Genomic DNA, 71837 nt, shown 5'->3' on the forward strand with positions numbered 1-71837 from the left:
GAGGGAACCACTGTATGTGGGTATTTCAGTCCCACATTCATGTACTTTAAACATCCAAATCCTCTGACACCATCCCCTCGCTTTCACGTTCATCAAGGAACGTTCTCTCTTGAATTTATCTTTCTGTGCGTCTTCACATAGGGTAAAAATGTCCTGGTATTTTTCACATGATAGTTCAGGTATCAATATTTCTAATAATAAATTGTTTAAAATTTTATTTATATATACTTTATATATATATAATTATACATAATTTTAATACATTTAAATATATATATTAAGTAAATACCATGACCTCACTTTTCTCCCCTCTTCCAATATCCTGCCTCCCATTGTCGGGCCCAAACAGAATCCAGTCAGTTATTCTGATTTGAACTTATGCCAGGAAAAAAAGCATTCAGACCAATAAAAATCTAGGCATTTATTTATAAGCTTGCTAAGTCTTGGTTTTCTCATGCATAAAGGGTGGGATAATAATATCTTTTCCTTATCATAAAGCATTTAGTGTCTAGTGTATGGTAAGAGCTCAATAAATTACTGCTGTTGTGATTATTACCTTATAATTTCTACTTCGATTTTCTCTTTCCCTTTTATGTTCCCCTGTCTCTCAGTGTTTATGGTATATATCCCCTACCTGCCTTCTAAACTTCACACTTCACCTGCCTACTTAAGATCGCCATAGGTTATCTCACTGGGGTCTCAACCTCAGCCGTTCCAAACTGGACCAATTCCCTTCATTCCACACCCGCCTCTCCCAGTCCGCTACCTAGGTTTGAATTTCTGCTCCCCTAGTTGTGTAACTCTGGGAAAGTTATCTAATCATTCTTCACCTCAACAGACACATCTGTAAAATGTGTACTAGCTACCCCACAGGGTTGTAGTAAGGATTAAATAAATTAATACATGTAAAGCACTTCTGAAAATGCCTGGCACACAGTAACGTTCCATAAACGTTAGCTGCTGGAGTCATCTTCTTCCTGCTGTTCTTCATCATCACCCTCAATAAGGCAGCTTCACAGCCTTTATTCGCTGGACACTGCCAGGCAACCAAAGCCCTAAGCTGGAGACCCCACGTTCTTGTTTCTCTTTCTGCCTCATCCCCTACATCAGATTGGTTATCCAGTCTTGTGCTTTCTTCCTCTGGAACAGACCTCTCGACTCCTCCCCTCGACCCTGCCACGGTGGTCTGGCACTCTTCATCTCTCCCCTACAGTGGGGAAAGATGCATCTTCCCACCTGGGGTCTGTCACCTTGCAGCCAATCTGTCCTCTCCATCACAGCCATAGGGCTCATTCTGAAAAGCAAATGTCATTCTAACAAACATGTATGTACCATGCGCCAAACACTATTCTGGGAGTTTTATAATATTAACACATTTGTTTTCTGTATTCGGTGACTTCTCTGTCTTTTATATATTATTTATTCAACACATCCCCTGTTGAGTATTTATTCAGGTGCTAAGTCAGCCAGGATCCTGTCTGGAAACAGATGGCTTTGCCCAAATGTGATTTTAGGACAGTTTAATGAAGGCACTGCTTACTGTGATGCAGGGAAAGCACATGGAAGGGCTGGCGACCGCTGGGCTCCACCACCCTCGGCTGATGGAGTGAAGGGGTGTGGTCACCAGACCTAGTAGGAGAAGGTAGTGTGGAGGGCCCCGCATGACAGGGAGACTCAGGAAAAGCTAACCCAAGGCAACCATGCGGGGAGGGGCCAGGGGAGTGATTACCATGACCTCACTTTCCTCCCTTCCTCCCACACGGCGCTTATTCCCTAGCCTAAATGGATGCCAGAAGGTAAGAAACCCCATTAAGGCAGTTTCTACACTTCATCCTCCTTAGGAGCGTAGAAGAGGGTGGAATCGTGTAAACGGGCGATCCGGACCCTTAGTTATACAAATATAACGTGAGCAGGCACCCACTGCTATGGGGAGGAATGTCACCGGACCTTTGCTAGCACGACAAAGTTTATCCCCCTGACAAAAACCCTTGATACACAGTGTTCTAGCAAGAGCAAACAGGACAGATGGAATCCCTGTGTTCCTGAAGCTTCCATAAAAGTAGACCTTAAAGGAAGTCTATAAAATTCATAGATTCCAGCCTATTCTTCTGCCGTGTTTTCATATATATGCCACTTGCCAGCCATACCAAAGTACTTCCTGTCTCTTCCAGCGGCAGGGGGTTAGGAGTGCAGGGAACTCACACCCACTTTTTGCTTCGGGAAAGAACTAGTTCATGCTTAAATCTCACTGCAAAGAAGGCTGGAAAACGTAAAAGAGCACACGGAATCCTTTAGTGAGTACCACTGTCTGTCAGAGTTTCTGAGTATTTTTTGCTTACTTCCTAGTTCTTAGCTTTTGTTCTACTTAACAAACCCCTAACATAGATGGCCAGTCAGTTGCAGTCCTCTTGAGATTTTTTTTAAGAACAAAATGACACACAGAAATTTTATCATCAGCTAATACGCATAAGCTAACGGCCTAACCACCCGCCAGAAGGAGCTTGAGAAACATTCCATAGATTTTTGTTAAAGGAATTTGTGCCAATAATTTTACAACTAGGTTGTGAAAGTGGAAGTAAAAAGACTGAATTTTCCTTATGCTCTCGTGTGCCAGTTATAAATTAATTGCCTCAGGGCTCCAAATTCCAACTTTATACGGGCTCTGTGGTAGTGCTTGGAGTTCCTCTGGGCCTGCCTTCCTTACAGAAGCGTGATGCTAGGCTCTGTGGGGAGAGGGCACTGAGGGCCTTGGCAGGAGGGAAGGATGACTCCTGCTGGCTCAGGCTGCTGCCCGGTCGTGGTGGGTAAGCAGTGAGGGGGTGAGGACACCGGGTGGCTTCTACTCCAGCCTCGTGCCCAGAATGCACATTCCCTGCACGACCTCCAGCCCTGACTCGCCCTGGGGACCACCTTCCCATGGCCCTCCCTAGGGGGAAACCACACACGCTGGGCCTCCAGCCTTCACTGGTGCCCTGACTCCCTCACAGACCCACCTGTCCAGAGTTTCTCTCTCCTGGGTCCCTCCCCACGTGGCTGTGGAGTGTGACCGGCCACCTGCCTGTATGGCAGGTTTCACACTTCAGAGGCAGGGTTGAGTAGTTGTGGCAGAGACTCTGTAGTTCCCAAAGCCCCAAATATCTATGGAAAGTTTGCTGATCCCTGTTCTGGTCTATCAGTGGAAACAAACACACAAAAATAAAAAGTAATAAACACAAAGCATCTTTTAAAACAACTTCTGTTTCTCTATTTGGTTTTTCTCCATAAAAGTAGTACTTTCATGTTATTCTTTACTTCTTTATGTTAACCCTCAAGTTTTTAAAATGAACATGTATTTTTATGGATAAACTCAGTACAAATATGGATTTAGAAATACCTCCTCCTGTGATTTGGGTTACTCTGTAATAAGAATGGTCTTAGGAACAAATGTTGGATTTGTACTCTGCTTGTATTTTAATTCCCTCCTCACACAAGAAAGCCAACAGCCGTTATTAGAAGGTATGGGTTCGTCTTACAATAAGTCCCTAAATATGGCAACCTTTATCAACATTGAAGAAAGCCAGGCCTTCATGAAAATAATATGGCCTTTTCATTTGTGGGTGGTACATTTCATAAAACAGGCAAGACTTCAGAGCTATACTGATGTTCTTTTTTCCCCTCTCCCTACCTGAACTTGGCTGTCACCTTCCTTCTTTCTTTACTTCACTCCCCAGTTTATTGGGGTCAAGTTTGCTGGGTGCAATGATAATGAATAATGTAGTTAATTGTGTTCTTCTTTGGACTCTAATTTTTCTTGAGATTCAATGGATATAAACACTACTGCGTTCTAATTTTCCTCACAAAATATTGTTACAAAAAGTCCTGAAAACATTTTTTGCATTTCATAGCATTTTTAAAGTGTTAATTTTCCTACATATCAGTTATTTATCTCCTGCACATGTGGTATAATTCTTACTAAATATGGATTCATTATGGTAGATGACAATAGAAAACATCTTATTTTTAGGCTTCAGATGGCTAAAAAGGGGAAATACTCTGAATAGGATAACAGATCAAGGAAAAGCATGTATTTGGGGGGCCATGGTTTTTTCTTTGAAAACTTTTTTTCTCTAAGGAAAATGTTTTCTCTATTTGGTTGCAGCATCATTAAGGTAAGCAGTTGATACTTAGTCTTTTTAAATGTTCAGAGAAAACATTTTCATTTTTAAAAAATAACTATAAAAAGGTAACATAAATATTATAAAGGTCTGATGAGTATGTCTTCGCCAGCACATGGCACATGCAGACCTCAGATTATTTTTTTCCAAATTGTTTATTAGTGCAGGTTAAAAAAAAGAAATTCTTTTAAAAAATTAGCATTGGTAAATACTGTATTCAAAGTATGAGACAGAAGTAACATAGACATTGAAGTTTATCTCCTGGAATTTCCATAAGAGCCATGATAGTAGAGACCTCATCTGATTTTCTTACTACTGCTCTCCTAGCACCTAGCTCGCAGCAGGCACGCAATAACCATCTGTGGAATGAATAGTTTATATTCCCTCACGCCTCCCCAAACCCTCAGGTACCTCATACCATCAATTATCCTCTCATTCTCCAACCTCTGTCTCTACTGGCTATTGACCCTCAGCAAAACGAACAGGCCGATTAAGGAAAACCCCTCTGCTCACCCAGTCCTGGCCACTTGCCCTGTCCTCCCTACTTTTCCTTCACAGCCAACTACAAGGCCTTCTTAGAGACAAAAGAACTGGAGTAGGTAGTTATTCTGGTCTCACAGAAGTCCCAGCTCCCAACTTTACCAAAAGTCCTTATTTCCAGGAATGTAAAGAAAAGCTTCCCCACAGCTCATTTATACCTTCCTGAACCCAGGACCTGGATGTGTAAAGTTATCTACAGCTTTGCTCAGGAACAGCTTTGAGCTCCAGAAGTCCTGTGATAAGGCCTGTCCTCCAAACTGATTCTGGCTGAGGAACATTCCCAGGTGTTAGACCTGCTCCAGTTTGCATTCAGGACAAAACAGAAACGTGCAGTTCGGCATGGGGTGGTGACTGTGGCATCTTCTGTGATCTGAAGAATGACTTGAATGCAGCAAAAAGTAGTTTAATACTAAAAAATGTCTCCCAGCTAAATATAAATAGGGAGATATTTTAATAAAGAGCACAAACTAGAATATGCAAAATGAGAATTGCAACTAGACCTTAGATGTCACCTTGGGCTTTATGCTGATTCCATGCCATGTGATGATCCTTAATTCACACTTTATAGTACCTTAAAGGAATTTCAAAATGATGTTAAGGAGTGATCCATGTGTACTAAAGTGATACTTGGATAAAGAAAAGGTAATATTTATCCATATACCTGACTGAAGATTTATATCAGGCTTACATTTCACAGCAGTGATCTAACCAGAACAAACATTTTTATAAAACCATGATGTAAATGACAAATGCCTAGCGAGAATCTCCCCAGAATCAGAACCGCTGATTCTCCTCTCTTGCAGATGCAGCTAACACATGAAATGTGCCAGATTTTACCAGCTAAAAGAATTTTCAGAAGATAAAACCAGCAATATTAGGAAATGACTTTTATGATAAACTATTATATACACAGCTTCCTTAATGCGAAATAGAAATCTCACCAAGAAAAAACACAAATTTCAAGCAAGAACACTGTTGCACACCAAATACCAAAGAGTAATTGTTTATGCTTAAAGTATTGATTTGATGATGTAATTGTGTTCCACCTTTTCATCTAAACAAAGATTCGATTCACCTGCTAACCCACATTGATTATACTAAAAAAAAAAAAATAATTCCAAAGTCGTCTATAGACTGCTTTGGCAGGACTTGCTTTAATCTGAAAGAATAATTTCCCAAAGTCACATAGACAAAAGATCTCAGAATAAAAATTTTAAATCCATCAAAGAAATCAGTTGTAAAAAAATAAAAGGCTTATTGCATTATTGTACTACCTTTTTAGGATATCACCAATTTTCAATGGTATGGGATTCACACGAAAGGCGTTTAAGATACAATGGAGAGGACGGAGTCAAGATGGTGCACTAAGAGGACGTGGAATTCTTGTCTCCGTGCAACTAGGGCACCTACCTGGCACCGGTGGGGGACCACGGACACCTAAGGGGATGGGAGGAACCCCCAGCGACTGGGTAGGACATGGGGCATGCGGGGAGTGAAGGGGGAGGAAAAGTGGAGGTAGGACGGGACTGGCCCCTTGAGGGACAGCTGGGGGAGGGGAAGGGATCCTACACCCAAAGGGGGAAATTGGGGGACCACTGGGAGGGCAGAGGATCAAAAGGGAGTGTGGCCAGATTTCCCCTGCCCACTTGGGCCCCCAGGAGCCTGCTGAGATCCTGGGCCTGATCCTCTGCCCATCGAGGCCCCCTCCAGCCACGCGGGTCCTGAGGGAGTGGGAGGGCAGGAAGGGGGAGCAAAAGTAAAGGTTGGATCCCTAGGACCAGCACCCCTGAGGGGTGGCTGGGCGAGGGGAGGAGTTCCTACACCCAGCAGGACCCACTCACGGTTAGGGGTCCAGCGGGGACAGGGGAGACCCTGGGGGAGGTGGAGGAGTAGGGGCACAGAGGAACAGAAGGGAACTTGGCCAGTGCTTTCCCTGTCCACTTAGGCACCAGGAAGCCTGTTGGGCTCCCGGCCTAATCCTCTGCCCTTGGAGCCTCCCTCCTGGGGTGCAGAACCCAAGCCCCGCCCCTACACACCCACCCAGGGCCCCACCCCTACACTCGGAGACCCCCTGTGAGACCCCCTCCAACGCGCTGGGCCTAAACCCCACCCACACACCCTCACCCAGGGCCCTACCTCCAAAATTTGTTATTGTTCTCTCCTTTGGGCTTGTCCCCCCACCCCCCTTTTTTTTTCTTTTTTCTGTTGTGGTTTTATTTTACCTTGTTGCCATTGTTTCAATTATGTTTTTGTATTTCCTAATGTATTTTTTATCATTTTAATTTTATTTTGTTTTTTATTCTTTGATATTGTACTGCCGCTTTTTTTCTTTTTTCTTTTTGCCACGCCATGCAGCTTGCGGGATCTTGGTTCCCAGGCTGGAGGTTGGTCCTGAGCTTCTGTGGTCGGAACTCTGAGTCCAAACCACTGGACTAACAGAAAACCTCAGACCCCAGGGAATATTAATTGGAGTGAGGCCTCCCGAAGGTCCTAATCTCAGCACCAAGACCTGGCTCTATCCAACAGCCTGCAAACTCCAGTGCTGGATGCCTCACGCCAAACAACCAGTAAGATAGGAATACAGTCCCACCCATCAAAAAAAGAAAAAAAAAAAAAAGAATGACAAAAAACTATGTTACAGACTAAGGAGCAAGGTAAAAACCTACAAGACCAAATAAATGAAGATGAAATAGGCAATCTTCCTGAAAAAGAATTCAGAGTAGTGATAGTTAAGATGATCCAAAAATCTCAGAAACAGAATGGAGAAAATACAAGAAACATTTAACAAGGTTCTAGAAGAAATAAAGAGCAAACAAACAGTGATGAACAACACAATAACTGAAATTAAAAATACTCTAGAAGGAATCAATAGCAGAATAACTGAGGCAGAAGAACGAACATGGAGGCTAAACAACACGCTACTAAATAACCAAGAGATCACTGAAGAAATCAAGAGGCAATCAAAAAATCCCTAGAAACAAATGGCAATGAAAACATGATGATGCAAAACCTATGGGATGCAGCAAAAGTGGTGCTAAGAGGGAACTTTATAGCAATACAATCCTATCTCAAGAAACAAGAAACATCTCAAATAAACAACCTAAACTTACACCTAAAGCAATTAGAGAAAGAAGAACAAAAAACCCCCAAAATTAGCAGAAGGAAAGAAATCATAAAGATCAGATGAGAAATAAATGAAAAAGAAATGAAGGAAACAGCAGCAAAGATCTATAAAACTAAAAGTCCATTCTTTGAGAAGTAAACAAAATTGATAAAGCATTAGCCAGACTCATCAAGAAAAAAAGGGAGAAGACTCAAATCAATAGAATTAGAAATGAAAAAGGAGAAGTAACAACTGACACTGCAGAAATACAAAGGATCATGAGAGATTACTCCAAGCAATTATATGCCAATAAAATAGACAACCTGGAAGAAATGGACAAATACTGGCAGAAAAACAGAAAAATAGATCAATGGAACAGGATAGAAAGCCCAGAGATAAACCCATGAACATAAGTCACCTTATCTTTGATCAAAGAGGCAAGAGTGTACAATGGAGAAAAGACAGCCTCTTCGATAAGTGGTGCTGGGAACACTGGACAGCTACATGTAAAAGCATGAAATTAGAACACTTCCTAACACCACACACAAAAACTTAAAAGCTTTTACACAACAAAGGAAACCATAAACACAACGAAAAGACAACCCTAAGAATGGGAGAAAATGTTTGCAGATGAAGCAACTGACAAAGGATTAATCTCCAAAATATACAAGCAGCTCATGCAGCTCAATATCAAGAAAACAATATGGAGAACATATGGAGAGTCCTTAAAAAACTAAAAATAGAACTACCATATGACCCAGCAAGCCCACTACTGAACATATTCCATGAGAAAACCATAATTCAAAGAGTCATGTACCACAATGTTCATTGCAGCACTATTTACAATAGCCAGGACATGGAAACAACCTAAGTGGCCATCAACAGATGAACCGATAAAGATGTGGCACATATATACAGTGGAATATTACTCAGCAGGGAAGGGTAAGCTGGGACGAAGTGAGAGCGTAGTGTTGATATATACATACTACCAAATGTAAAACAGCTAGTGGGAAGCAGCCACATAGCACAGGGAGATCAGCTCCATGCTTTGTGACCACCTACAGGGGTGGGATAGGGAGGGTGGGAGGGAGACGCAAGGGGGAGGGGATATGGGGATATATGTATGCATATGGCTGATTCACATTGTTATACAGTGGAAAGTAGCACAACATTGTGAAGCAATTATACTCTAATAATGATGTTTAAAAAAAAATAAAAGAATTGACACTATATATTAGAAGCTAAAATCAATAAAAGCAAAAAACTGGGGTGACTACTAAGTGGACAGAAAAAAAAAAGAAAAAAAGATACAATGGGAAAGTAAGACCAGGTATGTCTAGCCTAAACGCTATGCATAGATTGTCTCACTGTGTGTATACATATGGTGTGTGTCTTTGTGTATGAAATACACACTATGGGTGCCTGGATAAATCACACGAGCCCTTTAGTTCCAATACCTTCCTCTGTAAAATGGGGAAAATACCTCCCCAGGATGACTGGATAGGTATTAAAACACTTTGTAAAGAAAGCATCAATGCAAATTAAAAGTGTTAAACATTCTCATTCATTTTCTGTGCTTCTAATAATAAAGGCTCATATAAATGACAAATTCAAAAAAGAAAAAGTAGGAGGCTTTTCTGGCTGATAGTTTAGAAATGATTTAAAAGAACCTTTTGCCATTCACTAGTATCAGTTCACAGAGCTCTGGAGAAGAAAGTAATCTTTGAGAAAAAGATTCATCTTTTTAGCAATATATAAACCCTCTCAGTTTCTCCAAAGCTAATATATAATAAACCTAAAGGAAAATAATTATCTCTTATTCATCCTTTAAAATTTAAAACTTAACATGTTAACCACGTTTTCAATAAAATTCTCATTCCATACCAGAAATGGTAGCTCCTTAAACCCAAGTTTTAAATACTTGCTTCTTTTCTGCCCATAAAACAGATATTATGTTTATATGTTATCAGTAACACAGAGGATGTCTTGGTGTAGAACATTTATTTATTTATTCCATGAAACACTTAAAGTTTAGGTCAGTGGGAAATAATTTTAATCAAAGAATTGTACATTTTCTTCCCACATATCTTGCTTTGTATTAGGAAATGACATTGTGACCCATTTCACTACAATATTACAAAATATTTACAAGAAAACATTAAAAATAACTCAAACATGAAAGGCAAGATGGGGTGAAATAAACTGGTGTTTTAGAAATCTCTACTCCAGTGCCCACAGCACACGAGAATCAAAACAAATAAGTAACAAAGATCGCCTTGATGACAAGTTTCTAAGGAACTGGAGTAGGGGAAGAAGTGGGATGAAAATGGTGGTATGAAAGGGGATGGATGTTAGCAGCACTGCTTCAATAACCAATCTATTTTGAATGAAATACCCTCTTTTATATGCAGTAAATTCTGAACAAGGCTAAACTTTAGGATATTCCTTGAACTGAAATTAAAAATACCCTGACAGTGAAAGTGGCTCTTTCACCTAAGTTGAACAAGGGCCTCTCTCTCCATGAACCACTGATGTGAACAGAAGCCTGTTCTAGCATCAAAAGCTGTCACAGCAGCCCTTCCATCTCTTTCATGAATGCTTCATAAACATCATCCTTAGTTTGTACTGAGACGGGAACAGATGGACCAGATTTGGGGGCTGCTTTGGCAAGAGGCACAGCAGAATCATCCTCTGACTTTCTCTGGGGAGTAGCAGTAGCCCCTTTATTCTCCCGACGTACCCTCAGTGCAGTGGGCACAAATCGAGTAATCTCTGCCTTGGGATTAGTGATCTGTGGCTTGGCACTGATGGTTGCTGTGGCTTTCTTCTCAATGGTGGCTGCGCTTGTATCATCCGCCTTGGGTCGCTGAATCAAGTTGGGTGGAGCACTTAAAACCCCCGGGTTCGGCAAAGGAGCTGGTGGGAAAAGCCCAGGTGGGGCAGGTCCAAGTGGAGGCACCAAAGGTGGGCGCATCATGCCAGGACGAGGTGGAGGGATACCTAAATGAAGGAGAAAATGGGCAGATGAATACCACAAGGATAAAATTTAACTACTATTAAGGATGTTAAAAACATAGGTTGACAATTTTTTTAAATGGAAAATTTATAGAAAATAAATCATGTTGTTTGCTATTTGAAACTTAGGAATATATTCTGATAGTAAATAATATCTTTTATAAAACAGTATTCACCTTCTGTTTGTATTCCTGTACTTATGTTTTTTCCTCTCTCAATAATGTACTCCTTTAAACTTATAAAGTAAAATTAACAATATCAACTGGTTTCAAATATGATCTCAAATTGTCAAATCTGAAATTTGACAGCCCAAGATTCTATTCTACCTGTAGATCGCAGATGCTATCAGAACGAAGGCTGGGGATTTGATTCCCATCCGTTATTTACTGATTTGCACAACACTTCTCCCCCTCAAAAGGTAACTCAATGGATAGGAAATATAATTTTAACCCTGGGATGAGAAAATCTAATCACAAAATGTCACCATTACTGAAAAAGAATTCATGTCTTATTGTTGGCTCAGACATACCATCATCATTTACCAGGAAGTGCAGATTTAATTTCTCCAAATGCCTCTTTTAAGATTGTGATTATAAAATACCAAATTTCATCAAACCTAAGATGCTATTGCTTATACAGACTCATAATTATTCCAAATACCACTGAGAGAGAAAAAAAAAGTTCAAGTCCAAGCTGAGGAGCTTAAAAGGAGACCTTCACATTAAACTGAGACAGTCAGTGTAGTAAACCATACATACCTGTCACATCTAAGAAGATCACAAGGAAATTTGCATATCTAACCTTGATACTGGGTAAAGAGAATGGAAAAAAACATCTCCCTTGTGATTGTAAACTCAGTTGATACTCATGCAGATGTATGGCATGACTTCACAATTCTAAGTGTAGCCCTAAAAAAAAAGTCTTAAATGAAGAATTTAATCCAAAGTGTTCTCTGGCTGGAAAAAGTCCCTCATGTGATAGGTAGAATCAAAGGCAAATACCATCTGGAAGAACTCAACTTCAATCTACGCCAAAAGCAAATAAAAACCACCATTTTAAGATACCCCTTGATTTCAGGATATTGAAATGTGAAAACGTCTTAGAGCAAATGAGATATATAGTAGACAAGTTTTTGTCATAGAAATCAATGCCTCACCTGGAGGTGCAGGGGGAGGTAGCCTGGGTGGGGGTCCCCGAGGAGGAGGGCCAGGAGGCAGACCTGGAGGTGGACCAGGGGGAGGGCCAGGGGGTCGACCTGGTGGTGGTCCTGGAGGTAAAAGTCGGGGTAAAGGCCCTCGAAGCCCTGGCATTCCGGGTGGTCTCAGGAACGGAGGAGCTCCTAAAAAGAGAAAAGTGATTAGTTAATGTCAAACAAATATATTCGAAGTAGTAACTGTGGTATAAGGTGACTGAGATTTAGTTTAACTTATCACTTTAACCTGAAATCAGGTAACTTCAACATTTATTATGGACCATTTCTCTTTATTTCCCAGCACTGACAAAATCACAGCTCTGACGGGCTGGAAATATATGAGGATGAGACTTCTTAAATGGTTCCAATATAAGCTGAAAATGGAATATAGAGCAGGGTGCTTTAAGGATCCCCTGAAACTCATTAAGATATACAGACAAAGACCACTGAGAATGTCATAAGAAAGGTAATTTTGCTTTGCACCAATCAGAAGAGGATGAACTCAACTGAAGATTTAATTGGCTGACTGCAGGATGAAGGACTAAAATCATAATTAGCCAACAAGTTTTACATGTTGTTTCAAGTTGTAAATAAACTTTTTTAAACTTTTAAGCCAAAGACTTGATTAACACTGATGACTCCGTCTCTAACTATAATGATTACACTGATATCCAAAAACTCCCAACCAAAGAAGGATACACAACAGTATTTACTGTGCTCTAGTCCTGCTTGCTACCAACTCAGAACTGGGTCAACTTGTCATATTAAAAAGTAATACTGGGCTTCCCTGGTGGCGCAGTGGTTGAGAGTCCGCCTGTGGATGCAGGGAACATGGGTTTGTGCCCCGGTCCGGGAAGATCCCACGTGCCGCGGAGCGGCTGGGCCTGTGAGCCATGGTCGCTGAGCCTGCGCGTCCGGAGCTTGTGCTCCGCAACGGGAGGGGCCACAACAGTGAGAGGCCCGTGTACCGCAAAACAAACCAAAAAAAACCTAATACTAAAGAAACTCCCAGTTACATACTCCAGGTTTCTGCCGACTAAAATCAGAACTAACCCTGAAAAAGGAAGAGCTCTGGAGAAAAAGATGGCTGTCAGAAGTACTATGACTTGCAAACAATGTTGTAGGAATGAGCAAGTTGTGCTTATCCTTTGAGAATCTTGATTTCTTAGGGAATTACACTAGGAGGAAACAAGAAATCATCAACACTAATGATGTAAGTTTTTTGAAATAACTTCATTTTAACCACATTTAGACTTATTTATTTACAACGTGTAAGTGCTTACCTGGAGGTGGTCCAGGAGGAAGGCCTGTAGGTGGTCCAGGTGGCCGTAAAGGTGGAGCAGGTGGTGGTCCAAGAGGAGGTGGTCCTGGCATGGGAGGTGCTTGTATCTGCGAAGGAGGAACAGACTGTGGAGGAGCCTGCTGCTGTGAAGAAGCAGAAGATGTGCCATCAGACAGAGATTCCTCCTTATGCTGTTTTTGTGACTGCTTTTCTGCTTCAGAATCATCAGAGTCTTCATCATCGTCTTCTGAAAATTCCTCTACTTCTCGTCCCTCCTCAGGGATTTCCTGACCTGAAAGAAATTTTAAACCAGGCACATGGAGTTGACTCATTTCTTACAGCCTGTAAAACAGCGATGCCTGAAACACATGCTCAGTAAATGCTTTCTTAAAATCAACAATCAAGTCTTCTTCAATAAAATACTTAGATAACGCAAGAATAAAATAGTATTCTACTTATCCATGCTAGTGTAGCAGAGTGGAATGAGCCCAAGTTTTAGAACAAGATAGACCTGAACTTAAATGCCAGTACAACTACTTACTAGTCATGTAACTTTGGGCAGCTGAACCTTGACTTTTGAAAAAGGATTATGTCTCCAAACCTTGACTTTTGAAAAACAAGGATTTATTACTTGATTGCTGACATATTAAATAGGAAAATATATGTAAAGCAACCGGCAGGAGGAAATACCAAAAGGCAATTCACTGTTCTTTCCCTGCCTTACCTGCCATTCGAAGCATCATGGCTTGAAGAGGAGTCAGCTCCTTCATGTTCTTCTTCTTCTTCCTCCTTGATTTCCCAGGCATATCTGCAAATCGCACACTCAGACCTAAAGGGTCAGAGAAGGGAGAATGGAGTGGACTGGGATCAACAAAATTCAGTTTATGCTTACTATAAGACAAATGCTATAAAGTACTAGATATAATTGCTTCCCACTACTTGGCAGAGAGACATAGCCATATTAAAGATAGTAAATCAAATGCCAACGGATGGTAAATATATGCTACAGTGATTTCAAAGTTACAAATTTGAAAAATTTAAAGAATACTATTAACATCTTTATGCCAATAAAATCAAACACCCAGATTAAAATAATAGATGATTTTCTAGAAAAATATAAATTACTTATAATTGGTCAAAGAAGTGATAAGATCAGAACATAAAAAATTAAAATGGTAGTCAAAGAGCAAGCCCCTCAAAGGCACCTGGCCCAAATAATTTTACGAGAAAATTCAGCCAAACGTTAAGTTACAGAAATTTACTGTAAAAGGGCACAGGAAAAGATGGAATGCTACCCACAACTTGAAGCTAGCATAACCCTAATACCAAAACTAACCTGCTGGCCAACATAAAATACAAGCAAATTGAATTCAATAGTGTTTTAAAAGAAAAATACATCATAAATATGCAGCATTGGTCCCAGAAATGCAAAATGGTTTAACATTAGAAAAGCCATGAATATAATTCATTACAATAAACAACTGAAAGAAAAATAACATCCCAACAGATACTTACGAAGTATTTATAATAAAAACTCTTAGCAAACTTAGACTAGAAGGAACCTTCTTAACCTGACAAGGGCTCTCCACTAGACACCTAAACATGCTAAATGGTGCAGTATTAGGAGCATTCCTATTCTTAGACGGTAAACATTTACAGGAGGATAGAAGTTCCACGTGGGCAGGGCTTCAGTATTATTTACTCTGTATCCTTAGTGTCTAGAAAAATGCCTTGCATATAGTAGAAACTCAATTATTAGCTGAATGTCAAATTATAGTTAGGATAACCATTTCCAGCACATGTGCACTGATGAATATACATAAGAAAAACTAACCAGTAAAAACAAACAAAAAAAACTAGTTGGCTGAAAAAAAGGAAAATGAGGCAAATGATCGCAGTCTAGAGAAAAAAAGAACTGCTGTGGCTCTAGCAACTTTCTATTGATATTTTGAAGTACTAGGTCCTACCTTAAGTGTCCTCTATCATTTTTCATTACCAGCTCTATCCACCCCTTTAAACTAGCTTTCTGGTTTGCAATAATGTTTCCTAAGAAATATCAGGAGAAAAATTTATCATTGTTAATACTAATATCAGTAGTATTACTAATACGTACTGTGTTGCAGCCTGCAAAAACAGTTACCAAAGAAGCTCCAAGACTACTGAAATGTGACAAACTATACATTTTGTAAATTTTCTTGATGAATGCCATAGCTTCTTTCTAAAAGTATATGTAACTCAGTCTGAATTTATCATAATCAAACAAACACATAACACACATTATAAGTATGACATGTTTCCATTAAATCATGACTCCACTCACAGGTGTACCTTTATGTTAACTATGGTTCTCGTTCATGTAAGATAATGTAAGAGCACATGTAAGAGCACAGAAAATTTAAAGGGCTTGAATGTAGATATTTAAACAGACTCATTAAAAACAACCATGTGGTTTTCTTGATACAATTATGTGGTTATTCTCTCTTTCCTATACATATCCATGACAGAACATCTTTATGCTGTTGAATAGCTAAGAATAGCTATCTTTTCCCCCCAAAGTGGACTTTACCACATAGGCTTTTTTTTTAAATTACATATACTGCTTAGATTTTTCCCCCCCTCATAATTATCCATCTAGTACTTACTATGTGTCAACAACTTTGAGATTTTAGAAATACAAAGATGAATAAAGCATTGATCCCTCCTTTCAAGGACCTCACAATTACCTTCACAGATCCACTAATAAATCAGGACCTTCAGCTTGTGTGCTTATTGATCAATATCATGGAATTTTCATCTGCACATACCTGACTTCTTTTCTTCGTTGTTTTCTCTCTCATTATCATCACGGTGCACAAATTCATCCCCTTCACTGTCTCCATCTGATCTGTCGGTGTCGCTGTCATCAGTACTGTCGTCATGCTTATCCTGATCCATGTCTTCAGGATAGCCGTCATCTTCACTGGTGCTGGAAACATCATCATCATGACCTCGTTGAGCTGAAAAGGGAGGAGGAAGCCGGGAACAAGTTATACATGTGGATCCTCCACTACATGGTACCCCCAAATATAGAAAATCAGGCTATTTAACTCAAAATAATTTGTTTTAAAAATTTCTATGTATGATCTCAGCTATTCATATAGTCTGACAATATTTTCACTTGACAATCGTTTTAAATTCTTTTTGATAATGTAAGATTTCTTTCTAAAAGGTTCAAATTTGAAAACAAATTCTACTTAGAAGGTTATATACAGACATGCACATACACAATCATTGTGACTGTATACAATGATGCTCTAGTCTGATAATGATAAAGCTAAAAGGGAAACGGGTATCCAAGTTATCCAAGTCTTAAGGAATTGATGGTAAGAGAGTGACATCTTCAAGAAGTCTAATTTAAAACACAACAAACATTTCCATACTTCCTTATGCATGCTGCTTTTACTTGGGTAGATTCTATGATTTATCCATCTGTTGGTATGTACATGCTATCCTCATTTATTTCCCAAGCTCTGAGGGTGGTGAACAAGATGGTTCAACAGCCAACATAAAAAATGATAGTGGAAAGGTTCTAAGAGCAAAAGGAACTCCTTACCAAGTTCGGGACTATATAACATGTCTTCATCTCGCCTACGAGGGGGAAGATCTAGGGCAAAGCCCACTTTACGGCCATACATTTGCAAGACTTGAGGAGGAGGTGGACCAGGGGGAGGACCAGGAGGCTTCCTGCCAGGGGGCAAACGTGGAACACCATGTCCAAGAAGAGGAAGTATAGAAACTGCCCGAGTTGGAGGTCTGTAAAGAAAATGTACAGTAATCACATTAATGAGGTATCTACTTCCTCTTCTGAACAATTTTCAAAGGATTTCTCATTTCATATCTAATCAAATGAGGAACTGCTTACATCCCCACTGTCCTTTATTTCCCACTGCATTAATTTTGGCACAGGACAGTCAAGAGACGCTTCTACTACACGCTGTTTGACTGTTACCACTTCCTTACCCATAGGCTGAAGTCTTCTTAAGGATGGAGGGCGGCTGGGCGCCAGGAAGTGGAATGTCCTGGATCAGGATGTTGGAAGGAGCATGCGGCATATCTGGCAAAGGAATGCTCTCCACCTCCACATGCTGCGCGTTCTGAAACAGGGAGAATCTTTCAATAGATAAGAGTAATCCCCAAACTCAACACTAAAAATTCAACATCAGCTGTTTCAGAACCTGGATTTGCTTTCCACCTAACACAAATATCATGAAAAACAAGAATACAAAGCTGCAAGTCAACATTGCTAAAGACTGCCAATCAACTGAAACTTTGGAATAATATATATTCAGTGGTAGAGCGTGGGCTCTAAAATTAGTCTGCCTTTGCTGAATTTCTGTCACATATGAGCTGTATGACTTAAGCAAGTTACATTAGCTTCCTTATCTGTAAAATGGAACCCATACTACCTACTTTACCAAAATTATACCATTTGTTTTTTTTTTTACATTTTTATTTTGAGGCAAAATTTACAATGCAATGTACAAATCCAATGAGTTTTGACAAATGCATATACCTCATACTCCCTCCCAATCAATCCCTAACACTGTCCCAAGGCAACCACTGATACAAAATCTTTCCTCCATAAATTAGTTTTGCCTGGTATTCAGTGGAATCATACCATGAAGAAAGGATCGCATGTTTTTGAGATTTATCCATTAAAAAAATTTGTTTAAATCTCATGTTGTTTTGAGTATCAGTTGATCATTCCTTTTTATCATTGAGTAGTATTCAATTTTATGAATATATAACAGTTTATCCATTATCTTCTTAATGGACAGCTGGGCTGTTTTCACTCTTCAGCTATTACTGTATTGGCAAGTAGGTCAATTTCTCTTGTATAAATACACAGATTTATATTTGCTGGCTCATGGGGTAGGTGTATGTTTAATTGACAAGAAACTGCCAAGAGGAGGTGGTTCAACATGATCAGGTCTCCCATGAACAACTTTAAGAGCAGATCTATACATAAAGTTTTAGTTTAGTTCTGAAAAGAAACTTGATTACCTTGACAGCATCAAAATATTGGCTAAGTTGAGCCCTCTTCTGTTCATATTCTACTTCTAGCTTTCTCAATTCTTTGTAAATATCTGGATTCTCTTTCTCATAGAGTCGTAAAATACGTTCAAAGGTTTCACGTAGCTTTTTACGCTTGTCTTTCAGCACTTTCTCATTTAACTGTGGCTGTTGCACTGGGTTAAACTCTGAGAGAAAAGAGCAGATTACGAAATTAAATACAAAAAAGTCACTTTGTCTAGGTATCAATAGGCTGTATCATTTAATAAAAATCTCCTTATATGTTAAAACTTTTCAAAAGGATCCAGACACCAGATATATTCTTGTCAAAAGAAATGCACTATTTATTAAAATTCCACCCCTTTAAGAAGGCCATTAATTTTACTTTCTTTTCTAAGAAATGTCACCTAATTGACTTTATCATCATTGTAATAAAAATCAATTTTCAGTCCTCTATGCTAACAACCTGATATAGTGAAGCTTCAGTCAGACAAACCTGGGTTTACATGCTACACTGGCTCTGTCATTTAATTCTGAGATCTCTGGCATTTTACTTGAATTCTCTGATCTTCAGCTTCTTCATCTGGAAAATGGAGACATCAACTACTTCACAATCAAGCTCTGATGATCAAATGAGAACACAAATAAAATATCCAGTGGTGTCTGGCTTACCACTCAACTATTACTTTTATATGGGTTACTATTCCTTGTCTAGCTACCATATAAGCCTTTCTCTCCCATGTGTTCAACATGGGGCTTAATTTCAGGTCCCTAAAAGGGACCAAGAGAGATTAGCACAGGGCTCCCAGGCCTGCCTAGTCAACCATACCTGCCTCCCTCCACCCCCTTGCCAGTAACTGACTCAGAGATTAATCGGCATACGATCCAAACTGGGACCAGATCCTCCTCTGAGATTTTAAATATGGGAGAGAGAAGCTCTCACAAGCAGGAATGAAATAAAACTAGAGCAGTCTATGGCCTCATCTCTCAACCACCACTAATTCCACACACATATTCCACCTTCTATACCAAGAAATTCACTAGCAGTATGCTGATAGAGAGTGGTCAGACAGATGGACAGTCTTGCTAATGATATCTGGGTTTTTGAGACAAGCTTCCCTCCAGGATTTCCCAATTATGGGAGTCAAGGTATACTTTTTTCTGCTTAGTTTGTATTGAGTTTTATAAACTGTAATTAGAGCTCTGATGAATAGTGTTCCTTCCTTTTTCTTAAAAGAATCACAAGCTTAATTGTCATCTTTCTTAAATCCTGTTAACTATTAACCTTGATGACTTACTCAAAACCGTAAGTATGGCCTCAAACCACACTATTCCTAGTGTGATTAATGAAAGTGCTAAATGCTTGACTTTAAATCCCAGCTCTGCCACTTCCTAACAGTATAACCTTGAGAAAGGTACATAACGTCTCTGTGCCTGAGTTTCCTCATCTGTAAAATAGGGGCAATACACCTACCCAAAACAGTTGTCATGAAGATTAAATGAAAACGTGGGGAAAAAACCTAGTATGTAGCAAGGTAAGAGCTCAATAAACCTCAGTTATTACTATACAATTTGGGGTCATTCAGTAGGTAATATCCTGACATCCTAGGGCTAGGAATTGTCCCTACCAATATTTAGAACAGGCAACAAGTGGAATCAGTTATAGCTGAACTGGGAAAGACGCGAGATGATACAGCCTGACCCAGAACTCTTGCCCAGGCTGGCTGCAGAGGCTCTGCCACATTATTTCAGAAAGCTTGTAATACCATAACCCCACATAACTGGATTTTTTTGAACCCCATTTAATGCATCATTGAGAAGTTCCACTGTATCTCTTTTACTCACTATCTCTGTTTTTTAGGCAAACCACCAAACTTGTTTGGAAACCTTTGTAAACAAAACTTGTAAAGATCACTTTAACATGCAATTAAAAAAAAAACGGCAGGGGGCAGAAGACAGAATTGGCAAAAATTTGACAGCTGAAAAGCATGGAGTTAGCTAGACTATTTTATTTTTGGATGTTTGAAAGCTACTACAAAAAAAAGAAAATGAAAAACTCCATGTTCTAAAGTTAAGAGAATGGGCTGAATATGGAATCCATTTTGTGACTTGTCCTCTGTATTAATTATAACTACCTAAAGCCACTTTGCACCATTCTGACTCCTACTTTTACTTAATTGTATAATGTTCTGTTAAAAATACTTTCTAGGATTTTTTCCCTCACATACCTGCAAGTATAAGTATATAAATAAGGGAAGTAAAGGTTAATTAAATATGTTATAGGATCTTTGGAACTTGGTAAAACTGCATTCTATTTTGAAGAGGTTTTGGTTAAACTAAAGAAACTTTTTTTGAGTTAGGATAAAACTTCCAATGGCAGCATCACAGATGATTCTCAAGCAACTCAGATACAAGAAAAGACAACATGCAATTATTTCATGTGATTCCAGTTATGACAAAGCAGTGATATTGAAGATGCACATGAGACTGGATAAAATTATTCTGTTAAGTGTGAAAAAGGAAGAAATCCTAATACGATAGTTTTTAAAATTTAAGTATTTGATTTCTTCTATATCCTTACTAAGTGGTAAATTATCTTTGCATCTTCTCATTGGAAAAAATGGGAAATTGACTTATATTCACGGTGGCCCAATATTTAGATTTAAATGGTAGTTGCCAGTATTAAAATACAAAACAAAAAAACCCCAAGGTGATTTCAAAATCCAGACTTAGTATTCTCTTAAAAAAATGAGCAAGCCAAACTGGGCTTTTGTTAACTTATAAAAAACAATTAGCTAAAGCTAAAGAATGGCTTCCCTCTTATTCTAGATGAGCTTTCCAGTTTGTAATAGCCCCTCACCCCACTGTTCTTCTAACTCTAAAACTAAATCTAAGCATCACATGCCATAAGCTTTTCTATATTTCTTGTGTCTGTGCTGTTTCACTCATTACCTGCCTGCCTCCATGTATCAGACTATTATCCCTGTTGTAAAATCCAGCCCTTTATAAATTCTTACCCATTTCATCCAATTTTTCCATGTCCCGGATAATTTGTTTGGGATCCTTCATCTTTAAAACTGCAGCTCGTACCATCATGCGCTGTTTTTTGTTCTTAGAAAAATGAAAAAAGAGCAGAATTTAAAGAAGCTGAACACTCCTGAGTTTTCGTTTCAATTTGTTTCAACAATCCATGTAAACTGAAGTTGAACTTCTCCTTGGTTTCTGATCACTTGTTTCAACCACCAGAAACAGAGTTATGTAATTAATTTCTTACTCCCCAAAATGTTTCAACTTCAGACAAAAAGATAAATGTTATTTATGAGAAGTGTTTTCTTAGGCAAGTATTTCTTTTTAACCTTGTGAGACTTTTAGCAGTTACTTAAGTATTTTAAGGGTTTTCTTCCTTAAAACAAAGTTTGTAGCTAAATTCTAAAATTATACATTAGAGAAAAATTTTGCAGAAATTTAATGTCAGCAATGAAACAAGAATAAACAGTTGAAAACTATTAAAAAACTAGGTTCTCTCAATGTGTTACGGTATGATACTAAAAAGTAAACCCTTTCTTCTTCTGGGGAAGCTTTTTGCCACAAACTCAACACCTACATAGTCAAGAAAATGGATGTACAAAGCTATTTATCATCACATTTACTTCCATTCACTAACTCAGTGGCTTCTAACAAAGAAGTATGTTATAATAAATAGCAAAAGAGAATTATTTTTTTAAGTATTTATTTAAGTCACTGGGAAGGGTAATCAAATAAACCATGTTACAGCAACCCATCATGAGCTCATCTACAAAATTATTTCAGTTCAGTTTCTAAGTATAGTATTTTGGCTTAGTAAATCTTACGGTTTGTTATGAGAAGCATAAAATATCTTTTCTGGAAAATAACTGGAAATGTTTTCTAAATCCACTCATCTCAAATAACAAGATGTGCCAAACTACATTTATATCTAACAGGATGCTTCTGAAATCGTACCTTCTTTAATTCTCTCTTCCGAGCTTCTTTTCCTTAAGAGAGGGAGAGAGAAGGAATATAAAACTTTAAAATCCTGAACATTAGCATTTTCTCCAATTTAATACAGATTACTGTCGGAGGTTGCCCCGTGCACTGCAGGGTATTTAGCAGCATTCTTGCCTCTACCCACTAGATGCCAATAGCACCCTTCCAATTATGTCAACCAAAAATGTCTCAAGACATTTTTAAGTTCCTTAAAAAATAACTATGAATCTGAAAAGATGTCATAAAATACTAAATAAGAACTTGCAAAAAATTTGTTCAAAATTCCAAATACAAAGAGAATTGCCAATTCTACTTGGCAAGTCAATCAAATTAGAAACACGGGTACTAATTTTTTTTCATGCTTAAAAGTTTTAATCATGTGCCCACTAGAACACTAGATAACTTTATACAACTGACACCTCCTAACACTGCTGATCTTATAATTAAGAAATAATAAAGTACACTCCCTAAAGCTTACAGTTTTTACCACCCCTCTTCTTCAACATTCCACATTAATGTACACTTACTGGCTTGGTCTGTGGGGTTCATAAATTTTCCACTCTTGGTGGATGATGTAGATCTCCGTCCCATGTTGACAATTTGTGTGGTTTACTTGCTTGTTTAAAAAACAAAACAAAAACAAAACCTAAAAACCTGCAAAGACAAAAAAATAGCTTATTTTTCCTAGATTTACAAAATTTCTTCCTTTTTATATTTATAAAATTTTCTTCCTCCCAATCTCTGAAAAGAAACTTATTATTAAGACCTTGTTCTTTTCCCAGTTTTGACTTTTGTGTACAGGAAAGACAGCCTCAACTTCTCTAACCACAAAAAATTAGATTCCTATTATTATTTATAACATAATGGTAATGGGTCTGAAGACCACTATGAATATCATTAAGTCGTCAATTAACTTTCTTTTCTGGATCACAGCACTGACTCGTCAATTGAAAAAAATCAATCAAAAAATGCCTCAACAATATGACAAACCATGTAGATAAGAAGCCATTAGTTCTTTTCCTATATCCTCCCTTTATTTACATGTAGGGTGAAAAAGGAATAAAAAGGTAACAGGGTAATGACCTGGGCTCAACGACAAATAGCTCAGCCTTGCCTCTCTCCACGGTTTCTTGGCATGTATTCCCATCATCTCTAAGACAGTAAGAACTCATTAATTTAAGCCTATTTAATTCAGATTTAGTTCTAATTCAGATGTAATTCCTGACGCTCAAGCAGAAGCTTAAACCATAACTAAAAACACAAATATTCAAAATAAAGTAGTGATATTATATGAGAGATCTTCTGAAAACATCAACATTAAGATATTTTATTAATAATGCCTACTTGACTCCTGATTTGTATTTTTTAAGGTAAACGAAAGGGATAACTGTGTTTGAGGGAACTATTTTATAAATCAACATTTTAATTAACCAAAACACTATTATATCCCTTCTTCCTGTCATTCCAAATGAATGAGGTTTAGCTTTTTGATACCTGCTCTTTCCAATAATAAAGGGTGATAAATTTCCTTCCTTTTGAAAGCGGACACTTTTCAAGGGTGGGAAAGGTAAGATCATGAGGTAGATTTTTTAGCAGACCACAGAATTACACCTTCCCTTCATGAAGATTCTGTCAGGCAAGTTTATTGGTGAATGCGTCTTTCAGCAACTGTTCAACTGCCTTGCTTTCTGCTAAAAGCTTCCAAGCTGTTCCAGTGGCAACTGATTTGCCCTGTCAAGGGTTTCCTTCTCAGAAAAACCGGGAGCGAGGGAGAAGGAAGCGGAAACAAGCAAAATTAGCAGAAATAGAAGCTCTTACATCTTTGATGGCCTGGATCTTTTCTGCCTCCCTCTTTCAATTACCCTCAGGCCCGTGTTTTTAACCCTCCTCTCCCACACCTGAAACCTAGAATAGATACGAAGTACAGAAAATTTTTACAGAAAACATTGGAGTCTTAGTCTGCATGCACAGACTACTTTTCTATCTCAAAGCAGAGGCGATAGGGAAATCGGGTCACGGGGCTGTTCAGGGGAACTCTCAACAGTCCAAGAGGCTACAAAGGGACGGAGCCCAGGTCCACCATAGGAGCCAACAGCATTAGCAACTGCCAAAACCACAGCGACAGTTGACCCTGCCTCGAGGTGCAGGACATCAAGCCTAAGGCAACCAACGGGGCAACGTCAGGAGGCGGCGCTGACCGACCCGGGCGAAGTCAGCCGTTTGACCGCTGGACGCCGCGCCGCCCCAAGGGATCCCCTAGTCCGCGATCGCGGAGACCCCAACTGCTGAGAGGAAGAGCAGGGCGGAAGGGCCTGGTGTCCCTGAGGCAACCGCGTGGGCCCCGGGAAGAGACGGGAAAGATGAAAAAACGGAGCGGAACGATCCCGCACACTCACACTTCTGCTGGGCTCCTGGGACTGTGAGAAGCGGGGAGGAGACGATTCTCGGCCTCTTTGACTTCGTAGGGCCCTTCACCTCTGCCTCTCAGTCAGCCCCCCAGCCCCCGCCATCTTGAAACCTCGCGCCCCTCCGCCATCCTTACGTCACTTCCTGTCCCTACGGGCCGAAGATCTCAGCGTTTCTTCGCCCTGGAACCATAGAGAGTAACCAAGAACTCCAGGACCAGAGTGTCTTCCGCTACAATACAGTACCGAATTGGTTGGTTATAGACTAAAAGCCCGCCTTCACTACGCCGTACAAGAGGTTCATGTTGATTGACACTTACCTAGCCCAATAAGAATATGAAAATGAAGCCCCGGGGGGGGGGATATATGATTGGCTGATGGGACCACTGTCCTACCTCGCCGCAGGCATTCCGACTTAATTTCCGGGAGCTCCATTTATTGAGACGCCAGAGGCCTGCGGATAACTGATAGGGAAAGGTTTAGCGCTGTGCCTGTCACCTTGAATTGTGTATTGTAGGTTTTTTGTTTCCATCATGACGTAAGCGCGTGCGATCTTTCGGGAGTTTCCGTTAGAAAACGAATCCCCGGAAGATACACTTCGCTAGCGTGCCGTGCGTCTGGAAGTTCAGTAGTTGTTTTTACACAAAGAATATTTGTAGACCTAAGCAATTCAGTGCCCGTGTTAGAATCCCAGAGTGCTAATCTACAGGATTAGTGTTTTTGAAGAGGAAATATGGGGATATTTGTACAGTTTTAAATTTACGAGTGTGGAGGTGGGTTTATATTGGCTTTTTTAGTTTCTGGTCTTTTCACCCACCAAAAATCCTTTATGATGTCACCAAAGGGGATTATTCCCTTAGCTCTAATCTTCGTCCTTTCCTTATCTTTTATCTGCTCTTTAAGACTCTTTTCCCCCTAAAGGTGAGTTTAAACATTAAAAAAATATCAGTACTATCACTTATAGGAAAATGTTAGATTCTTACTATCAGTTATAAATATTCCAAAATCTTGACGGAGATATGTATTAATTTTTAGAAAATATTTAAATGTGGGCTTAACTGATAAGATTGATCCCTTACCTGATTTAACCTTTGTTTGAGAAAATTCTTGATTTGGTTTTAGACTGAATTCTGAGTCCACAAGAGCAGTAACAAGATATAAGTTTATGAATCAGGTAATAAAAACAAAATAAAATTTAATTTTGAAGATGAACGAAATTGTGACATTTTGCAGCTAATTTATAAAAGGAATGACAAGGTAAAGAAAAGACTACATTTGAAATACTACAGTATTTCATGTAGCTTTTTAAGTTTTAAGATATGTTGAGCTTTTAAAATTTAAAGACATTTCTTGTACTTGGATGCAAGAATCAACTGTAACGAACATTTTTGCATGAATGACTTTTTTTTTTTTACATCTTTATTGGAGTATAACTGCTTTACAATGGTGTGTTAGTTTCTGCTTTACAACAAAGTGAATCAACATGAATGACTTTTAAAATAAATTTGTAAGTAGAACCTAGGAGTCTCAATGGGGAGTAATTGGTTGGTGAAGTATTTAGAAAACAAACACTTGGCATCTTCAGAAATTCAACTGAACCATTAGGCCTCTGTAGCCTTGGGATTTTCCTGAAATTAGATAATTAATGAAATGGATCACCTAAAGTTTTATATAGCAAGGGAAGCTTTCTGCTAGTATTGAAAATAAAATTTCGCTTTTTATTAAAACTCATAAAGTAATAAATTACAACTTTCCTTTAAATGACAATTCTTAAAACAGTAAGTAGCAGTTTCTTCTCCTGCATACTAAATTCATTTATATACCTGGGATTTGCTTGTTTGCTTGTTTTGAAAATGTTCCAAAGTGTTCAGACATTCACTTGAGGGATATTTAATCATCACACCACAGTTGGTCAGGGTTGATTGCAACTATAGAAACAACTTTTATCTTTTATAGTTTTAACTTTTCCCTCTTAAAGTTCCATCCAGATTACGGTGTGTAATTAGTAGAAGTTTACAGAACGATTGCCTCCTTTCATTGTTGACATAAATTGCTACAAACCATATTTCAGTCTCTTCCAACTTACAGAAAATTGGATTTAAACTGATGGTCAAAATTACGGTAGTACTTCTATTCCATTGGAAGGCTCAGTGTTTGCATGTGGGCAGAAGTTACTAAGTATGTCCCTTAGAACTAAATGATGTCTGAGCTGGTGGTAGAAGTGAAAGTCTGTGCATTCAATGCAAATTTGAAGGATTTTGACTGGGAATTAGAAAAGGAAAAGGTAACCCCTACACCTGCTGCTCTACAATAGCATTCACCCTAATGTTGATCTGTAGAGCACAGTGAGAAGACATACCAGGATGCAATCTTTTACTCACAGGGTCTAGCACCAACTGATCCAGGCATTCATCGTTGATAGAAGACTCTCTAGAGTCATCTAGTTTTAGCATCTTTGAGTCCTCTTTCTGAGTTGTTTATGGTATTTATGACTATTTGGAAGCTTATGGAAAATGAGCCTAATCAAAGAAGCAAAACACTATTACTGAGAAAGAAGCAGAAAAATATTCCAGTGGCAAATAAAGTAACTGTTTATTTCATTTGGTGTTTCACTGTGTTGGTGACCTCAATAATGGCATGATGATATTTTTCTGAGGCTGACTTGAATTCCACCAGATGCTTCTCATAACTTTTGATGGCTTCTTGAAGCTGTGTTTTCTCCACTGCTCCCAGGATGGCACGGAAGATCATATCTATGCCAAGGCCAAGAACAGCAACTCCTATGCTACCAAGGAGAGAAGCACCAATTTGAGCTAACACAGTGACCAACTTGTTAATTATGCCGGTTGTGATGTTTGAGCCCACGAGTTTAACAGCCACTGCACTGGCAGCAGAAGTAGCTTCTCCCAGGATGACTGAAATAACCTTTTGGACTATTGCAATTTTCTCGGTTTCTTTTTCCTTAATATCCTGAAGTTTTCTATAAAGGGTTGGCTCTAGTTTATCTTTTAGTGCTTCATCAACCTTTTGCAATTCTTTTTGGATTTTCATCATGGCTTGGATGATGATATCACAGTTTTCTTTGATGGTCGCATCTCTTTTCATTTCAATGGAGGCCAGCCTGCACCCTAAGTGCGTATTTAAAACCCCAATCAGCTTATTGGTGGCATGGAAGCTGTCAGATAAGCAGTCAAGGAGCTCCTGGTGAAGACGATTTACTTCTTGTCGCCTTTTTGGGTTCTCTGGGTAGAGGAAGTCACTTTGAGCCATATTTCAAATATGATCTCTGAAAAATACAATAGTAAATCTTTACTAGAAATCTTGAAAAATATCTGCTGGATGTATAGATTTGACCAGGAAATCTTTTACTTTATGAATAGCAAAGTAGTATGCTATCTAAGGAATTTCTCAGAAAACTCAACAAGTTCTTCAAAACAAGTTTTTGAAACTTGAAGTCAGTGTATGAAAATATGGGTGACATAATGCAACTTGTTGATGCATTAATTATGGCATTAGATCTTGTGGAGGGGGGAGATCCTAGATAGGAAAGATTTGTGTTTATCTAGCATCTGATTATTAATAAATGTGATTATTTCCAAGTAATATTTAATAACATATTTGAAATGGTTAGCTCTTGATTACCAGTGACCCTTAATTTCCTCAAACCATAGTCACCACATTGAATAGACCAACCAGACTGATTTTTCTAATATTTGGAATTAAATTAGTAGGATCAGAAGGATATTAAGATCTCTGAGTTTACAGGGCAATAATTGCTAATTTTGTCTGTATACTCTGTTATCTTAATTTACAATATTCAAAACACTCTTTATGTCTTTACAGGTCAATTATTTGCTCTCCAAACCTAAGAGGCATCCAAAGGCAACACATATAACATTAGAATGTTTACCAAAAAATCCTCGTGATAACAGTTTATTTTCAAGATTCCTTAGATTAAAATCTCACTTGGAGAGACAGTGGGCATCATGGAAGGGACAGGGCAGTTCTGACTATCTCTCTGCTTCTCCATTGGCAAAGCTTATAAATTAAATTATTTAGAATTGTCTATATTACACTTGACCATTATTCAGATACACTAGAGTTAGTCTCAGAAAGAAGATAATGTCATTTCACAAAGGTATTAGGGAATAAGTAGCAAGAGTACGTCACAGAATGAATAAAATAAGCCTGGTGTTTGTAGCCTGCTTGTGTCTGTACTTTGGGCTCAGAGAAAGAAGGAATAAGCAACACCCTTCTGAGTGAATTTGGGTGAGAGTTTGAAGCTAGTGAGAACAATGTTCCTCAGTATGCACACCTGGAATAGGCTTACTATGTGCCTGACACTTGAATATTTCATTTGAATTCTTGGGAGAAAAGAAGGGGAAAATGGAGTCCTTTATACCTGTGTGCGATCTGGCTCCTCCTCTCTTTGTGTAAACAACATGCTAATTAATCTGGGCCCTATCTTTCTAGGACCACTGTTCTTAGCCTAGATATTGGGAACCTCAGAAGCATGGGGGGAAGGAATAAAGATGTTTTCTCTCAAGAAAGTAAACATGAACATAACCTATCCTCCAAGTTATAAAGATACAGTTTGGAAATGGAAAGGGGAAAAATTTTGAAAATGGATTAGGAACATAATAATTTTTGCTCTTAATTTTAGGGAAATGCACTAGTACCCCTGGTGGAATAAATTGTATCAATGGTCAGAAATTCACTTTTATCTTTGATTTAGATACAGTACACACACACACACACACACACACACACACACACACACGTGACAGATACAAATGTCCACAAATTAGAATATATCTCAATTCCATTTAAAGAAATTGTTTGTTAAAGGACTATTAAATATTCCACAAACTCACCATTGGGTTGCAAACTGCAATTTGATAACCACAAATTGGGACTTTGATTTTTCGCTTTTTTCTCCTAGAAATTTTACGTTAAACTGTTTTCTTTTTTGGTTCCTAGTTTTCAGATCTTATCATGAAGTGAAAACTCCAGTTTCTGACTTTGAATTTAGAAGATCACCAACTACATCCCCATCCAGATATTTAGGTGAGAGGAGTCTTTCTTACCCTGAAAAAGTGGGAAATTTCTCTAAAAGCTGTCATATGCCATTATCTGAAGGCATAGCTTTTAGAAAAGATGTGTGGTTCTATTTACCTCAGGATAAACACATGGAGAGATGAACCTTCCTCCTTGATGGGAGGTTGAATGTTTCCAAGTGGTCACTTCCTTCCTAATTAATTCATTGTTTTAACACAACTTGACAAATTAATCATAAAATACATCTGAAAGACTAAATAGGTGAGACTACTTACTTTTTTCAGGATAAGTAATGTTGGGACTTTTTCCTCCTCAAACATTAAAACAGTATAAAAACACAATATTAACAAGTATTGTATAGGTGCAAGAGTAGGTGGAATCATGGAACAAAATAGTCCCCAAAGAAGACCCTTCTATACATTTGACTTAACGTGTAATAAATGTAGAATCCCAAATCAATAGAAATTAGTATTCCATAAATGATCCTGGCATAATGGGCTAGCTTGTGGGGGATTAAACATTAATTAAAAATATCAGTGTAACATATGTAAAAAAGATCAAATGATAAAATAGCTAGAAGAAAACAGATAATTTTCAAATGTATATGGAGGGCTTTATAAGCGTAAAACCAATGGGAAAAAGTCACACAAAAATTTGACTAACAAAGATGACCACGTAAGAAGGACTGAAAGCAAACTGGTTAAAATACAGGAAATATTAAAAAGTATTGGTTTCTAACTAGTCTTGTTATTAATACAGAAAACAGTCAGGTAAACATGCAAACAACTCTGAACAGACAGTAAAAGAAGAAATAGTAGTAATTAATTGATGAAAAGTTTCAGTCTTACCAGAAATCAGATACAGTACTTTTTCAGCTACAAAAGTAGTATTTTCTTTCCTTTACATACTCAAGCCCTTGCACATGCTCTTTTATACCCTTCTTCCTAGGTTGCAGATATCCATAATTTTGTGCCAATAACAAGTCTGAGTAAGAGATATCATGATGTGCTCAGAATTATTTTTCACATCTAACGAAAAAAGACTTATTTTTCTGAGTCAGGCTTACCTTCTTTTTTTTCTTCCTTGGGGAAGGGGACTGAGGGCTCCTTATGCAAAGAGATCTTCAGCAGCCCTGCCACCATACCTGCCCCAGTACTGAATACAGTTTAAAATTACTTCCATCCCAACAGTGAGATAAATGCTAGAGAATTAGGTGGAGGAGAGGTGGGGTTTGAAGGTGAAACCAATTAATTATGTTTGGGACAAGTGAAATTTGAAGAGCCCGATGAAGGAAGTAATTTAATAATTCAGTAGCAATTTACCTAATGGAGAGTAGTACTTTACTATTTATTATAAGGTAGTATGCTAGGCTCTGTAGAGCATACAGAAATGAAAGAGACATGGTCCCTGCTTTCGTGAAATTTCTAATCTAGTTAGGAAGTTAAGACAGATTTAAAACTACAACGTCAAGTTGAAAGCACTACGTCATACAAAATTATAGATAGAGGTGGTGCTTGCCTTGTGCAAATTCAAATTTTAAAGAACTCACACTTTGAAGTAAGACAGAGAAAGATAAATATCGTATGATATCACTTATATGTGGAATCTAAAAAAATGGTACAAATGAACTTATTTACGAAACAGAAGTAGAGCCACAGATGTAGAAAACAGTCTTATGGTTACCAGGGGAAAGCGGGGGATGGGGAGAGGGATAAACTGGGAGATTGGGATGGACATATATACACTACTCTATATAAAATAGATAACTAATAAGCATCTACTGTATAGTACAGGGAACTCTACTCAATACTCTGTAATAACCTATATGGATAAAGAATCTAAAAAAGACTGGATATATGTATACATATAACCGATTCACTTTGCTGTACGACAGAAACTAACACAACATTGTAAATCAACCGGACTCCAATAAAAATTAAGAAAACGAAAAACAAAACAAAAGAACTCATACTTTAATAATACTTACACTGGGGCCATGTGGAGACAGTCCATCATCTAGGGAGGGTTAACAATTTGTACCTTTCCAATTGACACTCTTAAATGTGTGCTTGATACTTAGAGGAGAGGTTATACACCGCATGAAAAATCTTAGTTGGCAATGTGCAGCATTTCGACTATTGCCCATGACAATTTAGTTCTGATGCTCGAATTGCTTACTTGTCTGAGCAAAACAAAAAAGGTCTGCAATTAGTTGGAGTCGCCCTTCTTAAAGATCACAGTTGTTACTTAGGCATGCCTCAAGTGATGTCTTACCAGTGATATACCGTACTGTAGCTGAGAGGAGTTCTGGGCTATACACTGTCCTCTATCTTACTGCATTTTCAGGGCAGATCTTTTAAATATTGACTTGAAAGTTCAGTCTTTTAAAATCATTTTAAAGTCATTTAAAAAAATGACTTATAAGATGGGCATCAGCAGGTAGCTAAGTGGTGTACTTAATCCAGCTCTGATCACCTGCATCTTTTGTATGGCAGATGTGAACTTTTACACTATTGGTTATAACATGATAGTGCTCCCTGTTAGTGATGGGCAGTTACCATCCACTTCTGTACAGCGGAATTTGTGTGGCTATTTGAGCATTTTATTGTAGTGGTTCATGAAATAAGTTCTAAAGAGCCCTGGGGCAGCCTGATGGGGAATTGCTAGCCAGCAGGTGGAGTGCTTGGTCTCTGGCACACCAGTTTCACCCCAGCCTTTGCTGAAGCACCTATGCTTTCTTTGCTGCTCTATTTGGGCTGTGGGTGGGAAAAGTTTGTGTGATGAGCGAGTTCTTTTGCTAAAATAAAGTTCGGAAATCACACGTATTTTGGCTTTGTTATTTTATTTAAAAAAAGGAAGTAAACAAATCTGGAAGCACTGATACTTGATCTGCTCATCTTAGGAACTTGGAATGAAAACAAAGACTAGCTTCAGATGGATTCTTATTGGACCTAACTCATCAGTATTGTTGAAATAAGAAGTAAACACTCATGATTAAAGAGCATGTAAGAAATGGGAGAAATATACTGATGATTGTATCTAAAAGTTAAAGTTTATTTAGTGATACTATACAGTTCTTTTAGTTTTTCAGGAAAGGAGCCACCTTGCAAAATAAAAATGTATTGATTATCACATATGTAAGTAAAAATTTCTCAGGATACTTTTGTGAATAACTACTGCATTGACTGTCAAGTGCTATAGGAATTTAAAGAGAAAATTTGATATGGAGGTCATTAGAGGAAGATTCATGGAGGAAGTGACAGGTGATTGTGCATTGATAGACGGTAGAATTATAACATGATGAAATTAAAAGATTTGATAAACCAAAGTATTTTAAAATAAAAAGTTTATAGCAATGATATATAAACACTTTAATATGTAGGAGGGAAAACACCTATAAACCTACCATCTTGTTTTTCTTTTATTATTCCTTTCCAAAGTTTATTTAAATGCATAAGTATTTTTACCAGGTTGTAATAATAAGAAATAAAATTTCATCTTATATTAATTTACTTAAACACTTCCCCTATTTCTAGTTTTATAATTATTTTATTGGTTATATAAAATATATTTATATTTTATAAAGTATTTCACATATCTTTACCATAATTTAACAAATTCTTAATTGTTTCACTGTCTTAATATAAGTAATTTAATACACATAGTTCTTTTTTCCCTCTTCAATTATCTGGATTATTTCCTCAGGATAAATTTCCAGAGGAAATTCAGATTATATAAATGTACAATTTATGTAATCAGTAGGAATAAAAATTTATATTACTTTTGATATGTATTGCAAATGCATTCCAAAAACTTTTACACTGACATCAAAAATAAATTTTTACAGCAGGACACTGGGTGTGTTTCAAAGTCAAAGACAATTCTGTTAAATATTATTGGTTTGAGGAGCATAAGGTCAAATTGAAGAGTTCTTGCCATTGTGGAAATCCATCCTGAAAAAGTTAATGATGAAATGATACTGAGGTTTGCTTCCAAATAATCTAGAAGGCAGATTGGAGTAGCTTCATAGAAGTAATAAGATCAAACTTGTTTTGATAATTTTTGAAGCTGGGTTATGGGGGTGTGGGAGTTTATTATATTATTTTCTTTACTTCTGTGTATGTTTGAACTTTTCCCTTAATAACAATTAAAAACAGAAAGAAAGAAAGAAAAAAAGAAAAACCATGACCCTGTCCAAGCTTCTGATGTTTGGTCATTAGTGCTCTCTAAGGTTTTACCTTTCTCCAATGTGTCTCTTGTCCTCACTACCCATATTGGGTCCAGCTATCCTGCAAGGTTCACTTATCTGGGAGTGTGGGTATAGGGTATGGTAAAGTCAGAAGCATTTCAGGAGAAAATAACAGCTACTAACTAGTTCTGAGCTTCCTTCTTTAATTTAAATCAAAACCATGGCCTTTCATTAAGAAAAACAAGGTTGATCATGGTGTGATGACACTCTGATATAAAGTCTTTAAAAGAATATTTCTGACCAGAAAGCAGAATATCTAGGTCATTCACCAGCATTTATCAAATGATCACTTGAGAAACCTCTGCCATATGCCTTGAGTAGACAATGTTCCTTGCCCTCAAGAAGATAACAGTCTATTTGGAGACACACAGCAAAGGCCCAGTGATATTTAAATGTAATATAACTTATGAAGGAGCATAAGTGCTATACATTAACTAGAATTAGATCACACATTCATATTTTCGCAGATACTGAATGCTTAAATTAATGTTAAAGACATAAAAGGAAATGTTACATTCCATGTAAACAACACACATTCACACAGGGGTCATTTCATCCTTATTCTTTTCTAAAATTGATGTCTTTACTACTATATCATCCCCTCTGACTTAATTATATAAGCTGTTATTTTTCTTCTTTCTTGGTGTCTTCAGAGACATAAATGATCACCAGGAACATGTCATGGGATCCGCTTAAAAAAAGTTGTTTTGTTGCTTTACTATAGTTATGACTAGGATTCAAGCCTGACCTGTTACTGCAAACACCCTTTAATATGGAGAAACAGAGTATTATATCAATACTGATAGAAATACCCATATTGCTTACCTTGCTGTGTTTCTGAGTTCAGTGGTCCCAGCAGTTGTTGGGGAGTGTTGCTGCAGTGCTTTTTCATCTGGTTTCAACTGGATGTTTCTAATGGAATGTGATGACTTACAGGCTTTGCTAGTCTCTGCTGGGTCCCTCTGCCTGTCTGGTTCATTGACTGGTTCTGCATGGTTTAGTTCTCAGAATTCTTTTATTTTCTATATTAATATAAAATTGGTATATATTAAGTATTATTAATTATAAGTAATAATAATAATTATAATAATTATAAGTAATTAGTAGTGCAATGGTAAAACATTAAAATTTTTGTGCTTTAATGGACTTTTTTGTTGTTGAAAAGTGCTATCCAACTGAGCTAATTCAATTCAGTAGACAAGATGCCTCTTTAATTGAAGCTCTCAGATTTTGGGTTCCCATCATGTCAACTTTTCCAGATATTAAACTTCCTTTAGCTTCTGTTGCATTTTGTACCTGTTGCTGATTGATCTAAGTTCTCAAGAGATATAGATACAGATATTTTCAGCCAAATGTGTTTTTTGTGTGTGTGCTCTTCTTTCCTGGCTGGTTCTCTGCTCTTTATCACTAACTCTCTTGTCATCTTGGTTAATTGTCTTGACAATATAAAAACCTTAAAGATCAATTTGACTCCTTTCCCTTAAATCAGAGTCTCCCATGCTTCTTTTTCTAGATTCTGTCCTAATCCCCACTGATTCCTCTACAGCAAAGATACATCAGAAGGAAGAAATCACTCAGCCTCTAGTAATTTGTAATTTACTAGTTTGTAATTTATGGATTGGCATAAAAGGACTATGAGATAATAAATGTAAAATACTTGGCACAGTGCCTGTTTTATGGCAAAAACTTACTAAATGATAGCTATTCTTATGTTAACAACAAAAATTCCTGTTGTTATTGAGTGGGTAGAGGATTGGGAACCAAGATGCCAGCTAGGAGACTTGGATTGTAAAATCTAAAGGTGCTGCCCTATAGTTCTAAAGAAGGACCAAGTGAGGTGTAGTAGATTACTTTTGTCCCTCTGGGTCATTTTGCATTTGACATAGCCTAGGGACGCACCATGTAGGAACATGGGAAAAAAGGGAAAAAAGTATTGTGGCCAGTGTAGCCGAAGTATGTATGGATGGATAAGTAGGATTTCAATAGATGTGTTAGGAGATGGGGTATGAAGGAGATGATGCGGGTGAAGGGAAAACTGTGAACAAAAAACCGTGGAGCATTTTCAGGGAACAAAATTAACCCACTATGCTGGTGGCACAGAGTATATGTGGGAGCAGTGAAGGGAATGCAAGTAGTGGAAAATTGAGAGCAGTTTGTTGATGGCCTTAGATGCCATGCTAGGAAATTGTATTTTATTCTCTAGGCAATACTGAACCATCGAAGGTTTTTGGTTATGGGATAATATTAGGAGGTTTGGATTTCAGGAAAGTCAGTTTATACAAACTGGATTAGTGGGTATGGACAATAAAACATGGGTTACCAACTCCAATGCCTGTAGTAACTGGACAAGATATGTAAGTAATTGAAACACTTAGTGTAAGACAATAGGATATAGAGGGTGAATGTCTAGTCTAAAGGAGACAACCTCAGCTCTAGGAAATTTCTCCAACTCAGGAAAAGGACTTAATGCTGCCAGTTAATTTCATTTTTTCAATAGTCAGTAGAAATCCAGATTTCTATGTTTCAATTTTTAAATTTGCAACTGATAAAAAATTTGAGAATACACTGTGGTAGGTCAAACGAAGCATATCTGCGGGTTAGATTTTGCCTGTGGATTGCCAGTTTGTGACCCCTTGACAAAAATATTGAGATAAAATGTGAGACCATTAAAGTTGTCTAGATGAGAGTTAACTGGAGTAGTAGTTATGGGAATGGAAGGGAGGGGATGGATTGAAATAAGTTCAAAGGGAGTTAACAAATTTTAGGGACTGATTTAATATAGGGAAGAGAAAAGGAAAAGGGATTTGAGCCTCAATAATGAGGCAAAGATTAAGAGGAGAAAGTGTTTTCTGAGGAGGTGAGAGCAGTTTTGGATAATTGTGTGGCACATACTGGTGCAGTCACTATGTGGAGATGACCAGTAGGTAGTTGGAAATATAGATCTGGAGATCAGGAGAATTGCTGAACCTACGCCATGAAGTTTAGGAGTCATCTGCATACAGATGGCATTTGTAGTTATTGGATCTTGAAAGGAGAAAGTGTACAATATAATGGGGGCCAAAAACACAGCCTTGCGGCGCTTAGGAGACTGGAAAGGCATTGGTGGTATAAGGAAGAGAAACCTATAAAATAAATATATGCTTAGAGAGGATATAGAAGGACCAGAGTTATACAGCATCATGGAGCCCTCAAGAGGAAAAAATCTTGAAGTAGGAAGAGGTATTCAGCAATTTTAATAATGCAGAGAACTCAAGATGGTTAAGGCCTGGAAATAGGCCAAGAGATTTGATAATTAGAACTTATTGATGCCCTACAGGAAAATAGTGAGGGATAGAATAAATTACAATGACGTAAAGAATCTCTCTCTTGAGAAATTTGAGAATTAAAGGAAGGAGTGAGATGGAATCATTACTTGAAGAGAAATCAGAGTCAAATTTTTTTTTTTAACTGAATAGGGCAGTTGTTTTTGTTTTTTTGCTGCGCCATGTGGCTTGCAGGATCTCAATTCCCTGACCAGGGATTGAACACAGGCCACAGCAGTGAAAGCCTGGAATCCTAACCAACTGAATAGGGAACTGAGTATGTACATAGTTAAAGGAGAAGGAAAAATAAAGAGGGAGTGATGGAGGATGCAAGATGTATTAGTCAGCTTGGGCTGTCATAACAAAATACCATAGACTGGGGGCTTGGACAGCAGAAGTTTTATTTTCTCACAGCTCTGGAGTCTGGGAAATATAAGATCAAAGTACCAGCCCATTCAGTTTTTGGTGAGGGCTCTCTTCCTGATTTGCAGGCAGTCACCTTCTTGCTGCATCCTCACAAGGTGGAGAGAGTGAGGGAGGGAGCTCTCTGGTGTCTCCTCTTACAAGGACACTAATCCTATCGTACCAGAGCCCTGCCCTTATTACTTCATTAACTTTAATTACCTCCTAAAGGACCTGTCTCCAATTACAGTCATACTGGAAATCAGGGTGTCAACACATGAATTTTGGGAGGACTTCAGTTCACAGCACGAGAGAAAAGGGGAGATGATTGATAGAGCAGAACTCTAGAGGAAATACCAAAAGAGGATTGTGAACATTGGTTAGAGACATTAACATTTTTCTCTATTGCAGAAGAAGACAAGTTTTAATGAAAGTACATAAAGGACAGGACAGACATTGGGAGTTTGTATTAGATGGCCTTGATCTTCTTTGGAATATTGCATTCTCTACCTCCTCAGTCTGCTGTTACCCACCTTTCAGAGTTACTTGATAGTTTATATATTCTGTCCGTGATTTTTAGTTGTCATCAGTGGGAATGATTGGATGGTGTGTGCTTGCTCTATCTTAACTGAAACCAGAGCCCCTCTATGTAATTTTTAATGTTTTATCCAATCTTTTTCACTAGATTGGATGGGTATTGAGGGTAATACCTGAGAATACTGTCATTCCATATGTTAGCATATCCAATTCAGGATCTACCATGCAATATTTGATATGTGGTTTAAATTTAATGAAACCCCCCGATTCTACTCTGTTTTAACTATTTTTTATTAAAGCACAAGATCATTTCTGTTTTGAAGCTTGTATAGCTTTCCAACCTTTGATAAGAGTTATTCTCATGTTCGGATTATACTTTCAGTCTCTTTGTGGTTGACAAATAAATATACTTTTAGTTTTCATTTGGATTACTACTTGTTTTACAGTGCTGAAACATTTCTGCTGAAGAAATGTCTTCAGGGTCAGAAAAGGATAAAGAGAGGCTCGTTCAAGCTGCCAAAACGTTCGTCTTTCACATGCACGATCTTGTTTCCTTCACAAATGCACTCACTGAATTGTTTAACAGCAGTATGAACACTCAGATCTCCTTAATGGCTGTGAAAGAAGATGGTAATGTTAAGGATGTCTTTGAACAGATGCTCAAAACTTTTAAGGAGATGCAATCTGCAGTGGTGGCAAAGCAGGACAGAATGCAAAGTGAACCTTTATGTTCCAAGATTGCAACAGCTATGTGCTCTATGCTTGAGAAGAGTAGCAGTGTAAAGGAGTTGCAACAGTCAGCCAAAGGAATGTTCAAAAATGTCCCTACACCGGCCATTGCCTCTGTGCTGAATAATGGTAACATCCCTGAGAGTTTGGAATCTTCTCTTTCACTCTTGATGAAATATCCCATCATGAATCTTCAGTTAAGTGACATCTATAGAAAAGACACCAAAGAGCAATCAGATGATACCACATCTGAGAAAAGCCCAAGTCCTGGTCCATCCAAAGCCACTACAATAGACACCTTGAAAAAGTTGCAGGATGCACTAAACACTGAGAATGCCAAGGATACCATCGAGTCAGCTGCAGATCAGATGGAGCAAATTGTCAAAACCATGAGACCAATCTTAGAGATCCTCCAAAAAGCCATAAAAACTATGGAAACCAAGGTTTCTGTGTTTAAGAAAGCCAAGGACTAGTAGGAGTGCAACAGTAGTGCTCATTTCTGTCAGAAAACCAATTCAAATCCTGCGAGCGTTTATAGTACTTTCTAAGACCTTGGATGCCAGACATGTGGTCTGTTGGGACATGAGTTTGAAGAATAGTCACCTGGCAAACTAGTTTCCTCAAGTTTTGCTTTATTCAAATAAAAATAAATAGTCAAAGAAACCCTGCTTGAAATGGCAGTTACTGAAAAGAATATATTGTTCAAAACAATCAAGTATGGTATTATATTTGAGGATGTTTCTAAACATTGTATTTCATCTTAAAGCATAATTGAAATAACTCTCAACTAATTCCCACTCTTAGTAATTCTATTTCTAGTTCCTACAGTGTGAGTTCCAGGTAAATGTATACACTATCACTAAATAATCTGGTTCAGGCCTAGGAAACAAAACTTTTGCATTTTTGTCACTCATATACCAATTTCTGTACACTTCAGTGGCTTGCCTATCATAAGCCATCACTAAATACTTTTGATATGATTTATCCAGAAGTAAATAAGAATAATGAATGAGGAGTAATAGCATTTTCTTGCCTATGTGAATAAGACCAGAGCAGATGAGTTATTCTTTGTCTCCTACTGAAGTCTTATGATTAGGAGATAACAGAGGTTGAAAAATGGAAATGCTCTAACATTTTACACAAAAAAAGACCTAGTGCTTGTTACTTGACCGTAATAGAAGTAGGATTTCTGAGATGTGCTTGTATTGGGGAAAAACGTTAGACAAATCCATTTGCCTACCAAAAAGTCTTGAGCTCTCATGAACTGTAAGTGAGTGTATGCTCTCAAGATTGCCATATTTCAAAAACAAACAACCCAATCAAAAAATGGGTGGAAGACCTAAATAGACATTTCTCCAAAGAAGACATACAGATGGCCAAGAGGTACATGAAAAGTTGCTCAACATCACTAATTATTAGAGAAATGCAAATCAAAACTACAATGAGGTATCACCTCACACTGGTCAGAATGGCCATCATCAAAAACCTACAAACAATAAATGCTGGAGAGGGTGTGGAGAAAAGGGAACCCTCTTACACTGTTGATGGGAATGTAAATTGATACAGCCACTGGGCAGAACAGTATGGCAGTTCCTTAAAAAACTAAAAATAGAACTACCATCTGACCCAGCAATCCCACTACTGGGCATATACCCTGAGAACACCATAATTCAAAAAGACACATGTACCCCAATGTTCATTGCAGCACTACTTAACGATAGCCAGGATGTGGAAACAACCTAAGTGTCCATCAGCAGGTGAATGGATAAAGAAGATGTGGCACATATATACAATGGAATATTACTCAGCCATAAAAAGAAACGAAATTGGGTCATTTGTAGAGATGCGGTGGACCTAGAGTCTGTCATAGAGTGAAGTAAGTCAGAGGAAAAACAAGTATCGTATCATTAACGCATATATGTGGAATCTAGAAAATGGTACAAATGAACCTATTTGCAGGGCAGGAATAGAGACACAGACGTAGAGAACAGATGGGTGGACACAGGAGGGAAGGGAAGAGTGGGATGAATTGGGAGATTAGGATTGACATATATACACTACCATGTGTAAAATAGATAGCTAGTGGGAACCTGCTGTATATAGCACAGGGAGCTCAGCTCGGTGCTCTGTGATGATCTAGATGGGTGGGATGGGGTGGGGAGGGAGGTCCAAGAGGGAGGGGATACAGGTATACATATAGCTGATTCACTTCAGTGTACAGCAGAAACTAACACAACATTGTAAAGTGATTTTACTCCAGTTAAAAAAAAAGATTGCCATATTTCACATGATACCTAATAGAAACTTTGTTAGGAATGAGAAAGACAATAACTCTAGTTGTATTTTTTTCTTTTTAAGAAGTATGGAATTTACTACTTACTTTAAAAGCAGTTAACTCTAGTTCTCTATTGGAATTTTCCTTTCTGAGAATACCTAAGATTTTTCCTCATTTAAACTTTTTTTTTTTTTTGCGGTACGCGGGCCTCTCACTGTTGTGGCCTCTCCCGCTGCGGAGCACAGGCTCCGGACGCGCAGGCTCAGTGGCCATGGCTCACTGTCCCAGCCGCTCCGCGGCATGTAGGATCTTCCTGGACCGGGGTACGAACCCGTATCCACTGCATCGGCAGGCGGACTCTCAACCACTGCGCCACCAGGGAAGCCCTAAACATTTTTTCGTTTAAAAATTTAAATCCTATTTTCTCTTTAAAAAAAATGCTTGCTTCTTATCTAAATCTCAGAGGAGCTAAGTAGCCTGGACTTTCAGAATTCAAAGGTATGGAAGTAGCTCTCATCTTCACCCCGTTTAGCCCAATTAGTAGGGTCTTTAGAGACCTAGCAATCCCCCATCACCCCACTTATCTTGTCTACTACCTGAAAGAAGAGTCGGAGAACATCTCCAGCTGCGAAGTTCGATGATTTATACTTCTTTTTAACTGTTTGCACATAATGGGGACTCAATATATCTCTGATATTTCCTTGGTAATTAGATTTTTTTTTCTCCTTTATCTCCACATACATACACTTGTTTTCCTAACAAATGTGCTTAAATTTGTGATGAAGGCTTAAAATCTAATTTGCCATAAAGTCCTCTGTGAATTAACATATGAGTTTAAATTCTAACTTTTGTAATATTTTAGAAGAAACCTGTGTGCAACACCCCATTACTGGCAGTGAATGAGACTCCACTAACATCTTTCATTAACTTTCCCTTTTGTTTCTTGGGTTTCTACATTGGTGTGGTCTTGAATGCTGATAAAAATCTCTAAAAAAATTTTTTTAAATAATAAAATTGCTTGACATCAGGGAAAAAACATCTCTAAAGAAATTTCACACCTTTAGTAGGGCTCTGGGGCTCAACACTTTCTCATTTGATGAATTTGTCCTTTGCTTTCTAACTCAAGAGTCTCTGATTTGTTCCTAATATTTAGGATCATTAAATTAAAAAATAAGGGAAAATCATTGTATTCATCATAACACTCCTTCAATTGTTTGAGACAGAAAATTTAATTCAAATTATTGAAGCAAAAATATAATTTATTGATTTATGTAATGAAAAAGCCCATGGTATCCAGTTTCAGGCACAGTTGGATTTAGGGGCACATAGACTCTCGCCAAGATTCACTTTCTTTTCATTTCTCAGCTCTTCTTCCATTGTGTTAGCTCCGTTCTCAGGAAGACAGGGGCTCTCTTCTCAGTGTCAAGACAGCTGCTAGCGATTCTAGACTCATATTCTGCTTTCACTATTCTCCACTCAAAATAAAAAGTGGCCCCCACCCCACACCCAGCCCCAATCCCAATAAAGTACCCTGATTATGTCTCACAGGCTCAGACTGAGTCATTTCTATCCAACATGAATCTCTGTATCCATGAAGAAGAAATATACCTACAGGTCTACCCATAGGCAGTGGACTGAGCCAGTTCTGAATCAGTTGATAGCTGGGCGGAATAATTCTCTACGGGGATTCAGGGTGCCCTGACTGGAATAAAGCAAAAGGGTACAGGGAAGGCAAAAACCACAACCTTTTTTTATGCTCTACTTTTGGAAGAGATGATGACACAGGTCAAAAATGAGAGAGAAGCAATAACTACGGGAATAGGGATGCACTTTTTGCTGGAAGCTGTGAAAACAAAAAAACATAAAAAGAGTTACAGATGTTTTAGCAGAGATTTTTTTAAAAAAACCACCTCATTTCTCCTTTGGTTCACTTTTTAAACTTAGAAAATTCCTAACAAAAATAGTTGAAGCTCGCACTTTTTAGAAAATTAATTAATTTATTTTTTATACAGCAGGCTCTTATTAGTTATCTATTTTATACATATTAGTGTATACATGTCAATCCCAGTTGCAAACCAGTTCCCATCCGCCCCGCCACTTTCCCTTCTTGTGTCCATATGTTTGTTCTCTACATCTGTGTCTGTATTTCTGCCTTGCAAACCAGTTCATCTGTACCACTTTTCTAGATTCCACATATATGCTTTAATATACAATATTTGTTTTTCTCTTTCTGACTTACTGAAGTAAGTAAGAGACTGTATGACAGTCTCTAGGTCCATCCACATCTCTACAAATGACCCAATTTCGTTCCTTTTTATGGCTGAGTAATATTCCGTTGTATATATGTGCCACATCTTCTTTATCCATTCCTCTGTCGATGGGCATTTAGGTTGCTTCCATGTCCTGGCTATTGTAAATAGTGTGAAGCTAGCCACTTGAAAAAAAATATTCTCTCTTAGAGTTCTCAAACTGACAGCTTGCTTATTTTGCAGATGATAAAACAGGTACCAAGAGGTTAAGAGGTGTACCTCAGGGTACCCAGCAAGTTGGAGGTAGAGATCTCTGGATTTCCCATCTTTATCATCATCGGCAGCAGAATTATTACCGTTACCATCATCCCCATCTTAATTATCACCAACTTTATCACCATTATGAAAGTGAACATTGATTAAAGGCTTATTCTGTGCTGGGATCTTTTTAAGTACTTGCTATAAATTAACTCATTTAATCCACACAAAAACTATGAGGCATTTATCCTCATTATCCTCATTTTTTAGTTGATAAAACTGTGACACAGAGATGTGAAGAAACTTGTCAAACATCACTCATCTAGTAAGTAGTATAGGCAGCCATCAAACTTAGGCAGTCTGGCTCAACTCTGTATTTTGAACCACTGTATTATCTCTCCATATATTGCAAGTACATTCATCAAATTTTTTTTATTACAAGGTGAGCAAAAACAATTCACACAGTCCTGTTTAGTGTGTGTGTGTGTGTGTGTGTGTGTGTGTGTACAGCCTACACGTACACACTCTTCATGGGAAAGGTTAGCAGCCGCTAAGATGTGGCTGATGGAAGAAACACTGAAATATAAAAAATTATTGTCAGGTGTAACTACTAACTGGGAGTACAATGGGATAAGGATATAGAATGAGATGCAAGATGTAAACCTTTAAAAAAATCGTCTAGGGCTTCCCTGGTGGTGCAGTGGTTAGGAGTCTGCCTGCCAATGCAGGGGACACGGGTTCAAGCCCTGGTCCAGGAGGATCCCACGTGCCGCGGAGCAGCTAAGCCTGTGTGCCACGGCTGCTGAGCCTGCGCTCTACAGCCCACGAGCCACAACTACTGAGCCCGCGTGCCTAGAGCCTGTGCTCCGCCACAAGAGAAGCCACTGCAATGAGAAGCCCGTGCACCACGGTGAGGAGTAGCCCCTGCTCGCCACAACTAGAGAGGGCCCATGTGTGGTAATGAAGACCCAATGCAGCCAAAAATAAAATAAATAAATAAGTAAAATTTAAAAAATGCTCTAAAGAGTAGAGTCTCCTTTTCAACCAGCCTTTGCTGATTATTTAGCATAGAAAAGACATTTGAGGTAGAAAATCATTCAACGCTGTGATTGCCTCAATTGTTTGATGACCATATTGTTTGATAGGATGATCAGAGGATGGGGAAATACTTTCCCATTGCTTCCACATAATATATAAGATCCCTTGAGTTTCCTGGAATTTCTATTTGGAAAATTACCAACAGTAATTTTCAAAACCCCACTTTTCTTAGATAAGAAAAATTAATAATGCATACTTATTTCTAAGCTTTTGTCAAAGTTTGTGTTAAAATTGTATTATCTGAATTCTCACAGGGACCTAGGAACAATCAATACCACTTTAGCAGGTCACTCCTTAGAATGATTCTTAAGCATTTTCTGTTTTGTTTTCTCTTCATTGAGGCTAGAGATCACAAGGACCTCTAACCGCACCCTTTCTCACTTCTTCGTGGGATAAGATTCTACTGAAGAGTTGTCAGCAACTGACTGACAAGGAAACAATATAACAGAGAAAGATTATGATGTGAGGGTGTGATTGGCTTTGGTATTGAAGCTCTACCCCTAGATGCTTGACTGTGATCATTTTTGTTACTTTCACTGGGCCTCAGTTTTCTCACCTGTAAAATGAGAGCACCTCCAGGTTTTTGGAAATACTATGATCACCACCACTACTCTTCACTTTGCTTCACTGTGATTAGGCTAATGTTCAAGTAAGAGACAAACATAGAGACATGACCATGTGGCAATCATACTCACCCTTCAAAACCACCTCTTAAGCACCCTTCATAATAAGTAGGATATTAAAAATAGCTTATTTTAATTTTATTTTCTCAGGTTAAAGTGACTTTTCTTTCCTAACTCTCTTGATACTTTTTCTCTACCTCTCATATGGTCATTATCATTTCTACCTCACATTATTATTATTTTCACACAGGCAGACAATATATTTAGGAGAATAAATGAAAAAAATCTGTGAATTAAATTAATTACAATCTACAAAATTTCTCATTTCAGAACAACTCACATTAACTTTACTTTTGTATTTGTCTTTACTTTTCTTCTAGACTATTCAATGCTTTTTATTCCCTCTGTCCCTAAGACAGTACTTTTCAAATTGGAGGTTGTGAGTCCATTAATGGTTTGTGACATCAGTTCAGTAGGTCATGGCCATCAATCTTTAATAATGTAATAAAATAGGTTAAGATGAAAAACACTAGTTAAATGCATGTGAAAAGATCAACTATTATCTTGTTATATATACATTTGTGTGAACATATTTGTATATTTATATGAATGTGAAGGGTGTTTATAATGTCAATAGTCAGAGCACAGAAGATTGAAGCCAATTTTAGGTTCTCAGTAACATTTTTGAATGACAAAATAAATCTCCTGAAAGTGACCTACAGAGAAAATTGTCCTGGACTTTTTGTCAGAAAAAATGGGAAGCGGTCTCACTTTTGTTATTTATAACCTGCTTGAATAATCTTACAGAAACCATTTAACCTTTCTAATCCTCAGTGTTCACATCGTTATAGGGGGGTCAACAGCCCAAAGTACAGGTGGTTGTAAGAATTAAACAGATAATGTGTGTGAAAGCCTTTTGTAAACTAAATTTCTATACAAATACCATTTTATTGGTGTATTATAACCTGAATTTGGTCACCTCTGCCTTAGGTATACAGTCTGGGGAGAAATGCATAATTATTATGCCTTTTATCTCATGAAGTCTGAATCTGTGAGTTAGATTATTCAGAAATACGTATTCAATCTCTTGAAAAAAAGCAAAAGGAAAAAGGTAAAAGTGACAAGCAGTGTATCTAGTTAATCTTATTTGGTGGTAAATGTTACCTACAACCTCTTTCTGTCAAAATTTAGAGTGATGAGTGTTATTCTTTTAGAATATTGTCTATGGGACTTCCCTGGCGGTCCAGTGGTTAAGACTCCATGCTTCCACTGAAGGGGTCCCGGGTCCGATTCCTGGTGGGGGAACTAAGATCCCGCAAGCCGCATGGCATGGCCAAAAAAAAATGTGTTTCTTCTGTCTCTTCCTTTCTTTCTATTCTGTCAATATTACTGAAGTAGACATTTGTGCCATTAAACTGTTATCCCAGCTCCATGTGTAAAGTACTTTCCCAGAATTTTTCAATTGTGTTTGAGAGGGTGGGTAACAAGTGCTATCACAACATTCCCTCCAGGCAAGTATTGCCCCCATATTATAAATGAAGAAACAGGCTCAGAGTTGTCATTTGCACAAGGCCACAGAGCTACTAACATATGCCCAGCTCTCACTGGTTCCACCATCTCTGCTCTACCCATCATGCCCTGTGGTCTCCAGGTTCATCCAATTACTCATTCTTTCATCCATTCGTCTGAGACAGACACGCTACCTCAAGGTAAGTGTGATGCCACAAATTGGGAAAATGACTTTGGGATAACTGAAACCCAGAGTAAAAGAAAATAGGAAACAGTAAGTTAATAAAATAAAGACTTATAATAGTAATAGTAGCCAAAGAGTTTTGATTACTTACTTACATGTGTCACATACGGTTCTAAGAGCTTTTGCATGCGTTCCTTCATTTTCTCTTCACCGGAATCTTACAAGGTAAGTTTTATTTTTGAAAATTATTCCCATTTACATATAAAGAAACTGAGGCACAGAGAGACTAAGCCATTTGCCTGTATTCTCACTGCTAGTAACTGGCAAGATTAACATGTAAAACCACACTGACCACAAACAATTGACTACATTTTTTTCTAGAAGCATGCTTAAGAATTTTAATTATGTGAAACATTTTCGCAAATAAACCCCTCTCCTTTGTGACTCCAATGATACAGAACAGAGCATGTATTTGTGTGTCTACAGATTTTTGGCACAGATTATGTTGCTGAAAGAAGCAACAGTTAAGGAAAAATAACTAACATAACATATTTTAAGTCTTCCACTGGGCCTGAAAACATGTTTCTATGGTAACAAGTATAGGTCATGTGAGGGGTGAGAGAAGAATTAGAAGAGAAAGCTATTAGTTTAGAATGTCTTAAACAATTTTTCTTTTGCCAACTCACTCCCGTCAATGAGTTATGCTACCAATTTGACCTTTTGACTCTTTGAAGGCCACAGATTCCTAGGAATTCTTTGAACTTGAGAACTTCAGTTACAACTTAATGGAAGCAATTTTGAAATGCATGGAAGGACTGGGGAAGCTCTGCTCTTTCATCTACTGTCTCTTCATCGGGAGAACTGCAGTGTCCCTGGCTGAGCCATTTTAAACGGCTTCATGTTGTTTTTCACATATTGCGTCTGTCAGATTAAAAGGGAACCGGAGAGGAAACATAAGTCACTGGCTCATAGGGACTTTTGGGGACATAGAATAGTTTGTGGCTTCTGCTGGTGAAAAAATCAAAAGGAGAAGAAACAGTTTCCTGAGAGGATTCCAGTTTCGTGAGAAATTAGATTCTGTGAATTCCCCAGGCTGAGGTTAATGGTTAGTCCAGGTGATTGGTCAGAAGTCAAGTGGGCAGCGGCAGCCATCTAGAAAAACAGGGCTGGGGAGACCACTGACCTTACTCCCTCCCAGTGAAGGACTCTCAGATAAGAAAAACATGCCACCTCCCTTCTCCCATTGTTCATGTTTGCATCAATCTAATACTGCTCCAGGATGTTGGAATAAGCAGAGTGTTACTTATCAGTTAATGGAAATGACTGTCTCTGGCCTTACAGATAGGCCAGAGTGAGCAGGACCTTGACCTCAGTGTGGATGCCAGTTTGAGGACATTTGCAACACTGCAGCCCTGATGTGTTGAGAAACGCTGACAGGCTGAATGATTAACAGCAGCAGTGATGATGGAGTAGAGGAAGATTCGGGAATATTTCAAAGGTAGACCCTCTAGCTGGGTTGCAGTTGACTTTGAGTGTAAACAAATGCACATGTGGATAAGGACAGTCTTCCTCTTTCTGAATCAAACAGGGTACGGCATTTGCTACCGAATTTTCACAGCATTTGCTCCGTCAAACGACTGTGGCTGACAACATACAAAGATAAAATGGGATCAGCCACATGTTTTTCTAAAAAGAGACTAACACGTGTTTTTATTGTGATAACTCTAATTTCTCCTGCTGTGGTTCATTTTTCACAATATCATCAAGGCTCTTGCTACAATACTGATCTGATTGATACTCCATTCCTTACAGACTTCTAATGGTTTCTCACTACTTACAGCACGGAGTTTGAAAGTCCTTGGCATGGAATACAAGAGTTTCTTTTAAACAATCTGGCCCCATCAGAACTCTCCAGCCCCTATCAGTGTCCTACTTCCTTTCTACTCTTGGCCTCTTCCTCTGTCCTACACACCCTACATTCCAGCCATGCAGAATTTCAAAATTTCCCTGAAGATACCAGGCTGTTTGAAATCTCTGTGATTCAGTATATGCTTTTTCTGCTTGAAATGACTTTTTCTCTCTTTTTTCACTGAAAACCCCCATTCCTACTTCAAGTCCCAAGTGGTCTCCTATTGTGAAGTCTTCTCACTTTCCCCAGAGAGAATGAGCGTCTTCCTTCACATAGCAACCATAACCATTGCTTAAACATCTGGTGTATACTTAGTGCTTTTGTGTGTAGACATTTGTTCATATTTCCACTTCTCATTAGACTAAAAATCCTCCTAGGATAGTAATTTTGCTTTTTTCATTTTGTATCGCCTGGGTCCTCCTATCTCAGTTCCTGGAACAGAGAAGACGATTAAAAGATAGGAGTGGATGAGTAAATCATACCTCCTGCTTTATTTTTAGCACTTCTTTTTCATGAAATGACCATGACAAAAAATGAGCTTGAGGGAGAAGGTAAAATATTATGTTTTATGCACTACCTTTTCCAGTAGAGATATTTACTTTCTCTGTCTAGAATGCCCTGTGTATCTGGGCCATTGCAAAGCACATTTTCCTACAGGTAGTTGAGGAGAAAGAAGAGAGGAGAAACCAAGAAACAAGGTGAGTTTTCTCTAATCTGCCAATGCCACCATTACTGAAGGCCAATATCCATGTTTTTGGCCTTTTCCCCCCAAGCTCACTCAGAAAAACAACTTTTATAAAAGAATAGGGATGTAGAAAACAAATTTATGGTTACCAGGAGGGAAAATGGGGGGAGGGATAAATTGGGAGATTGGGATTGATGTATACACCCTACTGTATATAAAATAGATAACTAATAAGGACCTACTGTATAGCACAGGGAACTCTACTCAGTACTTTGTAATGACCTATATAGGAAAAGAATCTAAAAAAGAGTGGGTATATGTATATGTATAACTGATTCACTTTGCTGTACACCTGAAACTAACACAACATTGTAAATCAACTATACTCCAATAAAAATTAAAAAAAGAAAAAAATTAAAATAAATAAATAAATATTTCTTTGAAAAGATTAAAAAATAAATGGTGGCCTGCAATCCTGGTAAGAGTGGATTCAATTTGGATCAATAACAATACCTTTTAGCAGCTGACAGTTATACGCACTCTGGGTCCCAGCTGACTGCAATTGCAACCAATTTCCTCTTGGGTGGTAGCTCGTATTTACAACTTCAAACAGCTCATACGGAGGGACCAGGACCTCCTTTTTGAGAGAGAAGTCTTGTACAGGTGCCCCCAGGCAGGTCAATATGGTAAATAGAGTTTGGTCCCCAAACTTCTGTGCCTCTTCTCTCAGGAAAGAGGTGGAGAGGAATTGGCCAAAGCGAATGGTGGCACCCATGGGGGCTTCCAAGTAAACACCCTTCACCTCATGGTGCACCTCATAACACAGAGAGTCATTCCTTGTGACAATCTCTTTCCTCAGCAGCTGGATTGCCGTGGTCAGGTAGTAGTGTAGGTATTTGAAATGGAATGAATGTTTATATTGCTGGGGAGACCCAGCAGCACTGGCCATGGCTCTGGAGAAGTCTGAACGAACACTGTCGTTCGAGGAATAAACCAAGATGGCCACAGCATGTGTAACAGTCATGTTCTCAGGGAGAGCTTTTCCTTGTCTCAACCAGGTTAAGTGTGCACGTTGCCAGACCCTGTGGTAATTCCTACGAGATTCTATTTCTTTCGTAAAATAATCCCCTTGAATCAGGTCCTCCATGACTTGTTGGCTGCAGCCTTGGTACTGATCATCAAAGGAACTCAGTGCCAAGTCAAAGTCAATTTTAACTGCGACCTATAAGGAAAGAAAAATCTTGATTTTAATTTTTCAAATTCGATGGTGAATCTTGTTGACCTGAAGTAAATAGCGTGCCAGGTATTTCTCCAGCAAAGATAGGTCTATTCAGGATCAGCAGAGAGGTGCAGTTCAGGTTCTGCGACTGCGGCGCGCCATGTACAAGTCCTTACAGGGCAAGGGAAGAAGAATGCTTTCATAGAGAAGAAAAGGACGATGGGAGGGTATAGTAAACAGAGAGTTCATGGCTTTACATTCGCCCAGTCCTTGCCAGGAAAGAAGAGGTGTTTTTCTTCTTCCTGTTAGACTCTGCTATGCCGCAGGGCATGAGAGCTCCCCTTTCTGGTCTCCCGACTCTATTTAATGGAGGTTTCTGTTTTTAAAATTTTTACGGTGTGGTAGCAGATTTGCTACACTGTATAAGACCGAGTTGTCTGCTCAAAATCAGTATTTGCTGAAGTAAGTTTCACTCATAACAATTACACTGATCCAGTCCTTCCTGTATCTGTGACCCATGCTAGATGTTGAATTTGGTTTGACAAATATTACTGAAAGCGCAAAAAAACCTCATCTCCCCATGGAGGAAGTGACCCTTTTTGTATCAGTGAAAAGTCTTTTTGCATATTGAGTATTTTGAAGAAAAAAATTAATAATCAAAGTTTAATTATACTATCTGTTTCCTCTCCTAACCCCTTCACATTCTCACACAGGTGTTATAAGTAATACCTCTTTTATGAATACCTAAAACCTATATTAAGCCTTTGGCTTTGAGTTAAGAAAAGACTTAAGTGATGAGTAATGTCGGGTTCTCCAAGGGGGCCCCCAGTAAATGACAACCCTCTCCTCTGCTCAGGACTTGAAATACGAAAGCTAAAATATAATTTTTACTACTGAATGAGAACATGTTGGAGCACCCATCTTTAGGTCTGATGGCTGGTGGGCTTGTTAAAGGTAAACCCCAGAATGTGCTGACTTGCCCACTTAGCTGCAGGCAGTATTGGATTGCAACCTGTCCAGGTGAGATTCTTGCCATGGGAGGAACACAGAACTCATGCCTTTTGCCATTTGGTTAATTCCCAGGTGGAAGAAGAGCAAACACAGCATATCCAGTTATTCTTCCTGACATTACCAGTCAAGTAACGTCTGTCCACCCCCAGGGGAGCGATGTGAGGAGAGGGTTGGACAGAGGTCAGTGGGGTTCCTGGTAAAGTCCTTCTTCTTAGAAATCAGGAGTGGGAAAAAGACATTTTCTCATGGGTAGCCAATGGAATATTATTTATTGATACCCAGTGCGTATTAAATTAAAGTTAGAGATTTGAAGACAAGTTCATTAAGTATCATCCATCCATAATTGAGAGCCATATTTTTCAGTTATCTAAATTTCAAGGTGTTTCCTTCTGGGCAAAGAAATGATACTTTCCTAATAAACAGTACTTACTAAGGAACATATTAAGAGATAAAATTCCATCCAGTGAATGTCAACAGTGTTGTAGCTGGAACTCAAAAGCATACCATTTGGTATTTTTACTATGTTATTTATGGTGAGAAGTCATCTAGTTGTGTGTAAACTGGAACAAAATTTTAAGACTGCTTAAATGATTTTAACCAATAATTCTTTAGAGCAGATTTGCAAATAGTTCTACAGAATCTATTTAAGCCAAAACAAAATAAAAAATATCTTCTATCAAACCTTGTAAACTCCAAAACTTTAATCTATTACTAGATATCAAATGGGTATTCTGTCTTCTTTCTTTTCTTTTTTTTTTTTTTTTAAGTTGAGAGTTATGTTTTATTCAGTGGGAATTTTTAGGACTTCAAGCCCGGGAGATGGCATCTCAAGTAACCCCGAGAGAACTGCTCTGAGGAGGTGAGGGGGGAGCTAGGATATATAGGAGTTTTGTAACAAAGGGCAGGTACTTGGAACATCAAAAGATTACTGTTAATTAAAGAAAACCAGACATTAAAATTAAGGAATTTAGTGCTTTTCTATGTATGGGAAGATGCAGGAGTCTGGACCCACTGAAACTGTTTTCTCTTAACATTAGGTTATTTTTCATTATAGAGAACTTTATAATACCTCTTTTGAGTTGATCCATGTGATACAGGATAAAGCCAAATAGACTTGGTTGATTTTGCATTATTTGTCCTACAGAAGCAATATTTTACTTAAATTTTATGGAGAATCAAGAAAAAAATGCTATGCCTCTAGCTTCTGTGATGCCAAATCTGTAAACTGTAAAGAACTCCACAATTTTAAATAATCGTTTTCAACCCTCTTTGCCAGCATTACATGTTAGTTAAAATGTCTAAGTGAAATTACATCCCGAGGGACTAAAGGTCATCTAAAGGTTGCACCAGGAGAATGCTCCATTGGAGCCCTGATCATAAAGAGATCACCTCCTCCGTGGTAACTCACCGTGGGTCTCTGCAGACTTGAGCACAGCAGCAGGAGAGGAAGTTGCCCTCTTAGGAGCCAGATTCTCACCTCAGGGGCTGCAGTATTTGGAAGAAGACTCCTCCTGCATTTGTTGGTCAAAGGGCAGCATTTGTTGGTGTTAAAAGCACTTCTTCGCCCTTGCAGCTTCATCCTGAAATCAGTTCTCAGGGTGCTCCTTTGGGGTTTTCTTGGGGTGAGTCTCAGCAAGAACCTTCCTCGCCTATGTCTATGTTGAGACTTCTGTTGACCACCACCAGCTAGCAGTTTCCAAGGGAAGAAATCAACTCGAACTCACTTGCAAAGCTGAAATCTGTTGAATAGCCAGAATTGTGCACCAAGTAAGGAATTCTGAAGTGAACTCAAATTAGTTTCCAACTTAAAAAAAATCCTGATCTAGTCTCTATGCAGGGAAATTCCAAAGTCTTGTTATGGGTCTGGCTCACCAGCTTAGCCTTAACTTTCTTAAGAAGGCAGGAAGGGGCTTCCCTGGTGGCACAGTGGCTAAGAATCCGCCTGCCAATGCAGGGGACACGGGTTCGAGACGTGGTCAGGGAAGATCCCACGTGCCGCGGAGCAACAAATCTCCTGCGCCACTACTGAAGCCCCATGCCTAGAGCCCGTGTGTACCGCAACAACGAGTAGCCCCCGCTCTCCGCAACTGGAGAAAACCCACATGCAGCAACGAAGACCCCAGGCAGCCAAAAATGAATAAGTAAATAAAAGAAAAGAAAAGGCAGCAGGCAAAGGCATGCACTGTATGGTGTTTGGGGCCAAGTGGTTTTATCTTGAGCTGCAGCCTTTGAGTGATATGATTGGCTCGTGCAGGTCCCTGAGAAGATACCACCTCAAGGTGTGCCTACGCTAGGCTCATCTGGTACTGCTGATAGGCCCTGCGCAGAAGGGACTGCCACAAAACAAAACAGTAGGGTTACTGCCAAAAAGAAAGCTCTCTTTGCTGCTTTCCCACTGCACGTTTGAAACCGTCCACTCTAGAAATTATACCTGTTCAGATGACAGATCTTCTATGTTTTCCCTTCTAAAGGCATCAGATTCTCAATCCACACTATTTCAGTCTGGAGCGAATCCAAATGACTACTGTCAGAAGACAGCCTCTGAGCAGCTGACAGCACTCAGAAGTAGGTGACATCGATCAAGAACAGGTTCCAGGGTGCTGAGTTCATTCAGCATAAATGTCTTATGAAACCCTCTCTCTTAGACACTTCCCTTTCTAGTCTGAACGTCCTTCCTCTGTTCCCAGTCCTTGGGGTAATTGTTTTTCTTGCAAATCTTTCCCACTTAACACTTTCATTATTTAATTGTGAAGGGAAATGAAATCCTGTTCTCGGAAATTCTGGTATTGTTTTCAGCAGCAGTAAATATTTTTAAACTAAATTTTCTGATAATCACAGCAGTTATGTCTCATAACAAAAGTTCAGAATATCTAGAAAAGTATAAAGGAGGAAACCAAATTACCCATAACCCATCATCTGGGGAAAGGTACTATTTAGATTTAGATTTTGGTTTTACACACACACACACACACACACACATTCTAGGACTGAAATAATGTGTGCAATTTTGCATGCTCTTTTTTTCCCTTATTTTTTTTCTTCTACATCTTATGTTTCCTTTTTTAAAAAATTGAGGTATAGTTGATTTCTCTTAATGTTTTAATGTAAGCATGTCCGCATGTAACTTAATACTTACTGAAAACATGTTTTTTTATGGCTGTACAATATTCTACCATCAGTGAAATATGGGGTGGATCCATGGACTATACTGTCACAAAAACAGATTGGTGAATAGGACATGGACTCTTGAGAAAGACACGTCAGGTCAATTCCTGGCTCTCCCACTTGATGTTTGACCTCATGCAAGGTACTAAGCTTCTCTGTTCCTCAGTTTCCTCATTTGATTTTTTTGTTTTGTTTTGTTTTTTCGGTCTCACCGTGCAGCATGCAGGACCTTAGTTCCCTGACCAGGGATCGAACCCGGGCCCCCTGCAGTGGAAGCCCGGAGTCTTAACTACTGACCAGGTAAGTCCCTCCTCATTTGTTAAGGGGAGATAATAATAGTACTTACCTCTCTGAATGCTTTGATACATTTATAACCCTTTAACAGCACCTGGCACTGAGAAATTTTTTAATAAATAAAAACATTATTATTTGTACCAAAACATTGTTATTTGTACCAAAGTTTATTGAATACATGTATTACACTTTGCCTGTTTTCAACTTTGTACTATTATAAACAATGACTTATGAACATGTTTTGGACACAAATCTTTGTGTGTTTTTCTTCTTGCAATTTTAAGACACAATTTAGAGATGTGATCACTTACCAATGAAATGTATATGGTTTTGGACGTCATTGAAAACATGAGTAGTGTATGAAAATATCCCTTTAAGATTTTAATAATTCTTAAGATTCCTTGTATCAACTGTTAATTTGGGATATTGAGGTTTCATGAAGAGAACTAAAATTAGAGTCCAAAAACTTGGATTATGGGTCTAGTTCTACAGGTTGGTAGCTGAGTTTACTTAAAAAAAAAAAAAAACAACCCTGCAAACTGTGCTGAGCTTCAGTTTCCTTAACCTTGTGGAGTTGTCAAAAATAAATAATGTGATAATAATTACCTTTTCTGGAGAGTGTACTGTGCTTCAAGACCTTTTGGTATGTTATCTTAACCCACAACACAACTATAAGGAAGAGATATTTTAACCTCCACTTTATGGGTGTATTTGCTGAAACTCCGTGAGGGCAAATAACTTGTCAGTGATCGCAGGCTGTTTCCTCTTACCTCCATGGCCCACTGTCTCCAAAAATTCTAAAGGACTGTAAGTGTCATTTTTTTTTTTTTTTTGGCCGTCCCGCGTGTCTTGCCGGATCTTAGTTCCTCAACCAGTGATTGAACGCGGGCCCTCGGCAGTGAAAGCGCCCAGTCCTAACCACTGGACGGCCAGGGAACTTCCCTTTTAACTGTCATTTTATTATTATTGTCTGTAAGGGTTTTGTTGATTTTCCTAATGTGACTGCCGCTTCCAAAATAAGACCACTAGGGGGCAGCAGGAACCTCTGTAACCTTTTTGTACAGCTGGAATTTAAAGATTGGGAAGGGGAGGAGGGAGGGGTGAGGGGGAAGAGAGGGAGGGAGGAAGAGCGAGACAGAGACAGAAACAGAGAAAAGAGACTGAGACAGAAGAAGGGAAAGAGGGAGGGAAGCAAGAGAACACCAACAATGATATCTGGGGTAGGGAAAGGCCACAGGTCTGGTGTGTGAGTGTGTGTATATTTTTGATTAAAATAAAGTTTTCTGACAATCTTTAGTCATTGAAAAAATCATCTTTTGTCTTGAGGGCTATTTTATTAAAGTTCCCATGAGAAAATTTCATATTAGTTAATTTAGAGCTTGATGTTCACCCAGTTACCATTTTCTTAATGATGCCCAGTTCTTCAAAATCTGCTGTCTTGATGGGTAAAAGGGATATGCGTCTTGAAGTTGTACAGAACTGTGTTGGTATTTTGCTTCCATGATTTCCCAGCTTTTGTGAATCTGAATAAGTAATGTCAGCTCTCCGTCTCAGCTTCTTTATATATAAAAGCCGAGATGACAACACCACTCTTGCAGGGTCCTGTTGGCAATGAAATTGAGATACTCTGTAAAATATTATGGAATGGATCCATGAACTATACTGACTCAGAAGCAGATTGACTGATAAATAATAGAACATGAGTCCTTGAGAAAGATACTTCGGCTCAATCCCGTGTCCTATCACTTCCTTAACGTTTGACCCGGGCAAGTATTTTACCTTTCTGCTCTGCAGTTTCCTGATGCCACTGATACTTAGCAGGTGCTCAAAGCATGTTGGCTACTCAGATATTTGAAGACCAACAACTCATAGGGTGTTTAACAAAGTGAAAGTTAATTTCTATCACATTTTTTATAAACAGCCGTTTAAGAAAATGTTCTGCTGATTTTCTAGAATACGTTCTGAACATACTAGACTAGTTTTCTAAAGCTACTTTCGGAGCATGGGTTGAAGGAGTCACTAGAGAGCCTTTGAGGGGAGGTTGGGGGGCATGTATCTTTTGCCACTGGCCTCAAGGTTTGGAAATGGCTCTTGGTATTCCTTCTTTGGGTCTTACTGAACGCCTTTGGACCTGAGTTAATTTAATGGAGGCACTGCCAGAAGTCCGTGTTATCCAAAGGAAAGTAGTTTGATAGTGGTCTCAAAATTAGGTAGTCAGGATGGTTTTAACATTTTAACTCATCTGTTCTCTTTTACCCTCAAACTCTTATCGAAGTGAGCAAAACTCCTTCAATTATTTCATATTTTTTATAACTTTTTATTTAGATAAAATTTTCAACTTAGAGAAACATGGCAAGTTTCTGTGCAAGGAACATATGTATATCCAAGGAACTCCCATGCCCTATTGTAACTGAGCAGGACCCTACTGGGGCTTTCCTGGTACAGACCCGTGCCCCATATTTTCTGCTGTAGCTCCTCTTTAAAGTAGCCAGATAATAGTATCTCATGCATATTTCCTGAGTTTTTCAGATGCTAAAAACCACCACCAAATGGAAGAAATTAACTACTTGATGATCATGAGAATGTAGCCCCCAGACCTACTGGTGCCTAAGGATTGATAAGGTTAACTGCCCTGTTACCTCACCATCAACCAATCAGAGAACGGTACATGAGCTGATCACATACTCTGGGACACCCCTCCTTCACCCGGCCTTTAAAAAGGCTTTCCTGAGCTGTGACAAAGCGAGAGAGAGGCAGGGACGTATATACAGTACAAAACGTAAGGTAGATAGCTAGTGGGAAGCAGCCACATAGCACAGGGATATCAGCTCGGTGCTTTGTGACCGCCTGGAGGGGCGGGATAGGGAGGGAAGGAGGGAGGAAGACGCAAGAGGGAAAGAGATATGGGAACATATGTATATGTATAACTGATTCACTTTGTTATAAAGCAGAAACTAACACACCATTGTAAAGCAATTATACCCCAATAAAGATGTTTAAAAAAAAAAAAGGCTTTGCTGAAACTCTTCAAGGAGTTTGGGGTCTTTTTAAGACATGAGCCGTTCTCCTTGCAAGGCCCTGCCATAAACATTTCTCTGCTCCAAACTCTAACGTTTTGGTTTGTCTGGGCTCTGTGGGTCAGGCACACGAACTGCGGTCATACTCCCCACATTCATCGATGGCTGATATTATATTTTGCCCCACTTGCTCTATCGTTCTCTCTTTTTTTTCTAAACCACTTGAGAATAATTTGCAGACATCATGCCCTTTGTTAATCGATAAACTGAGGCATATTAAAACATTTTAGGAGTTTGAGCAAAAATCAACTCAGATTGGGCAGTTGCCAAACAGAAGTGGTTAGGGGTGCTCCACCGAGAGGAGCTGGGGAGAGACAGAGAGAGAAAAGATGAAAGCAAGGCAAGGAAATTGCTTGATTGGCTGTAGCTTAGCATCGGTCATATTTGGAAAAGCCTCATTGGCTGTTTGTGATGAGTAGTCCTTGGGTTTTGATTTCTCCACCTTGAAGCCAGTACAGACTTAGGTTTTGGCTTGTTTGCATAGGCTGCCAAGGTACTAGCACCACCTCAGTGTCATGGCCTCTTTGTTGAATTAATTTAACACCTGTAGAGGCAGAAATTTTTCCCTTCGTCCCTTATAGGGTCTTTGGCTGGTCATCTGAAAATTAAACTGATGTAAGTAAGACAAAGTAACAGGAGAAAAACAAATTTAATTTTGTATGTGTGGGATTCCCATAAAAAATATGAAATCCAATGGCAGTCAGGTAATTGAGGCTTGTATGCCATTCTGGCTAAGGAATGGGATATGGCCCTGGGGCTTCAAAGGGGAGGAGGGCAAATCACAGGAAGATGAGAAGCGCAGATGTTTGGTACTTAGATGTTTGCGCTGCCAAAGAGATAAAAAGTTAGCTCTCTTTCTGTCAGGGCCCTATTTAAATTCTTTCAGTCAGTGAAGAGAGGTAAAAGGTTTCCTCGAGTCTGCCGGTCGCGGTTGCCTTCAGCTCAAAATAACCCACATGCCAAAGTGACACATTTTGGGAAGAATTATTTTGCACACCTTACCCTTAAATACCTCAGAATTTATCTCCCAGTGACAAGGACATTCACTTACACAACCACAGTACAGTTACCAATAGCAAGAAATTTAAGATTTGTGCGATACTATTCTGTACTCCAGAGTCCGTATACAAGTTTCATCAACTGTTCCCATAATGCACTTTATAGCTCTTTTCCAAGATCACAATTTGCACTTAGTTGTCAAGTCTTTTTGGTCTCTATAAACCGGAACATTTGCTCAGTATTTATTTTGCTTTTTGACCTTGACATTTTCGAAATGGTTATTTGGTATTTTGTTTTTTTGTAGAACGTCTCTCGGTTGAGGTTTGTCTGTTATTTCCTGGTGATTAGGTTCAGGTGATGCGGTTTGGCAGGGAAATCACAGAAGTGGGGTGCTGTTCTCAGGAGACACTAGCGTCCATTGTTTCAATATATTTTATAACAGTTGTTCAATTGCTCCATTATGAAGCAAGTTATCTAACCTTTCTCATCTCCACTTTTTTTTTAAAGCATAGTACCTTAGTGTTGGGACAGAACTTTGTAATCGTCTTTCACCAAGGGTGAATCTCCTTCTCAACATTCTTGACAGAGTAACTTCTGCCATGTACGTTCCTGTGATTTATAATAAATATATATCTGGTCTGGTCCATGGTTACTGGCACACAGCTCCTAAAACCTTTGGAATTTCCTAAGTGATAAGACCTATGAAGCATCTTTTGTCTCCAGTTCCTGAAATAGCTCCAGAGCCATAAATGTGAAATGGGTGTCTTTTTTAATTGAGATATAGTTTATGTACAATATCATATGTTTTGGGTGTACGACATAGAGATTCATAATTTTTTTTTTTTTTTTTTTTTGCGGTACGCGGGCCTCTCACTGTTGTGGCCTCTCCCGTTGAGGAGCACAGGCTCCGGACGCGCAGGCTCAGCGGCCACGGCTCACAGGCCCAGCCGCTCCGCGGCACGTGGGATCTTCCCGGACCGGGGCACGAACCCGTGTCCCCTGCATCGGCAGGCGGACTCTCAACCACTGCGCCACCAGGGAAGCCCGAGATTCATAATTTTTAAAGGTTATATTCTACTTATAGTTATAAAATACTGTGTTGTACAACATATTCTTGTGTATTTATTTTATACAAAATTTTGAAGACCTAGTTGGGATTGAAGGTATTGAAAGTTAGTTCCATTTCTAGGGAGGGTCCATGATCCCAGATAACTCTTTTTTTTGGGGGGGGGCTCTCACTGTTGTGGCCTCTCCCGTTACGGAGCACAGGCTCCGGATGCGCGGGCTCTGCGGCCATGGCTCACGGGCCCAGCCGCTCCGCGGCATGTGGGATCTTCCCGGACCAGGGCACGAACCCGTGTCCCCTGCATCGGCAGGCGGACTCTCAACCACTGCACCACCAGGGAAGCCCCCAGATAACTCTTGAGAGCAGTTTCTGGATGGACAGAGTGGCAACAGAGAGGACCTGCAACCAACACCAGGACCCTGGGCCCTGGGTCCCTCCGAGGGGCCCATATGAGGCAGCATGTGTGGCAGTAGGGAAAAGGGCAGTTCTGGGTTTTTCAGAGGTGGAATGAGGGAGTTCATCTGTGGGAAGCTGAGGATGGCAGAACCGGGAGAAAGAGCAGGAAAGGGCAGCACTGAGACATGAGCAGCTAAGCAGTTTCATTTCAGTGAGGTTTCAGACATTTCTATTTGGGGTGTTAACTGAAAAACACACGGCACAACCTAAGAGTTGAGAATGATGTTTTATTTGGCGGACTTACAGAGAACTTAAGCCTAGGAGACAGTCTCCTCAGATTGCTCTGAGGGACCACTCCAAAGAGTTAAGGGAAGAGCCAGGATGTATAGGAGCCTTTGCCACAAAAAAAACACCAGGTAGTCGGATCATCAAAAGATTACTGCTAATTAAAGAAAACCAGATATCTCAGGTTAATGCATTTAGTGCTTTTCTATGTGTGGGAAGGTGCAAGAGTCTGGGTTTACTGAAATTGTTCCTTTGATATGCACCTTAACTATCTAGGGCCAGAATCCTGTTTTCTCCATCCTGAATCCCCTCAGGGTGCACCGTCGGGGGTTGCTGCAGAGGCTGACCGCTTGATGGCGTCAGCATGCTTTGTTTAGTGATATGGCAGGACATTCTTTGTCTACAGGGGTTTAAAAAGTGTGCGTGTGTGTGTGTGTGTGTGTGTGTGTGTGTGTGCATGTATGTGTGTGATAACATGATATTTTGGGCAACTATTTTCCATGATATAAGGTTTTATCTTGAGCTGTGTTCCTTCATTTTCTGCACGTTCCCCACTTCAGCATGCGTTTTGTTTGTTTGTTTTGCGGTACATGGGCCACTCACCGCCACGGCCTCTCCCGTTGCGGAGCACAGGCTCCGGATGCGTAGGCTCAGCGGCCATGGCTCATGGGCCCAGCCGCTCTGCGGCATGTGGGATCCTCCCGGACCAGGGCACAAACCCGTGTCCCCTGCATCAGCAGGTGGACTCTCAACCACTGCGCCACCAGGGAAGCCCTAGCACGCGTTTTGTACTGTTTGTTTCTCATGTACATCAAATTTGCTAAGTAGACTGAGGTTTCTGACCTACAATAGCAACTCTCTGCATTCCATGGATTAGTAGTGGTAAATTTAGTTCCACACTCACGTTAGCTCCCAGACTCCTTAGAAATTAAGATACTTCTCTTTTGGTATAACAGCTTTATATTCAATAATTTTTTCTTTACACCTGTTCATTAAGGTGCAATGAATCAGAGGGCTTTTACCAAGTTTACATCTGTTTCCTGTGTGGTCGGCCCTTTCCTTTTATTTCCTGTATGACATGTCTCTACTACTCAAGGCAGAAGGGTGTAATTCAGGGAGGATGAACTTTACTCTTCCCTGATGGTCACAGTGAGTAAATGCTTCCTGTGGCTCAGAAGTCTGCCTCCTGAAGTTTTCTTTTAACCTATAACCCCACCAAAGATAAAGGCTATAATCCAGTCTCCTATTACTCTGGGATCACAAACCACTCCCTAGAAATATAATTAACTTCCAGTACTCTCAGTCCTGACGGCATCTGGAAAAATTTGAGGCTTTTGTCCTCTACTAAAAATCGATGGCCTTTCTCCTCCACCCAGGTATCCTTTCTCAAAGAGGTGAAATCTGGGTTTCCTGTCCATTGCTGGTCTTTGAGAGGTGGGAAGAGTAAGCTATTTTGTCATGGATGATGATGAGAATGAAAAATCATCCATGCTACAGCCATTTTCCTCCTAGGTTCTATGAATATTTAAAGTCAAATCTATTTCACCAATTTAAAGATGAATTTTCTTTGAAAAACTCCAGTCTTCTACTTGAAAAGTTAATATTATCATAATATTAATCTTATTCTATAAAATTCATAACTCTGTCCTTATGCTAACAGAAATTTGCTCTCCCCCTGCTCTAAGACATATTACAAATCTTCTTACATTAACAATGAAGGGTACAAACATACATCACATTTCTCAATCATTAGTTTTTTGTTTGACTAGAGGGGAAAATGTTTGTCTACCTTACCCCAAATGTAATAGCATATCAAATAACACATATTATTACATCAGTTTCATCTAATCCCAATCCATTCACTATTGTTTTAAATAACTTCTCATCTCTGGGGGCCAAATCCCACACACACCCCCTCCACTGCCTCTGTTCTTTTCTAGCATTTGAAGATGCTGTCTGTTCTTTCAGGTTTCCCTTTCCAGACTTAACATTCTGACTCGACTGTTCCTCAGACTATCATCCTGGCCATCTTCCTCTTTCTAAATTCCAGTAAGTCAATGACTCCTGTAAATATGGCAATAGGACACCACACATGTATCTAATCAATGGGGCTAAAGGCTTCTTTTGTTCTGAATGCTTTCTTTCACTGATGCAACCTAAGGTGGAGCAGCTTTTCTGTGTAACTACGTCAATTTTTTTCACTTGCTGAATTTGTACATATTAGAAAGCGTAGAGTCATTCGGACATGAACTTCTATTATTAAGTCAGATATCACTGATCCTATGCAACTGTAAATTTGAAGTAGATTTAGCAAACTCACTTTAATTAATTAATTAATTTAATGATGCTAGCTGATAAAAAACATTTATGGAGCAGACAGTCTTCCACAAGCCACTATTCATTATGAGTGCAAGCTCACTTTTAGGACCTTACATTTATGCATCCTTAGCCCCTTTATTTTAACTTGTCAATGCCGTCACAAATCCTGATTCTAAGACAAAGTATTACAGCAATAACTCGTGGTTTAGTTTCATGCAAAAGCTGGAATGCCATTCTTTTCATACCTTCATTAAAACATTAATTAAAATATTAAAAATAGCACAGGGTTAAGTAGAGATTCCTGGGCATAACAATAGGAATTTCCTTTTAGGTTAAAAATGATACATTTTAAGGTTCTTTTTAGTGATGGATCAACCGGTTGTTCAACAGGTTTGAACACACCTAATTCTGCCCATGTCTTAACCAGGGATCGCAACTTGTCAGTTGAGTTCAAAAGATGTTTTTGACTTAAATAATTCAGGCGGGTCATGCATTCTTCATTTAGCCATAATTCGTACCTTTCAGTCTTAGACTAGCTTAATAATATATGTTACCTATTTACCTAGACTCTTCAGACGTTTGTAGCCCTATCTGAATCATTCCACTTAGGGTAAAGAAACCTTAAAAGAATGTGATCACCATGCTAAAAATGAGAAAAAAAACCCCAGACAACTACAGAATCATAAAATTTCTGGAATCCATGAAACAGCCAGGATCACAAGACAGAAGAGGCACCGTTCTCGAGCTCTTTTCTAAGCCTCTACTGGGTGTTCATGAAAAAGATTGAGGGCAGGACAAGAGAACAGAGAAATTGCCCCCCTTGGTGATGAAAACAGGTACAAAACTTCTCTTATTTGAAGCAAAGCCATCTGCCTCTAGTGGACAGGCAAGGAAACCTGTCTGTCTCAGGAGCCTGTGGTGATACAAAGAGAGGTCTACAAGCATTGGGAAGGGCTAGAAACTCTCTCCATGCCAGAACACCCTCATAGACACCAGGCAGAGCTGGTCTGCCCTGGTGGGGGGATGAGTGGGTATGAGTGCTGAGATAGTCCCATCCCAGAGGTCAGGTACAAGAGTCCTTCCGAGTGTGAGACTGTACCAGAGCTGAGAACCCCTTCCCCTACCTCACCAGGAGCCTAGCAGCAAGTAGCAAACCACAGCTGGTCACTGCGTGGAGAGAGACAAGCCCTAGGTCCCAGGAGTGCAGGCTCACAGGGCCTGCTCAAAACTGAGAGCAGAACAGAAACACTGAGGAAACCCCTCAGGCACCTCAGACCCCAGAGGAAGCACAGACTAAGAGCAGCTCACCCCTGGAGGATGCGAAGTCTACGGTACACTGAAGGCAACTAGAGCAAAACAAAACTCAAACGCAGCTCAACTACCGACTACGGTGACATATTCCCAATGTTAAAGCCTGACAGATGTGTGTCTATTCAGGGCACAAATACAACTGACCTCTGTCTTCATTGTTTTTTCTACACCTAGCGTCTAGCATTCAACCCAAAATTATGACACACACACATAAAACCAAGAAAAACAATCCAATGTCAAGAGACAAAGCAATCCACAGAAACAAACTTAGAGATGATCCAGACGGTGGAGCTATTAGATAAGGACAAGAATGTAACTATGATTAAGAGGTTTAAGACACGCTAAACGTTTGTCAAATGCTTTCTTGAAATCTAAATATAACACATCTCAACCCTCTTAATTCAGCTGCCATCTTAGAAGTCTCTCTCTATATTTGGGTCCGTTTTTCTCTGAACCTCTTGAAGCCTACTTCGTTAGAACCTGGTCTATGAAGCTTATTAAAGCAGATTTCTTCATGCTAATCATCTTGTTTGTCTGGCTTAATTCTCTAATTTCCCTCACCACTTGGTTCAGGTACTCCTCAAATATTCTCTATATAACTTTAAAAAATGTATTGATTTGATCTGATTGTCATCACTTCTGCCTTTTCTTCTCTTTGTCTCCCAAATCACTTGACATACTGGATGTCTCGTGGTTTCTGTATTTTTTTAGCTTATGCCACAGGTTTGCTTAATTCTCTCTTGGGTCCTCCTGAAACTTTTTTAGCCTTTTAAGCTTTGCTATAACTTCCCTCCCATTCCTGTTATTTTTTCTTATGTATTTCGTAGCTATTACTGTGGATCACATCACTATAACAATTATAGTTCATTCATTTTAATGTATTTAATTTGTCCTAGAAGTTGACATCATTTTATTGTCAAATTATTTTACAGGTTCCATGAAGCTGAGTAGAGAGAAGAACTTCTGTTTTAGATGAGCCTTTGAAATTTCCAAGCGAGCCCAAGTGGTCCCCAAGTTTCCCATATATTTAACAGCTAAATGTGTTAGGAGCTAAGTATACCTTTGCTTAACTGTATATGCTTTGGAGGAAACGGGCAGTGTTTTAAGGGTTTGCTTTGTCTTCTTTTCTGAATAATAGATTTCTATTCAGTATGTTGTTATTGTTGTTATTAAAGGCTTTTTTTTTTTTCTAAAAAAAAAAAAAGTTGTGTGCCTTGTGTTTTTAATGGCTTGGACAACTCTGTGCTGACCCTTCTCTGTCCTGAAGAGCGATAAAAAGTTTTGTTTTCTCCTCCTCTTTAGTGCTATTTTTAGCCTGGTGTACCCACTAGTTTCTACTAATAAGTAAAGGCCTGTGGGTCTATCATCCTTAAAAAATCATACTACCACCCTAATTTAATATGCAGTTCAGATCAAACAAACGCTCAAGTAGCATTTTCAGAGTGTAAGCTTCATGAGGGCAAACCATATCTTTTGCTCACCGCTCTATCACTTAGGCTTGTAATAGTGCCTGTCACCTGAATAAGCCCTCAATGAATTATTTTTGTTGAGTACATTTTTTTTTGTATGTGTGAATGAAGCATACTCTGCTTGCCAAATACCATGCCAACCATTTTCTAATATATTCTTACTTAATCCTCCCCATGATTTTGTGAGTAGGTATTTTAGTCCCTTTTTCACAGATGAACACGTTGAGACTCAGATAGGTATTGTAACTTGTCCAACATTGCTTAGCTAGAGCAAAGCAAACAAGATTCAAATCAGGTCTTCTGACTCTCAGTCAATGAGTATTTACACTAAACGCACTAAGAAAGCTGAACGTGGCCCTCTAAAACAACACCACCACCACCTACATTTACTGAATACTTTCTATGAACCAGATATTGTGCCAAGTTCTGTATATGTTTGATCTCACTTAATTCCCTCAGTTGCCCTTTTTGGTAATAGTATTATCATTATTTCAAGTTTACTAAGGATCTGAGGTTTGAAGTAATCAAAGGAACTTTTAGCCTTCTTCCTAGTTCCTGTTATGTCTTATCTCCAGATCCTTTGTCGGGGTGACGGCAGTGGAGAGGTGTTTGGTCCTTACTCTCCCGATGTGAGTTTATGACCCTTTGCATTCTGAATCTTATTTTCCTGAAGTGGTGATACAAGCCTGTTTTTTTCCCTAACTAGCAGATTTTTCTGTTTGATTCTTGTCCATATGAAATATGGTACCCAGAGTCTCCTTTCTGACTCAGCTTACTTCTCTGAACACCACAGGGTTTGTCAAGTTCACAAACCCTGATGGGCAGAGTTTGGGATTCTCTGACCTAGTCCTGATGAATTCTGGACACAGTTTTAACACCTCTTGGCCAGCCCTGTAGTCTTGATGTTTAAGTTCATCATCTCATTCAAGTCCCATCTGATCAAAGGACACAGTGTTTAAGAGACAGGCACATGTGGGCTTCAACACTGATTCTACTTTTTCTGATCTGATGACATTGAGCAAATTACTTACCCTCTCTGAGTCTTAGCTTACGCTTTTGGAAAATGGAGTTACTCCTATCCACCTGAAATGGTCACTATTAGGACAGAATGAACAAAGTGTGTAAAGTGTCTGGGACAGTGTCTATTATAGACATAATAGACAGTGTCTATTATATAGGGAGAGCTCAGTGAATGGCAATTACTACTACAGCTTGTATTACTACACTTATTATTGTTTAGAGGGAGCTTGTCTAGATACAAATTGATATCTTTATTGTTCTTAACACTATAGACTAATCATCGGATCAAGCCAGTCAAAATCATCTATCTGCACAATAATTTTCTGACAGATGGACCTCAGTTTTCACATACCCATGTTTTCAGCTGTATTTAATCAGTTGACTGCTTAGCAAAGACCTTGGGGAGATGGGTGGAGGCAAAAGAAATTTAAGTATCAGAAGTGGGGTCTTCGGTGTTCTTTTAAATTATATAATTCCTTTAAGTTGCAACTGCTCGACATTTTACTATTGTTCTCTTTTCTTAAGTAACCATGAATGTTTCAGGGACTATTATTTTTTTTCTTATAGAAGAAATATGTACATTTTGCAAATAGATGCTTTGTAGTTTCAGTAACTAGTATAAATATTTAGTATATTTGATTGTAAAACTGCTAATTGATAGACACCATATCATTGTTCCCATGTAGGGAGGAATAAGAATATTTCAACTGAGATATAACGTAGGTTTTCTGTACCTGGCATACAGCTTCATTGCCTGATTAATAGTTTTTTCCCCTTCATTTAAAAAATATGCCTCTAAATGTTGTTTCAGGAGGGAAGATCTATGGGTAAAACCCTAATTACCGTCAAGGAAGACATAATTTTCCGGCCAACTTCATATAACCACACAGCTCGACATTCATGTAAGTCGTGTACAAAAGCAGGACTGTACTGTAATATTGAGAAGGAAAGTCTTGGTCAAGCTGGTGCCTCTGGATTTTGACTGTAGTTACATAAACATTGACATTAGGTGACTAATGGCCGGGAAAACAGCTACTCACACCAAAAGTTCAGGGCTGGCGTTGTTCACTTACTGGCCTAGTGAGACAACTTACTATAATTCTCTCAGTGATTTGAATTGTGAGGTTTCGGAGCCAGCTGGGGAAGAAGATTTGGGCAACTAAGCCATGATCTTCTCTACAGCTCACGTGTGCCCGATAGTTCCTAAATTAATAGAGCTAGGATTTCAGACTACAGGGATACATCTCAAAAAGCAATGATCTATGGAGAGAATGATACATTGACTTTCATGTGTCAAGGTACATGAGACTGACCACGGATTATTTCCCGACAGGAGATTTTTGATTGGGGTGCGGTTAAAGGGGCTGACACAGGGTCACCCTTTACCTAGAAGTAAGGGTGTGTGTGTGTAAGGAAGTGCAAACTAAAGGGAATTGAGAGACACTAACGAAAACCAAACTATTTTAGGATTTTACCTTGAGTTGGTCCTTTGTGTGCTGAAGAGTCTTTCATTCTCAGATTTAGAAGTATTGAAATTATTAGAAAACACAGAGATATATGAATTAGTACATTTTTATATCTTTGTGTATAGTGTAGAGAAAACTCCCATTTTAAAGACTGGAGTTAGACATTTTTTAAAAAAGGGAACTGCTTTATGATCTGCTAAAAAGTGGTTGACGAGTATATATTTTTACAAGTTCTATATAGAGAAGTATGAAATAGTGTCTATAAAAATATCTAACATGGGTCAAGAATTCTTTTTATGAATGTTTTTCCCACTCATATACTAAATTTGCACTCAGCAGTTTAAAAGTTTTCATTATCCAATTTGATTCTAATAATAGGACATAAAGTAGGTAGAACAGACATTATTAGCCTTTTTTTCCAGGTGTGAGTCAAATAGGCTAGGTGACCGTGTTAAGTTACACGTAACTAGTATATGTGAGGACTAGACATAAGACCCACATCTACTGTTTACTGTTTTTAAAGCCCAGATTCATTTCTACTACAAGGCATGGACCATAGCAAAATAAAATGTGCTATACATGTTTTTATTAGTTTAATTACGTTTAAGATTATGAGACACGAGATGCTTAGAGAATAATAGACATTCCTTCCTTCCTTGTCAAACTCTTAACTGTCACCTCCTGCATTTGACCACATTTTTTTTTTTTTTTGGTACGCGGACCTCTCACTGTTGTGGCCTCTCCCGTTGCGGAGCACAGGCTCCGGACGCGCAGGTTCAGCGGCCATGGCTCACGGGCCCAGCCGCTCTGCAGCATGTGGGATCCTCCTGGACCGGGGCACGAACCCGTGTCCCCTGCATCGGCAGGCGGACTCTCAACCACTGCGCCACCGGGGAAGGCCCTGACCACATTTAATTCACAACCCATGGTGAGGTTATAAGGAGACCTAAAGAATTAAATCAGTCATCTGAAAAATAAAATACAAGCTCCAAATATGGCTACCTCACAGGCATGTTACCTGTGCGTATTAATGAAGAGTCAAGATACAAATCAAGATACAATGGCAAATAGTTACTTAATTTTATTTCTCCGATTATTCACCAATCTAATAGGTCCACTATAATCATTTCCGTATTTGACTAACTTCACATGCTCAATATCTGTCCTAGAGTACTTTCCTTCCTTCGGCCTGTTTTTTTGTATCTTCTACTGTATGATCCTCTCCCTTTTCTGAACAAAATGAAGGCTTACAGCTGGTTTTATGGAGATAAGTATTGACTTCATGTATCTCTCCTTTTTGAGAACAGGTAAAAATCATAAAATATTAAGGTTTGAAGGTTCATCTGGTCTAAGTGACAAACCACTTCAGGAGTCTCCTTATCGTTGTCCCTGTCAAGTGACATTATTCCCATGTTTAAATATGTCCCATGATGAGAAGCTCACTCCACAGCCGTTTTCAAATTTGAACTTTTCCCTTAGATTTTGCATTCTTTGAACAAAAATTTTCTCCCTGTCTTCTTTTCCCCTTTGTTCATAGTCCTACCCTTAGGATAACGTATAAGTCTTTTCTGTTCCCACATGCTGTATTTTCACCTTTGTACTTAGATGTAATACATAGCTTCTCTGCTCCAAACCAAACAGCAGTCACTTCTTCAAGCGTTGGTCATATAGCTTAAAGTCTCTTTTTTTTGTTTGTTTGTTTATTCTCCTCTAGACATAGTGCTCTTGATTTCCAGAGCTCATCTCTGGGCTGTAAAATAGACCTATAAAATGAGCCAGGATATGGGCTTCCCTGGTGGCGCAGTGGTTGAGAGTCTGCCTGCCGATGCAGAGGACACGGGTTTGTGCCCCGGTCCGGGAGGATCCCACATGCCGTGGAGCGGCTGGGCCCGTGAGCCATGGCCGCTGAGCCTGCGCGTCCGGAGCCTGTGCTCCTCAATGGGAGAGGCCACAACAGTGAGAGGCCCGCGTACTGCCAAAAAAAAAAAAAAAAGAGCCAGGATAAAGACAGCCATTTGGATTTAAGGGACATATATATCTGAGTTTTCTAAAGGGGAGAGGTGGCTCCCTTGAGATTATGGTGGGAGGAAAGGTCAAGCAAAGGAGGGAGTCTACTCTTCTAATTTAGGCATTCTTTGGTTCTAGTGACTGGGATGGAAGAGGACGTGAAGAGGTATACTGAAAAGAAATCCCAATTAAGCTTAGAGAGGTACAGAGAAGTACGGAAGTTCTTGGAAACCTAGAGGCTTATAAATATGCTTACTGGAAAAACTGTAGTATATGCAGGGCTAATTCTAGAGCTTGAGTATCTAAATACCTAGTTTATCCATTAAGATCTTATTTAGCCTCTGCAAGAACTATCTGTTTGTCTTTAATATGAAAGTGATAAATCATGTCACTGCTCAAAATTCTAAGGTATGTGTATACCAGGAGTGCACAAACCTGACTTGTGACTTTGAAGCCTTCAAGTGGCAGCATTTAGAACCCCAGTTCAGCTTGTGGAAAACCATGGAAATATTTTGGTTTGGCTTGAAGCCTTCTTTACATCTTCCAGGTCACTGAGTGCAAAGGAAAAAAAACCCAACACTGTACATATTTTTGAAGCACAGGTTCATTTTCTCCTCTTGCAAAGCTGAAATCGAATTATTTGATTTTGTCCAAGGGACCTAGTTTGTTCTGTGACAGGAGACTGACGATCGTGGAAAATGCTTTCTAGACTGATTTCCAACATGTGACTGTGATTATCAAGGAAGTCTTATCAGAAACTGAAAGCCGACTGCAAAGGAGCTTTTCCTTCTCAACACTTTTTCTAGCATTAGGGCTGGGCCTTCTCTTCATGCTGTTGAAAGTTTAGTCAGTTTGCAAACATTGTCCAACCCTAGTTTTGCCTTTGCAAAAAGTCTCCCAAAGCTTCTTGCCTGTAAT

At 39.0% G+C, this 71837-nt stretch overlaps 4 protein-coding genes across 7 annotated transcripts; 1 reads left to right on the forward strand and 3 right to left on the reverse strand.

Annotated features, from left to right (window-relative positions):
- Positions 1-9779: 9779 nt before the first annotated feature.
- Positions 9780-24883, reverse strand: WBP11 (WW domain binding protein 11). The gene is made up of 12 exons (XM_024733431.1): positions 24740-24883; positions 22871-22997; positions 22320-22351; positions 21356-21449; positions 18330-18526; positions 17286-17419; positions 16879-17078; positions 16091-16282; positions 14011-14115; positions 13288-13578; positions 11969-12151; positions 9780-10797 (listed from the first exon to the last, which is right to left on the reverse strand). Exons 2-12 carry the CDS (start codon positions 22932-22934, stop codon positions 10364-10366), a joined length of 1926 nt encoding a protein of 641 aa, XP_024589199.1. The 5' UTR covers positions 22935-22997; positions 24740-24883; the 3' UTR covers positions 9780-10363.
- Positions 24884-26445: 1562 nt separating this feature from the next.
- On the reverse strand, positions 26446-34957 carry SMCO3 (single-pass membrane protein with coiled-coil domains 3). Its single transcript, XM_024733310.1, has 2 exons — positions 34881-34957; positions 26446-28034 (listed from the first exon to the last, which is right to left on the reverse strand). The coding sequence occupies exon 2, from the start codon at positions 28016-28018 to the stop codon at positions 27341-27343; it is 678 nt and encodes a 225-aa protein (XP_024589078.1). The 5' UTR covers positions 28019-28034; positions 34881-34957; the 3' UTR covers positions 26446-27340.
- Positions 34958-38766: 3809 nt separating this feature from the next.
- CUNH12orf60 (chromosome unknown C12orf60 homolog) lies at positions 38767-39498 on the forward strand. The gene has a single exon (XM_024733305.1). It carries the CDS (start codon positions 38767-38769, stop codon positions 39496-39498), a length of 732 nt encoding a protein of 243 aa, XP_024589073.1.
- ART4 (ADP-ribosyltransferase 4 (inactive) (Dombrock blood group)) lies at positions 39103-54161 on the reverse strand. 4 transcript variants are annotated; one of them, XM_024733302.1, is made up of 4 exons: positions 54102-54161; positions 53454-53784; positions 50329-51037; positions 42605-43143 (listed from the first exon to the last, which is right to left on the reverse strand). In XM_024733302.1, the coding sequence occupies exons 2-4, from the start codon at positions 53622-53624 to the stop codon at positions 43052-43054; spliced, it is 972 nt and encodes a 323-aa protein (XP_024589070.1). In that variant the 5' UTR covers positions 53625-53784; positions 54102-54161; the 3' UTR covers positions 42605-43051. The 4 variants fall into 4 exon arrangements, with proteins under 4 accessions (XP_024589072.1, XP_024589070.1, XP_024589071.1 ...); XM_024733304.1 differs by lacking the exons at positions 42605-43143; positions 54102-54161 and adding an exon at positions 39103-39233 and having other exon boundaries at positions 53454-54054; XM_024733303.1 differs by lacking the exon at positions 54102-54161 and having other exon boundaries at positions 53523-54054.
- Between the last annotated feature and the right edge of the window lie 17676 nt (positions 54162-71837).

This window comes from Neophocaena asiaeorientalis, unplaced genomic scaffold (assembly GCF_003031525.2).
Source record: "Neophocaena asiaeorientalis asiaeorientalis breed wild unplaced genomic scaffold, Neophocaena_asiaeorientalis_V1.1 scaffold150, whole genome shotgun sequence".
Taxonomy (NCBI): Eukaryota; Metazoa; Chordata; class Mammalia; order Artiodactyla; family Phocoenidae; genus Neophocaena; species Neophocaena asiaeorientalis.

Excerpts from the sequence above, each read along its gene's own strand:
- WBP11 (XM_024733431.1), bottom strand. The coding sequence starts at position 22,934 with ATGGGACGGAGATCTACATCATCCACCAAGAGTGGAAAATTTATGAAC. Across the intron at positions 21,450-22,319 it reads GGAAGAGAGAATTAAAGAAG|AACAAAAAACAGCGCATGAT; the intron begins GTACGATTTCAG and ends CATTTTTCTAAG. Across the intron at positions 14,116-16,090 it reads CAACGAAGAAAAGAAGTCAG|GTCTGAGTGTGCGATTTGCA; the intron begins GTATGTGCAGAT and ends CTGACCCTTTAG.
- SMCO3 (XM_024733310.1), bottom strand. The coding sequence starts at position 28,018 with ATGGCTCAAAGTGACTTCCTCTACCCAGAGAACCCAAAAAGGCGACAA.
- CUNH12orf60 (XM_024733305.1), top strand. The coding sequence starts at position 38,767 with ATGTCTTCAGGGTCAGAAAAGGATAAAGAGAGGCTCGTTCAAGCTGCC.
- ART4 (XM_024733302.1), bottom strand. The coding sequence starts at position 53,624 with ATGAAGCTGCAAGGGCGAAGAAGTGCTTTTAACACCAACAAATGCTGC. Across the intron at positions 51,038-53,453 it reads CAAGTCTGCAGAGACCCACG|GTCGCAGTTAAAATTGACTT; the intron begins GTGAGTTACCAC and ends CTTTCCTTATAG. Across the intron at positions 43,144-50,328 it reads TAACTGTCAGCTGCTAAAAG|CTTCCAGCAAAAAGTGCATC; the intron begins GTATTGTTATTG and ends TTGTTTTCACAG.